This window comes from Ochotona princeps, chromosome 31, assembly GCF_030435755.1.
Source record: "Ochotona princeps isolate mOchPri1 chromosome 31, mOchPri1.hap1, whole genome shotgun sequence".
NCBI lineage: Eukaryota > Metazoa > Chordata > Mammalia > Lagomorpha > Ochotonidae > Ochotona > Ochotona princeps.
Window position 1 is genome coordinate 7,039,284 of NC_080862.1, and position 72,089 is coordinate 7,111,372.

The following is a 72,089-nucleotide window of genomic DNA, read 5'->3' on the forward strand; positions in this document are numbered from 1 at the left end:
GAATTGCCCCAAGATAAACTGACTTTTGATTTAATTCTTTCTTGAACTTTTTTTTAATTATTAATTATTTTTGCTTTTGATGAGTTTTACATAGTTGATTGGGGTGAGGAAGGTGGATGAGGTCACCATTTCCACATTCTCTTTCTTTTCCTTCTTACATCTGCAGGAAGCGGAGAGACAAGGAGAGAAGCCACACCCAGCCTCCCAAATGCCTTTGCACTTGGGATGGAGGACAGACACCCGACACCACCTCAGAATCCTCAATGTGGGGCATGCTCAAACCCTCATACTTTCAATGATGAGGATCAGGTAACAACGTTTCCAAGGCTCTCTTATATCTCACTCATTGGAAAAGACTTGTGGGGAGTTCATAAATGTTTTGAGACACCAAGGATCACTGGGTTACAATATAATTTCTGAAGCTGTCAAATTCATATCCACCGGGGATCATGGTGGATAAGGATATGTCAAGCCCTTCAGTGGCTTGCTTGTGACCTCCATTCTCTTTTCATATCTGCTTTATTTGGTTATTCTTTCAGTTCTCCCCCGCATACTCTGCAGCAAACACCACAGCAGTTCTCTGTAGTTTTCAGGGAATGTGATATTTGTTTCTAAGACCGAGGCAAGCAGAGGTGAAACATATAGCCCTGTGTTTTCCCTGCTGACACAGTCTCCTTTGAAAGCCAGAGGATGAATGTTAATTCTCAGCCACAAAATCAAAGGGCATCAGTCTGTGAAAATAGTGTCTGTGGCTAAGAGAAGAGGCTCTGGAGTTTGAATCAAAGCTGATGAGAACAGAGTGTGATGTCAGTTCCTGGGAAGGAAAAAATTAATCAGCTGCTAGTCCAGGCTGGACAAATTATGCAAAGCAGTAAATGAAGTCTGAATCATAGCTCCATTACTAAAGCGTGGTCATACACTGTCTCAATGCCCTCAAATGCAAAATGGAGGTAATGTATATATTTCATAATATCTTCTGGTTCCCTAAATCTGATATGTAAATAATGCATGATATGCAAATCATTTAGAATAATCCCAAACTCATCATAAATGCTTAGATAACAGTGCAGTATTTCTGAAGCACTTTTCCAAAGTTGACTAAGAGAAAAATTTATTTCATAAGTCATTAGTACAAATTATATGAAAACAGTTTTGTGATGAGTTTAATAATATAGCAATTAGTCAATTTTATCTATTATTTTAAGGCTTTTTAAAATCTATTATTTAAAGCCTTGAGACCCTGCACCTGCCAGGGAGATCCAAAAGAAGCTCCTGGCTCCTGGCATTGGATCAGCTCAGCTCTGGCCATTGCAGTCACCTGGGGAATTAGTTGGCAGATGGAAGATCTTCCTCTCTTTCTCTCCTCCTCTCTGTATATTTGCCTTTCCAATAAAAATACACAAATCTTTAAAAAAAAAGATACAGGACCCAAGCTTCTCAACAGCAAGACCACTCACTTTAATTATTTTTAATTATTTTAATTAATGCTGGGCCTAGGAAAGCCTCTAGCATACTCATATTTAGCATTTCTCAACTTTATTTGCCAAAGGGATAATTTTGGCTGTATATATGAAACAGCCATTGATAGTGATTAATTATTTCATGGAAGACAAAAAATTTACATACAGTACCATAAAACCAGAAAATTAATTTTCGATCCATGTGCTAGGTGTTCACTTCTGCCAAAAACAGCTAGACTTACTTCTATCTTACATGTTTATTGCATTTCAAAGTCAAATATCACTTTTTATTACAAATTTTACCTATTAAGCAGGTAAAATGAACTGTAAGAACACCCTAATACTCCCAACTCTCAGGGTTCTAAGGGTTGTCTGTCAGTCCAATTCTTTGATGAAAATAGATTGGCCATGGCTTAAATCTACCTTCACAGAGTGAATAAGTAAGAGGACCTAAGAGATCGGTGTGCCCCTTCAGAAACTAAAGCTCTCGGGACAGTAATGAATTTTAATAATGATCAACTGTAAACTTACCAAGAAAATGCAGCAATTTACATGTGTATCCATCTTGGGATCACTCTGGTGTCCCAGGCAGGCAAGGTTATCACCCTGGTGAACCCAGAGGAAACAGCACTGAGACAAAGAGCACATTTGTCAAGCATTAAAATCTAGTGAACATTGTCCTATTAGATTGTAGACGGGCTCAGGACCATGGCTTTCGCCTCTCCAATTTCTTCCTCTTGAAACAGGAAGGTATATGTTATGTAAAGACCAGTACTGTATTTGGGAATCAAATATTTTGTTTCCTTGTGATTTCATAGGTTCACAACCATAAAGGAAAATTTGGTCTCATGCTTCAGATCTGTTTGGTGTCTGACTTAGGTGATATTTGAGTGAGAATTTGGATTTAGAATTGTTACTGGCATAGACGAAGACGCCTATGCTACTGAGATGGAGTGAATGTATTCTGTAGGTGACAAGTACATGAATTTGGGCGAAGCAAAAATTCATATGATGACTGTATATGGAGATAACGTTGTTCAAGAAATAACTCAGATTAAATTCGTTAACTGGGGTGAAACCTAATCCAACAGCACCGGTGTTTTTTAAATAAAGGAGTTTACATTAGAAAAAACACAGAGAGACCATGTTTAAGCAGAAGGAAAAGGCGGGCATCAATTAGGAAAGCAGAGAAGCCTCAGAAAAGCAACACTGCCCACACTTTAATATCAGACTTTTAGCCTCTAGATAATTGGAGAAAAAAAAAATTCTGTTATGTAAGCTTAGGGGGACAGAATTAAGGTGCAGTTTGTGACACTTGGCATCCCACATTGGAATATGAATGTCGCATCCAAGCTATTCTTCCTATCCAGTTCCTTACCAGTGTGCCTGGGAAAGCAGCAGAGGATACCTGGTTGTTTGGGCAAGTTTCATTCTGACTCTCAAATTAAACAAAAATGCTTCAAAACTGAAAATAACAGAAAAGATCTCTGTAAACCACTATCTTTGATGAGCATGGATGCAAAACAAAACCCTTAAGAATAATAAGCATGCGTGATAAAACTGGCTACCTTGCCACCAACGCGGAAAGCTCAAAGTTCTGGACTCCAGGCTTCAGCATAACCTAGTCCTGGCCATTGAGCTATTGGAGAAGTGACCAGTAGTAGGAACTTCATTCTATTTGTCTGTCTCTCTGTCTTTGCCTGACACATCATGAAAATAAATCTTCTTAAAACGATACACTTTTTCAAAAGTTTTTGAAATCTATTCATAGTTACGTAGTTGGTGATATTCATTTCCTGAGGAGCAAACAAAAGCTCTGGTAGTATAACAACTGCCCAAATCACATAGAGAGTAAGTGCCAAAGAACATTAAAAACTCAACTATTAAAACCGTATTTCACAAAAATTGGAAGCTATGTGAAACAGAGAACTTTCGTGGAGTGCATGAAGCAGGTCTATGTCGTGATTCTGTTGGCTCCAGATGCTTTTACCTCTGTGGGGCCCTTCTTCTATGATGTTAATATTAAACTCCACTTCCCGTATAACCTTAACTAAATCAGTGTTTCTTCTTTACCATAAGCAAACTATAACAGATTTTCAAAGACCCTGAATTTTTGTTATATTTACATTTTTATGCGAAAAAAATTAAAGAACTTGGAAGTGGCTTTTATCATTATTTTTAAAGAAACTTCTATGTAGAGTAAAACAGTGGACACGCAACACTAGCAGTGGTCCCTCACATAAATACTGGATTTAGGGTGATAATGATGTGTCGGGCAGGTTCATCAGTTGTAAGTACCACTGTAGTGGTAAATATTTGTTATACAAGAGACTGTGCATATGTAAGTGCAAGGACTATATGGAAAGCCTTCGTGGTTTTGCTGTGAACCTGAAAATTCTCTAAAGCTGTAAAATCTGTTAAAAAAAATTTTTTGTGGGCTCCTGGCAATGTACCTATTTTTCCTAACAGTAAAGCAGCCAATAGTCTAAATCTTGAAAACGTTTTTAAATTTTTCTAGAAGGTATAATAACTTTAGAAAAATGTTGATACTTCAAAGTTGTCTAAAGCAGACTTCAAGAGCAAATACATCATTACTGTTAGCAAAAGCATTTGAATCTGTGAGTCATTAATCTTTTTTGCAACAAAATGGCATGTTTATTCTCTTTTATCCACAAAGACTAGGTACTGCGATGCAGACTGTGAGGAAAAAGCAAATAAGGAAGGGATCAAATCTGAACTCTATAAAATGACCAATAACCCACACAGCCGTTACTGGATCAACCAAGCTCCCTGAGCTCCTGATACAATCGGCTGCATGGATGATTCATTGCACCCCATACACGGCAGATGAAAACTGACATTTTCTACTTGCAAACATTCTCTCTCTCTCTCTCTCTCTCTCTCTTTCAATAATTAGTAAGTGTTACCAGGAACCCGTTTGATCATAGTTCTCAAATATCAAGTGAAGATTTTACATTGGCATCTCTGCTTAGTCATTTCCGCTAGGGCACAGTAGAATGCATGTGTTCACATGTTTATTCTGTTTCTGGTACTGTGTTTGCTTCCTTCCACCCACCAGGTATCCCATCACTTGAGGACCTCAGCTCTTTTGCTACAGATTTCATACGGATTTCTCTTTTCCTTACATGGAATTCTACCCATCTCTGCCTCTGCTATAAATATAATAATAAAATTTATAATGACATGTCCTTCCCCACCTCTAAGAGAGTATTTGTTTCTTTCTATCTTCCATTCTGCTAGAAGCCATTCAAAAACAATTGCTCAATTTTGGAATGGAACTGAAAGTTCATCTCTGGGTTCATTGTTCCTATAATCATTTTCTGAGGACTCTCCCAGATGTGTTAAATTAAAACGTGAAACATGCAAGCATCTGACACTTGAAGAGCTAACGCATGTTGCCAACCACTTCAGACAATCCTCAGTGTCTCTGATATGTTGTACTTCAAAGAACTTGTTAAGGATTCAGGAAGCGGCCAGTGCTTTAAGTCCCTATGTGTTAGATCAAATAGTTCGTTAGAAACTGCCAGTAAGGAAACTGCAAGTTCCCAAATTACCTTTCATCATGAAGTCCTTAGTAGCTGCCGGCGTGCCCATGAAGAAATACCTTGTACTTCCCCAAGTTCAAGTTCTCGTTGGGACTGTCTCCAGGTTCACTTCACTCACAGCTGAGGATTGTTACTACAGTAGCATACCCAACTGTGATAGTTAACATCTCCTACATCTTCACCAACTTTTAGGCACTCCTGCATATATTATGCCATTTATTTCTTCAAAAATGTCACAAGGTTGGTACTGCTATTACCATTAAATAATGACCAAGTCAATTTTAACCATGCTAAAATGATTAGATATATTCTGTTCAATTCTATTGTTCATAAAATCATGTCCCTGGCCTCTAGCCAGTCTGCAGTGTGGTTAGTAACCGAGATGGGAAAGTAAAAGGTAATTCTCCTGAAATTAAATGAAGTGGACAGCTTTGTGACCCACGGATACTTTGTCCAGCTGCCCTTGAAATACTTGGGTTTTGGGCCCAGCGGCGTGGCCTAGCGGCTAAAGTCCTCGCCTTGAATGCCCTGGGATCCTATATGGGCGCCGGTTCTAATCCCGGCAGCTCCACTTCCCATCTAGCTCCCTGTTTGTGGCCTGGGAAAGCAGTTGAGGACTGCCCAATGCTTTGGGACCCTGCACCCGCGTGGGAGACCTGGAAGAGGTTCCAGGTTCCCGGCTTCGGATCGGCGCGCACCGGCCCGTTGCGGCTCACTTGGGGAGTGAATCATCGGACGGAAGGTCTTCCTCTCTGTCTCTCCTCCTCTCTGTATATCTGGCTGTAATAAAATGAATAAATCTTAAAAAAAAAAAAAGAAATACTTGGGTTTTGCTTATTGCTTGGTATTTACATTAACTACTGACAATCTTGAAAATAAATGTTCAAGGAGAAATAGTGCTTTTAATTCTGACAGCATCTCAAAGTCTTTAAATAATAATATATTTAAAAAATATATTTGCTTCGGGCCCGGCGGCATGGCCTAGCGGCTAAAGTCCTCGCCTTGAAAGCCCCGGGATCCCATATGGGCGCCGGTTCTAATCCCGGCAGCTCCACTTCCCATCCAGCTCCCTGCTTGTGGCCTGGGAAAGCAGTTGAGGACGGCCCAATGCATTGGGACCCTGCACCCGCGTGGGAGACCCGGAAGAGGTTCCAGGTTCCCGGCATCGGATCGGCGCGCACCGGCCCGTTGCAGCTCACTTGGGGAGTGAAACATCGAATGGAAGATCTTCCTCTCTGTCTCTCCTCCTCTGTGTATATCTGGCTGTAATAAAATGAATAAAATCTTTAAAAATATATATATATTTGCTTCAATTTTTATTGAAAAGTCAGATGTACAGAAAGAAGGAGAGACAGAAGATCTCCCATCTGTCAGTTCCCTCCCCAAGTGGCCACAACAGACAGAGCTGAGCCAACCTGAAACCAGAAGCCAGGAGCTTCTTCCCATCTCCCACGTGAGTGCCAGATCCCAAGGCTTTGGACCGTCTTCCACTGCTTTCCCAGGTCAGAGGCAGGGAGCTGGATGGGAAGTGAAGCAGCTGGGACATGAACTGGCTCCCACATGGGATAAATGAGGACTCAGCTAGGCTGTCGTACCAGGCTGCTTCTTGAAGTTTCGAGGAAAAAATTGAGAAGTCAAAGACAGCACATTCGGAAGTTCATACCTAACACTTGACAACCGTGTATTTATATAAACTCAGAGTAGGTCGTAGATACACTAGAGCTTCAGCCGTGCATAGGTCCCAATCCTTCTTTTCAATAAAACGGGACAAGAGAAAGAAGCAGCAATACTAACTTCACAAATAATTGAAATTGTTGAAATATAGGAAGAAGACATTATAAAGCACAGGTTATCGTTTTATTTTACTTATATTATTTTTATCAACACTCTGCTGATGCGTTTAGGAGTTATTGCCTTCTGGAATGTCTATATTGGAGAGTGAATGGTGGAGGGGGGTATGAGAAGAACTCAATCATATAGTTTCAAGAGAATGTGGGTAAAATAGAGAATATTCTTTCATTTTTCAGGAATTGAGAGCTATGGATTTCAATGAGAAACCTCCCATGATACATACATGATAGAATTGCCAGGTGGTAGAAGGTTTCTGTGCCCTTGGTCATGGCCTTTGGAAAATATACGGAAATGCCCCAGCCTGGAATAAGCCTATTCCATAACCTGGGAAAGTGCTCCTAAAATTAAAGAAAACTTTATATCATAAAGGGACCCAATACTCTTTTAGCAAATATTTGCGTGAAGATAGCATTACTTAAGCAGGTGTCTGAATTTGGTGGAGTCACATGAGGTCATTTTGTTAATCTCTACTTACTTCTCTGTGTAGATGGCATTATCGGTGATACAGATAACCGATTCGACAACAACATTTTGAAGATACAGTGAAAGGATATGTGAGGCTTGCCGGCAGCATATAGAAGAGGTGTACAATAACTGGACAATATTTCTTTTCCTTCCTTCTTTTTGAAATTGAAATTTCAACATAAACTAAACCATAAAGTAATAACACACTCACAAGGGACAACCTTAGTATTCATCTGGGAATAAAGCAAAACAATCTTTTTTTTTAAAAAATGCCCCTTTGTCCTAGGTGGATATTGATTTATCTTCCATTATTCATGATGTCTCAGAGGCTTGTTTAATCAGACAATCAGGAAGTATGTAGTTCTAAGTGAGTTGAGATAGGAGCACACAGACTCCTTGTGTAACTTGCTTGGTTACAACAAAAATTCTAGCACAGGGCTGGGAGTACAGACCAGCTGGACTTCTATCTTTTTCTTCCCCATGTCCCCTGTCGAGGCATTTTTCCCCTCTGAGAGTTCTAGGAATACCATTTCCCTCTAGCATTCTGTTACATTTTTCTGGATCTCAGAAAAACCTGCGTGGTTCCTACTTCATTGAACTTCCAAAGTGACAACTAAGAGAAGCTGCAGGCAGTTTTGGAAACAACAGGAAAAAAAAAAATCATAAGACTGTCAAGTTTGGAAACAAGAGTTCATTCTTCATAATCAAGCATGATCTACTGAAGACAGCCAACTTATATGAACAAGGCAGATGTCTTCAATGCTATTTAAGAATTTCCTTACTAGCTATCTGGGATGAGAGCATTTAAATTGGAAGAAAGGACTTTGGAATAGCCGATGAGGACAAGACAGTCAAATTTTTATGAAGTTATGATTACAAGAAGAAAAACTTTCAGAAAAATACACAAACTTAACAGCACATCCAATTCAATTTTTCCCTTGGCTCAGGGCCTTCCACGTTGTGTAAACCAAGGCTAGGCTTGTAAACTCAATGCTTTCTGGTAAAATGTGAATCTGGTAACCCAGCACAACTCTTTGTTATTTGGAGGGCTTAATTGGGATATAAGTAAGAATGCAAAATTGATTTCTACTGGAAATAAGACTTTTGACAGGTGAAAATATCCTGACCAAATTCTGAGCTTGTGTTTCTGCTCCGATGCTGAGACATGCTTGGGGGAGTTTGACCATCACAGTCTCAAGTTCTTTAAAGAATGATACGAATAAAAATGGTGCCTACCGATCGTAATCCTAATATCTGTTTTCAACGTGCCAATACTGTGACGAGCATTTCAGAATGACTTTTTCCCTGTCTTCCAACACAGCCCACAGAGAGCATTTTTCATTTTCACATTTGTTTAAATAATACATCGAATTATATCTCCTAAGACACTAAATGGGAACACGATGCATGATTCCTGGGGTGGATGTGGCAAGAGTGTAATGAAGCTGATGCAAAGGCAAATGTTTTAATGATGTGCACCCGGTTTCATCAGGTCTCAAGTTCAGGCCCAGTATTCCAATACTTATGATGAGTTCTTTTTATGAGTTTTTTTTTTTTTTTAAGATTTATTTTTACTGGAAATGTAGATTTACAGAGATAGAAAAGGAGATGTAGAGAGAAAGATATTTGTTGGTTTACTTCCCCAAACGGCCACAATGTCCAGAGCTGAGACAATCTAAAGCCAGGAATCACGAGCCTCCTCCAAGTCTCCCTTGCAGGTACAGGGGTCCAAGGCTTTGGGCCATGCTCCACTGCAAGCCAAGACTATAAGCAGGGAGCTGGATAGAAAGTGGAGTATTTGGGACATGAATCAGCACCAATATGGAATCCCAGGCATGCAAAGCGAGGATTTAGCCACTGAACCATTGCACTGGGCCCTTATAATAAGTTTTGATTAAATACAACCAGAGCCTAAATGAAAGCAGAAACATGAAAGCATCTATTTTCTCTTTTACGTTTGAAATGCAGCATCGTGAAAAAATAAAGTAAAATTAAAATAAATTTATTTGCCAAAAACCCAAACTTTTTTACATGCTTCCTTTTCTTTTTATGTTTCATTTATGTAAGGTGAATAAATTTCATGTATTTTGCAAAACAAATTTAGCTTCTTTTTTTTTTGAGTCGTGTTGCTAGGGAAAAGGAAGTTTCTTTCTCTTACTACTTGAAAGTCTTGTTTCTCAGAGCTGGGCAAAGAAGATTGGAAATGACTCCTAATTATTCTGTGGAGTGTATGGAATTGTAGACCTTATTATCCCTGCATTTTCCTTCTTCTTTGAAGATGCTTTTACTTATTTGACAGGTAGAGCGATGACATGGTAGAAGGAAGAGAGACAGAGACAGATAGATGGGTGTTCTTTCAACTGATTCATTCTCTGAATGGTAACAGTGGCTGACACTGAGCAGGGATGAATCCAGGACTTGAACTTCATTCAGGGACAGCAGAGAGACAAGCACTTGGGCCATTCTCTGTGGCTTTCCCAGGCACATTAAGAAAGAGCCAGGGCAGAAAAGGAACAGCAGGGACTCTGAAATGTACTAAGCCGTGACATACAGGCATCGTGGCAAATGATAAGTTATTGCACCACAGTGCCAGCCCCCTTGCTGCACTTTTCTTGAATGAACTAGAAAATAGTCTATTTCAAGAATTACTAACTGGTTGTGAAGTTCAGCTGTATTTCTCCTACAGATTAGGCATAGTGAATTTGAGATACACATTTCTTCAAGGTTACAGGGTCGTTTTTGCCTCGTCATATCATACCTAAAAATTTTCAAGTTACAGACAGAAGAGCCTCTGTAGACACATGCCAACATTGGAGAGCATATTAACTATGCCCAGCGGACCAAATCACTGTGTTGATTCTTCAAAATTTTTCATGTCTCAATTCAGAGAAATACTTTCATTCCTTTGGCACAGTGTATCACCAACATTCTTGTTCTACAAACAATTTATCAGCAGCTTTTCATTAAGAGGCATATTCCATAATTATTTTATTGCTTTAGTCCCTTCATGCACAAGTAAATGGTATTGATTCTGTTATGTTTTATAGTTTGGATATTTTATATTCTTATTTACTTTTTACTTTTTCATTGTTAATTTTCAAATAATCTGAGAGGCAAGGAGGGAGAATGTGTGTATGTTACTTTTCATCTGATGGTTCACACTCCAGTGCCCATGATAGCGTGGCCTGAGCAAGGCCAAAAGTTTGGATCCTGGAATTCAAACTGAATCTTCCTTGTGTGTAGCAGAGACCCAAGTACCCGGACCATCTTCTGTTGCTTCCTAGGATTCATATTAGTAGGACTATAGAAGCTGGAATCAATCAGAGCCTGGATTTGAACCCCAGCTCTCCTGTATGAGACGTGTGTACCCCAAGCCACCTATTAATTGCTATGTCAAATGCCTATTCCCAGTAATAGGATTTTAAATAAACCACACAGGGACACTTTAAAAGATGTATTATTATGCTTTATTATTGTTGTTATTATTATTTGGGGGAATGGCAGGTTTTAACTCTCCAAATGGTTACAATGGCCAGGGCTGAGCTGATGCAAAGTGGGTGGCAGGAGCTTCTTCCAGGTCTCTCATGTGGGTGCATGGTTCTAAAAACTTGAAACATCCTCTACTGCTTTCCATAAGCAAGGAGCTGGATTGGAAGTGGGACAACCAGGACATGAACCAGTGCTCACAGGGAATGCTGTCAGTGCAGTCTGCAGATTAACCTAATGACTCATGGCACTGGCCCCAACAGGGAACTTTTAAAAAATGATTTATTTAATCTCTTACTTAAAAGAGCGACAGTGAGGGAGAAATAGATGGAACGAGATTTTTTTATATGCTAATTCACTTCCTGGATGCCTACTGTAACAACCAGGGTTGTGCCAGATCAGGCAAGGAGGCTGGACTTTATTGAGATCTCCCCTGTGGGTGACAGTGACCCTAATACTTGAACTAGTATCCCTTGCCTTCCCAGGTACAATAGCAACACGTTGGATGGGAAGTGATGCAACTGGGACTTGAATATTTATCTAATATGGAACATGGGTCCTGTGCAGTGACTTAACCCTTGCTACTATAATGGCAGTCCCAAGAAGACATTTTAAAGCCGTCTTTTGACAAGGAATAATGAACTAGGCATCAATATATGTGAGCAAAATTAACATATCTTGAGTCCATATTTGGAGTCCATCATAGTTGACCATGCTGTCAACATTAGATTTTGTCCCATAATGACGTTGATATTGAAATTTCCATCACAGATAGACACCTAGGAAACAAACAGATCCATCCTTCTTCCTCATTTCTTAAATAATCTGAATCCCACCTGCCAGAAGCCCTGTTTTTGAGTGACTCATTTCTTTCCTTATCTGCTGTTTTACCTTGCTCCAGCTGCAAGGTGCAGTCACTAGGATAATCTAATGCCCTCCTGCTAATTGCCAGGGCTAATAGAGAAACTGCTTCACCTCTTCAAATGTTTTTCATTTACATGTTGATTTCTCCATTCCCACTTGGGAAAGGTATGGTTGGCTCTCACAGTGTTTTTGATGTAATGGTTCTGTAGACTGACCTACTTTCATTTTTCTTACTGCTGACATTTATTTTATTTTCTTTATTTAAGGACAGAAAATAACAGGGATAAAACAAGGCAATCAGCATGCATTTGGGTCATTGTAAGTGTCCCAGTTACATTTGCATTTTTCTGTTAAGTCTAATGCTGCCTTTGAATGATATTTGGATGAGGGGAAAAAATAATGTTTCCCTTCCATAAATTCAGAATGAAAATAAAGAGAATATAGAATCTACCTGCCTTGATTTGGGACAGTGTGAATTGCATCAGTTGCAGTCATTGTTTCGGTCAGGTCCCCAGAAATCACCCCGTATGAACCAGATTCAGGCAGGAGAGAACACCTCTTTTCCCCCTCTTGTGCTAGAGGCTTTGAAGGACCCAGTGGACAAAAACCTGCATTTTTGATCATTGAGTGTTACTGCGGAGTGTGATCTGTGTCCTATGCATGCGAGGTGACAGCCAACAGAACAGTCCCAGTGTTCTCTCTCTCTCTCATGTTCTCTCAAAAAAGCACACATTAGGGACCATTTACATATTTCAAGCACCAGAATGAGGTTAGTTCAGACCTGTTAAATGACAAACAACAATGAAAACACTGTGTCTAGGAGAGTATACTTGTGCCATCTTCCTCTTGGACTTTGGGACATATACATGAGCAGACAGGAACTGCAGTGATGAATTGAGTGATGTTTAATCGCTGAACTCCAATGAGTAGGAGGAACTTTATCCAAGCCACCAGTTAAAGGGTGCATTTCTACTCACTTCACCTGAATTTTTGATGTACAGCATATTGCTGAATAAATAATTGTACCTATTATTATTTTAAATAGCTCTGTCTTTAACCTTCATACCAAAGATAAAAGTAATTTACATGTCATTAATATAGTATTGGAATACTCTAACTTTGACTTAATAGTTTTTCACTAGTGAGTTTTATACTTTAATATTACTCATATGGTTCCTTCTTTTATCTTGAAAATCTCCCTTTAACATTTCTTGTTAGGTCCAGGGATAATGAAAACCTCTATTTTATTTTCCCATGAAAGTGTTGTTGTTGTGGTGGTTATTATTATTATTATTATTATTATTATTATTATTATTATTTGTATTTCTGAGGGACAGCTTTGCTGGTTCCAGTATTCTTGCCTGGATTTTTTTTTGCCCCCTTCAGCATTTTGCAAAAATAATTGCCTTCTCTTCTACTCAGAAGTCTACCACCAACTTGGTAGGAAGGGATTAGAATGGCTCAGACAAGACAGTTTTAAAGCTCTTATATGTGATACAGTAGTGAGGAATACACAGCCAAGTCCAGCCCGGTTTGCCGCCCACATTTCAGCTGTTGTGCTCACTAATGGGAACTGCAACCCAGCAGGAGCATCCCCTTGGGTCCCCAACCAGGTCGGCTGCCAGCCACAGATCTTGCACTGAGTGTGGTTGCTCCAACCCAGCCCGGCACACCCCATCACCCAGCTTGGACTTTACCGTCAATGCAACAACCTGACGTGGCCTGGTCCGCCCCAGTCCCAACTGCCGCTGGTGGGTGCTGTGCCCTAGCCCTGCCCAGCATGTGCCCACCCCCGGATTTCATGCAAACCAGTAGGTTTGATAGCCTGCCCTAGCCCAGCATGGCCGACACCCTGTCTTAGTTCCTGTACATGCCAGTGTGCTACAGTTTGGCCTAGTCCTGCCCAATCTATCTCCCCCTACCCTGATCCAACCCAGACACCTGATGACAAGTGAAGCAGCCCTGCCCAGCTTAACCAACTCACATGCTCAGTAGTGGGAGCTACAGCCCACCAGGGAAATTCCCCAAGTTTCCCTTCCACACCTACTCCCAGACCTAGAGCTCCCACAAGTCAGCAGGTGCTAGGCCCTTACCCAGCACAGTCTGCCCCCCAGTCTAGGCCTTTGTGTACTGGTGGATGCTAATGCCTGGCCAACCCCACACCCAGTTCTTGAGTGCACCTACGGGTGCTGCAGCCTGGACCCATCTGGCCTGTTCCCAATCCAATACCCATGAGTGTTGAATTCCATGGTCATGCCCCACCACTACTCCAAGCTGTTGAGAAAACCAGCTGCTATGAGTCCCACAGGGATGAGCCCACAACTCCCCCATAGAACAACTCCCAGACTTGATTCTTTCACATGTTGGCTAGTGTCATGGCCCAACCTGATATGGTCCACCCCTGCCCTGACACTGTGCTCAAACCCTGCCAGGCAAGCACCCCATGCCCTAGCTTCTGTGTGTGCCAGTAGATGGTGGTTGATACCAATACGCCTAACTCAGGACTCTCATGTGGGTGTATACATTTTTCTGGCCCTGAAAGGTACTCTGTTTCCCTCCTCCAAACCACCCAGTCTCAGCCCAATCACTTACCTGCAAGTGTGGTAACCTTGTCAGTGGAAGTCCCCCAGAAGTTACTCCTTACCTGTCACACTCTCCCTCAGTAGTCTTCCCTCCAACACATCCCCAGAACTGCTTCCCTGAGCAATCCATAGCTCCCATGCCCATGAGTGCATAGATCCCCAAGCCTGATCCTCTTATATTATGTTGTATTATGTTGTGCCACCCTGGAGCCCTGGCTGCCTATCCAAGGCCCATGCACACTCCAGCACAGGTCCCTAGACCCCTCCTGCCAGTATGATGATATCTTGCCCCCACATATCGTTTAGAAAAAATAGAATAGGCAACTATGTTGGCACTCTGGTATAGTTAACACAAATTTGACATTAACCAGGCTCAGATGCCTGCCAGCCATTAGCTGCTTTTCTCCCAGCAGTGTTAACAGTTGTCTAGGTACAATGCAACCTAGGCAATTGCTTTTAGTGGGATATAGGAATGGATTTCTGGGTGAAAAGCTAACATAGGTGTAGTTTAGTTACTAATTGCCAATTCTCTTTTAATTATCGTGAACAAAGCAGGAGAGTATTTTCTGTAGATGTGTGACAAAAAGACGTTACCCTCCTCTAAAACATGGGGAGTGGCATCTTAACGTGGTTTTAGTTGACTTTATCTTGTAAGTGAAGAGGCTTTAAGACGAATGCTTTTACTCTGAAGATGCACTCCTAAATTTTGCTCATATCTTTTAGGCTGAAGTTAAAGAGGCATGGCCTGGTTGTTCCAAGATGTGGATAAAGATACGGAAGTACAGTTTCCATCCTGATTGAGCTTGAATAAGGCCAACTTTTTGTCAGGTGAGAGATCTATTGCTAAAATGAAGGAAAATGTCTGGAGAATAAGATGAGATTCATGATAACCTGCTACACAGGTTCACTCCTTGGGATTTTGTTTCTGAGGAACTGGTTGTTGATAAGGCAATCACTTGAGCTATCCCTATTTAACACGCCAATGTCCAGTAACGATTTTCAGAATTGCAAAGATAAGACAAAATGACTGTTTCACCCGGAGATGAGAGTTTGATGGTGAAAATGAAAATAACACAGCACTGTATTGAAAGAAAGTTCACAATGCTAACATAAAAATTACACCTAAATAAGTTTTAAGAGGCCAAAGCAGGCCATCCTAAAGAAGAATTAGAGCAGAAATGTGAAGTCAAGAGTGTGGTGGATAGGCAAAGAGTAATAGAACATTTCTGAAAGGAAGATTTGTGCGTTCAAAGCCCTGCAGGTGAGAAGGATGAGAAGGAGAGAGAATAGCTCGGGAACTGCCCATCCTTGGGGAGTAAGAGGACAGGTGACAGTTCCTTGGTAGAAAGAAACGGAGGCAGACCATCGTGGATTTTGCCACTTTTGATTCTATCATTATATCTCAGGGCGATGGAGAGACACTGAATGAATGGGCTGTAAGGATTAGAGAGGCAAGTCAGAATGCTAATTTAGAAAGACAAAGAGGGGTTGGGAAAAAGAATTCAATGGGGGAAAATTTAGACTCTAATATTAAGTTCATTACAAAAATCTTCCAAGAGAGGACCATTTTATTGCAATATGTTTTTTAATCAGTTGACCTGTCTAGGGTATGAATTTTTAATTAGAACTAAATTCAAATGTTCAGGTAAGTGGAAGACTTCAGCATGTTGTTATTTAAAGGCAAATATTGCCATTTCTTGCAAATATGTATGAATTGTGGTTTTACTGCTTCTGTTACTATTGTCTTACTTTCCCATTGCATTTAGTATCTTCAGACATAGCCTCAAAGTCCTTCATAAAACTTAACAGTTAACAACATCAAAGATTTTTCTTGGAATCGCACTGCTGCTATTTTTCTAGGCATAACCAATTTACTGGTTCTCTGTGAGGGTATGATGAGCGTATTGCTCTGAGAAGCTAACTGATGCTTAGAGTGTCCCTAGGGGCAAGTTTACAAAGAAAAAACAAAAGCCCAACAGTTCCTCATCCTGAGCATTACAGGTAATTAATATTTTATTTTCTAAACAGTCAACCACCCTCAGCCCCTTTACACTTTAATTTGACTCTGTGGGACAGAAATGTGTGGTTATGCCTAGCACATATAATTAAACCACACTGCTTCTCCGACACGTTTAGGAAGGAAGAGTCATAACTATCATGAGGAAATTCTGAATTTCTCCTTATAAATCTCAGGTTTAATCTTTCTAAAAACCAGCACCCACATGGGATCCCGGCGCTTGCAAGGAAAGGACTCAGCTACTAATCCATCCATTGTCTCACTTTCCAATGGCTGCAATGGCTGAAGCTGAACTAATCCAAAATCAGGAGCCAGGAGCTTCATCCTAGTCTTCCATGCGGGTGCAGGGTCCCAAGACTTTGGGCCGTCCTCCACTGCTTTCCTGTGTCACAGGTAGGGAACTGTATGGGAAGCGGGGCTGCTGGGATTAGAATCGGTGCCCATATGGGATCCTGACGAGTGAAAGGCAAGGACTTTAGCCACTAGGCTACCGCTCTGGGCCCTCTGGAAACCACCTTAACGGTTAAACAAGTTTTAGAAATCTCCAGATTATTAGAAATAATCTTACAATCTATTTTTCCAGGTCTGGACTTTCAAATTGTATCTGGTTTTCAAGAATCAATATTGAAGGAAATGTGGTCATGACATATTTATTATTATGGGTTCTTTTAGAGATTGATGTTATTGGTCCCCTCTCATCCTATGCTTCCTCTGATCCTGCTTCTCAACTCTTGAGAAATACCCTTTTAAAAGAAGCATATTTTACGCTATCTTCCTTCATTTTCACTGTTCTTTGTAATATTGAGTTTTACAAAGTGATCTTTTGCTACAAAGTACTGAACTCAATCATTTCTGCTGCATTTCAAGGTTGTGTGAAATTTCCAACCACTCACAGAGAGGCCTATGGTTGTTGTTCTTATATAAAGCATCCCTAATATTGCATGGGAAAACTTAATTTCCTTTGGAAACTGGAGTTACAGATAGGAATTCTATTAAAAATATATTGTGGAAACAATTTGCCTTTCATGCATAGCATCAAACTTTAAAACAGTATTTCAAGAGCCAAGATGATATTGCAGTCTGTGGAACTCTATGCACCTGCTGAAGGAGAGAGAACATGCAAGCCAAAGCAATACTCCCCTGTGTAATCCGAACCAAAAGTAGGTGTTTTTTTTAAGATGTGTTTATCTGTTATTGGAAAATCAGATATCCAGAGAGGAGGAGATACAGAGAAGATGATCTTCCGTCTTCTCATTCACTCCCCAAGTGGTCGCAACAGCCGGAGTTGAGCCGATCCAAACCAGTATGGTGTCAAGTCTGTTTGGATGCTCTCTTCTCAAGGAATTCCCTGTGCACTCACCAACTTAAGGTCTCATTCACCCCCAAAATGACTCTGTGAGCAGGAAGGAGGACTTCAGTTGCTATCCCCATTTCACTTGAAGAAAAACAGACTTCTAAGGAAGTGAGTGGCTTGCTGAAGTCTCCCCAAGCAATTCCCTGATGGGATCTTACTTTCCTGAGTCCCTGTCGTTCTCTGTGAATAAGTAACTAAGAGTCCTAAACTCAATGATAGCTCAGAAGTACTTTTAAAGGCAATAAGCCTTCTGTGACGCTGGCCTTTCCCAGAAGGTGGAACATGAGCCTTGGCTGAAGTAGGACAAACCTACACTGAACTCGGATACCTTAGAGTTTAAGGCATCTTACATCCCTAGCCTTCTCACGGCACAGCCCATAGGCAGCCAAATAAATTGATGTTGAGCATTGTCCAAATTAATTATGTTTTTTTCCCCTGCTTATAAGTCACAGGAGGAGTTGGAAGAATATTTTTGGTGCAATAGGAGATAGGAGATTGGAGATGAGATAATAAGAATCCCTCTGCAAATCACAGCTTCTGGATCCTCCCCAGGTGGTTTAATTTTATAACAAGATTTATGTCTACAACACCATTCTGAGATAACTAGGTTGAGACAAGACCACAAGCCACCATGAAGTCCAAGGCATGAAATAGTGATCAGCTACAAGGAGCCCAAGGAGACTGGAAAATGTTGTGAAAGTCCAAGATTTGCAAAACCAGTCATGGTTTTCACTTTGTTTTCCACAATGTCATTGGAGTTCCTTACACAAAGCCTAAAGGAAGTACAAGGAAATGCCAACCCTACAGGCAGATGGGAAACCCACTCTGGACCGTTTCCTTTCGGGGAAACTCTTGGGAATGTTGGGGGGCCGAGAAGGGATAAAGAAAGGGTGCTCAGACCATGAAATTGAAGTGGCACCCCCTGTGTTTAAAACGGAGAACCCCACCCAGAAAAGAGGCCTTGGGTAGACTTTATTCACTTAATAGTCTGTAAGTGCCTGAGGACACAGTACAAACTTGTATCACATTATCAGACAGGCCCCTTCACAGCATCGGTGGCGGCTTAGGCTCATGAATATGTAAATACTCTATGTATCTTGGAAACATGCTTGACAAGAGAATAGCTAAAATGAACTGATTCTAGTTATAAGCCCATCAGCCTGCCATTCTTTATGTTTGAACAGGCAAGCTATTGCTAGGTGACAGATCATTAAGGCTATCTACTCAGTCAGCGGAAATGAAGAAATAATTTGTTCCTAATAACCTTCAGATGACCTCCCAGGCAAAAGGGAGTCTTTAAAGGGCTGTCTCTGCCGATACATGTCAGGCAGGCGGGAGGGATTCCTCTGGTCCCACAGTCAGAGCAGGGTGGCTGGTGAAACAGATTAATAAACACCTCCTGACAGGGGCACATCGGGGTAGGATCTCATCACATGGCGTTATCGGGCTGATGAATAATTCACAAGTCTCTATCAGAGCTGGGGCTTTTCAGGCTGTACCAGGCTCTATGCTGGCAGGAAGCAATGAGCCAGGCCTGGCAGGGCTGGGTCAGGGAAGGGGCAGATGGTCAGTGGGGGCACTCGACATACATGCCTATGCCACACTGTGGGATCTGCAAGTGGGGAGGCAGTGGCTACAGGCTTGCCTCTTGAGAAGGTGACGGGCAGGGCTGGGGTTCAGAAGCCAGCAGGCATCGCCTCAAAGAATCCTGGCTGTTGTGAAGCTTGGTGCCCAGGAGGGGCCCCTGAGCCTTGGTTTATTTGCCATCACTACTGATGAAAGAGACCCCAGTTCTTGTTGCCTTGTCCTGCTGGGGGGCTCCTGAGGAAGACGGCACGAGTATCTCCAATGTGCCCCCTCACTTGCAGGGATCTTAATGCTGGCCACATTCCCACCCTCTCCCCATCTGTGAAACGATACCTACACTGCGTGAGAGGTTGTCCTGTGACAGGCCACAGTTAGACTGGCTTCTGTGTGGCTCTCAAGACTAAGTCTGTCAGCTGTGTGCTCTTGTACATGCTGTGACCTCTCTGGAACTCCAAGCCCCTGCTCTGCAAAATGGGTTCAGTCACAGGCAACCAAGACAGTGACTTGGAGAGTTTTAAAAAAGCATGAAGAGATCTTAGCACAAGGCCTGAAATCAGGCTAATGTCCACTCTGTGCTGCAGGAAGAGCTGTCTCCAGCTACACATCTGATTTTTGACCAGGGCCAATGCAAAACTCGGAGTAACTGCTGAACTTCTATAGTTCATGGGGAGTGAAATAAAAGGATTCCGTGTGTCCATGGATGCTAGCATGATTCAGCAAGCCAGTGAGGGATAATACCACATTCTGGGAATAACGGTGATGACTCCTTTGCCCCTCTTGGTCTCAAGGGACAAAGAAAAGGTAAATATACAAATATATAAAGAGCTGTGGCATGAAAGAAACATCTGCTGCCTGACAGACCTTCCAGATTGTCAGCGCAAACTTGTGGCAGGTAGAGAAGGGTCCTGGCGTGAGTATGTCCACAGCACACTCCTGCCTTCCTGTACCTGACACAGCCTCCATGGGCTCCTGGTATGATCAAGGCAAGGTCTTCAGCCGCTAGGCTATTGCTCCAGGCCCTTGCCTTTTTTTTTCTGAAGGATAAATACTTTTGCTTTACTTTTGAAGGATAAATAATATTGTCCTCTTTACCCCAGCCATTCCTTCATCTACTAAAAAGCATTCTGTCTTTAGGTAAATCCTTTAGACAAACTTTCTGGGTCTCAGTGCCTTGTGAGTTTAGAAGACATTGCAATGATTCCCTTAACACCAAGAGTAGACACGTAGCTTTGGTTGACGGGATGGGAAGGGGGGAAGATTATGTAATATATATGCTTGGAATGAAAGACCGTCGATTAGTTCAGAGGAGCCTGTTTGCATTCTTGTTTAGCACAATTGTCTCAGGTCTGCTTCACATTAGTTAATGATGATTGGAATAATTATGCAGTCATTGTACTAAAGCTCTTACTTACAGGTCACGTTGAATTCTTGCAAAGGTGTTCTTGGTTTCTATGGACTTATAGTTGTTTCAAATAATTTTTGTAGATTTATTTTATGTGTTTAAAATACAGAATTACTAGTTTGTTTCCCAGGTAGCCACAATGGCCAGAGCTGGGCCTGGCTGAAACCAGGAACCAAGATCTTCATCCATGTCTCCCGCCTAGGTTCAGGGGCCAAAGGACTTGAATCATATGTGTTACTTTTCCCAAAAACATTAGCAGGTAACTAGATTGCAGGTGGAGCAGCCAGGACTCTATCCAACATCCACATGTGCTGCCAAAGTGGCAGACAGTGGCTTACACCACTGTGCCACAACCCCTGCCCCGTCAAATGAACTTTCATGCAAATTCCCTCTGACTGTAAAATGTATCTGTACTAACCACCACACCATATCTAGGGTTCTCTGAGCAAGGGCATCATAGAAGGTATTTTGTGTATCAGTCAGGGCAGATGAAGATACGTAGCAAGTACAAATAGGTTAAAAATCAAACTGGCCTAACATGTTTCTTTTCTTACCATAAGCATTTTAGTAGAGATTTTGTGCTCTTCACTTCTCTGTCTGGTTCTTGCCCCTTGACCCAGACTGAAAAAGCAGTCCTTGTCTCGACTGGTATCACAATCCATTGGCAGAAAGAGAGAGACAGTGAGAGATTGCGCTCGGGCCTTTAGGGATCCTTGTAGACCTTCACTGCGCAAGTAGTCAAGCGATTACGAAGTCCACAACAAAGCACGAAGCAGAACAAGAATCTTTGTTGGAAAATACCATTGCTTCCAGGGCAAGAGAACTGAAGTTTTTCTGAAAGTTTTTCAGTTGTTGGTGATGGGGGGGGGGGGGGTTACTGGGTTATCTTAGGTGAAAACAGTTGCTTCCTATGGTGATAAACAGAACAATTTAGACATAAAGTATCCCCAATTCAGCTATGTGCATTCTCGCCCTCAGAAGGCCTTTGCTGAATCTACCAGTTAGCTGGGAGATGGTAGTTCAGTGAAGGGAAGGGTGTGTTTACCTCGGGAGAGAGTGTCGTTATGACATTGATCTGCTCTGATGAATCCACTAATGTGAAATTTCTGACCCAATAGGCAGTGATTGCACAGCTCTGAGCCTTCTCTCATTATTCATGAAATATGTGCCACACAGCATCAGTGCCATCCCTGCAGACCCGCTGCCAAGCAATTACTCATTTCCATCGCTAAGCTTTTTTATTATTATTATTTTTCAGTGGGTGTCTATAGATTCAGCGCACTTCAAAAAGCAAAGCACAGTCCTAGAATGAAAATGATGCTTGTCTTGTTTGATTTTAAATAGAAAAGCACTTTCAAGTGCTTAAAAATTGATGTTGTTTTAAAATTTACAACAAGCAATAGGGGGAACTGGTAGCTGCAGAAATAAATGGAAAGCAATCGGGAGTATTTTCACTATTATACATATCTGCTGCCCACGAACAGCTAGAGGGACTATGTATGTATACTGATTTATTTCGCTGGCTCTCCTAGAAGCCCTGAAGAGGAACAATGAACCAGAAATGGTGACAGAGCGCTGGTGGCACTCCTGTGTGCAGTGGACCGTGTTCAGAAAAGAGACAGGCTCCAGGGGCCACGTCTCCTTCTTATCACAATATTTGTGTGTCACACCCTCACAGATATCAAGTCCAGTATGAAAGAATGGCTGTCCCTTGTGCTGTGTGTCATAATCTGGGCAGAACACTAGTATTTCTGTGGACTTCACAACGTGGGGATTCAGAGTTGTGCCTGAACAGTTTCTAAAAGTGATGAGACTTTATCAAGCAAAGAATTCTTAGTTCTAGGGTCAAATATTCTTTGCGGTGAGATTTTTTTTTTATGTATTTTGTGATCTTTTGCAGTGATGGTCAAAATTCTTCTTCGCCCTTTTTAATTTTTATTTATCTATTTATTTTAGATTTTTTTTAATTTTTGATCGAAAGATTTACAGAGAGAACGAGAGAAAAAGAGTAAGGTTTTCTGTCTGCTGGCTCATGTTCCAAGTGGCCATAACAGATGGCAAAAAAAAAAAAAAAAAAAGCCAGTCTGAAGCCAAAAGCCAGGAGCTTCTTCTGGTACATGGATGCAGGGTCCCAAGGCTCTGGGCCATCCTAGACTGCTTTCCCAGGCCACAGGCAGGGAGCTGGATGGGAGGTGGATTACCTGGGACAGGAACTGGTGGCCATAAGGGATCCTGGCACATGCTAGGCAAGGCTTTAGCCACTAGGCCATCCCGTGATGCCAGGCCCTTCTGTGTCCTTTTATTTGTGTGAATATGAAGTTCATCTTTAGGAAAAGCAAAGTGTCTTTTTCCATCTCTTAAATGCAAACTGGTCTTGCAAGTGGCCAGGAATAGAGAGAGAAGAAGCTTGGCCGTTCTTGAGCCTTGCCTACAAAACCCTTGCAGGTTATCCCTGTGACTATTTTGCATCCATGCTGTTGATGTGGGAATGTAGACAAGCTAGCTTGCTATAAGATAGGAAATGTAGAATAACTCCAGGATTCCCTAGTTGTCCCAAACAAAACCAACAGAACACCTGATCTGCTAGATGTGTGAGTGAGTTCAGCCAAGAGAGGCAGAGCCATCTACCCAGTCCTCAGCCAAGCCCAGAGAGGAGTAACAGATTATTTACTGTCATAACTTTTTTGTGATAATTTATTTGTATAAAATGTCATGTAAACAATCAATTTATGTCCTAACACTAAACTGGTTTTTGCTTCATTATCTACCCCATATCCTGTGCTCAACACACACACACACACACATACGTGTATATATATGTGTACACATATATGTGTATATATGTGTGTGTGTTTATATAAACACATAAACCTTGGCCCTCCACTTCTCTTCAGTTTCTTTAATTTATTTTACTCATGAATAAGTTCTTATCTCTGTGCTAGCCAACAGTGTTAGTACAGAGACTAGAGAGAACTTTCTCTCAAGGAGCTCTCATTCTAAGACAGAAGCTCTCAATACTATGTTTTTTATCTTGGCATGTAATGGATAGCATTAATATGTACAATACACTCTGAAGGGCAATCTTGGAGTTATGAACAATTTCTAGTGCATTTGCTCTTTCTGCACCCGATCTCTTGTGCCTAAGAAATTGCACTTGAATTCTAGAAAGTGAAAGTGGAATTCAACTCTTTGGAACATATCATAGGTGTCACCCTGAATAGTTTATGTGTTTTCATTTTGCCTACTACTGGTTATAAATCATTACAGCACAGTTCACTGCTCATTGCCACATGCTGGGTTTTAACATCCCCGTTGATAACAACTGACTTGGTAAAAGAATGCTGAAACACATAGCATTAATTCCAACCCAAGGAAGACGGGAGGAAAGGATTAGCCAAATGCAATAATTGACTCAGAAAGAGGAATAAGGCAGCTTCCTGGTACAGTTGGCACCTGACATATGCTTAGAGTTTTGACAGACATTGAATCATTTCGCCAGTGAGAGAACACTTATCCCTTCAAAGCAGAATATCTACCGATCGCTCTAACTGAGTTCAATGGATGCAGAAATTTCAAAGCGAAGTGATTGCCTCTGGTTGCCACATCTACCTGAGATAAACATGTAATTGATGCCTCAGAATCCAGGTCATTGCACCCAGTTCCCCTGACTCTGTGTGTCTCCCCACTAAGAAGTGTTCGAAGAGACTGCCGCCTTCACTTGCTTTTCTGGATAAAATAATCAAATCAGGCTGAAACTACCAGTTCTCTGTGATCCAGCAAACAGCAGGCCTGCTAATAATATAGAAGTCTTCTCCCTGAACTAATGTTTTTAGAATTTTATTGAGTGTTTGGTGACCTCTTCAGGTTCCCCCTGACTTTGGCTTCTTGTCTGCCAATCTGAAAGAAGGATTCATAGACACCATTGTGTCCACTCTCGCCTTGAGGAGCAGTTAGAGTTGTTGGAATGGCTCTTTATAGTTAGAGGTCTTAGGAACTCCAGAGAATGCTTTGTTTTAATGAAATTTGAGAGGCATAAAGATAAACACAGGAAGAAAGAGAGAGACAGAGAATAGACTGAGAGAGGTCCTGTCCATGGGTTCATTGTCCAAACGCCCATAACCGTTGTGCTGGGAATTCACTGCAGGTTTCCCACATATGAGGCAGGACTCGAGTTTCTTGAGCCATCTCTGCTGCCTGCACAGATGCATCTAAGCAGGAAGCTTCCGTCAAGACCCAGACCTGAGACTTTAACCCAGATGTGATGGGATCCTAAATGCATACTGATCATAAGAGCTCAACTTTAAGAAAACACTCCTTCTCTTCTCCTCCCAGCAAAGTGTGATCACTGGGTTTTACCAACTTCTGCATTTCCTCAAGTGTGTTTTCCAGTATGAGAACCAGCTCTGGACCAGAAAGGCATTGCCACCGCAGAGCAATGCCATTCTACAGAGCAGCACCGCATCAGGAAAGCTTGGAGCTGAAGAAAAGGATTGTCCTTGACAGATAGGGGAGTTGTGCAATGCCTTTGCTCCCTTCTGGGGAAATTGTTGCACAACCCTTTAAGGTTTAGGGGAAGAACTGGACTATTACCTGCATTTAGCTACTCGTTTGAGAATCAACCACTGGCTTACGCCTCGGTCCTGACAGGGACTGGTTATGTTAGTCCAGGCTACAATCCATAGACTTACAGAATGTCTGTCACCATCCCAGCATCCCACCCAGGAGTATATCTAACATAGCAACGTCTCATCAGGGCATGCCGTGGGTGAAGCTGTCATGAACAAGTGGCTCACACTGCATGGTTCCTATATTCTTTTTTTTTTATCAGTCCAAACCTAAAGCCTCATTATGACTTGCTTAGGACCAACTGAGCCAGAAAGAAGAGACTGAGGCCTGGTTTGTAGATGATCCTACCTGGTAAGCTCACAATATCTAAGAAGAAATGGTTCTGATGTTACAGTTTCACTTTGAGATGTGAGAACACATCGTACCGGTAGGCAGCACTTTAAAACAGAGCATCTGGCTCTTTTACCTAGAATGAGAAACAGCAAGGTACAGAACTGTTATTGAAGGGGAGTGACAGAATGTTTGGATGGCCAGGCACCGGAGAAATACCATTTAGAAGTTAATGACAAGGCTTTAATGAATTATGTGACTAGATCTCTGTGAACAGACTAAATATGAAAAAATGTTTCTGTCTTATGAAACAGAGATCTTAGTAGGAAAAAAAAACTTAGGAAGCAAATAGACAAGGAGAGCCATCTCTACAGGGCTCAGATGTTCTAAATCTTGACTGATGTGGTGAGGGTCTTTGAGTCACGCTTGTCATTTTCCACTGGGCCAATTAACATATGGCTTCGTTGGCAGATGAGCTAAGCACATGAATGCTCAGTGTGAACTTACATTGACCAAATCCCTACTCTAGGTCCACCTCTTGCAACTGATTCTCACCCACAGGAACAGTAGTTTTGAAGAGCAAGCCAGTTAGATCATTGTTACAATGGTAACAAGGATTCATGATCGTGGAGTTCATACATTTGGGTGAGGACAAAGCTTTCTCTGGCCTGAATGCATTCATCAGAAGAGACTGGGTTGTGCTACAATAGCAGGTAGCATCAAAATCTGAATGGCTTAAAGTCAGGACTCACCTCTCGCTTGGATTTCGTGTCCTTTAGGAGTCACATGGAGGTTCTGTGCCGCAGTGGCCTCTCTCAGAGTTAAAAGAGCAACTACCCTGTGCTTCTCTTTCCAAACTGTGTCAGTTGAATAATGGTCTTTCAAGCATTTGTCCCATCTGTTCCCTTCCCATTGGCCACACCCAACTTTAAGGGCAAAGAGACATGAAGTTCCACAGCATATCAAGTTAGAACGAGAAATGTGAGAAAAGATGCTAATGTCTACCCTACTGCTTAGATCTTTTCATTTACAAAATTGTCTTAGTTCCTTGAGTCTCATAAACTCAGAGACAGGAAAAAAATTCAAAGTCAGACCCCCCTCAGAGGAGGGAGTGGTGGTGTTTATTATTCCACAAACTCAGAGAGGAAGCCGCAAGCCTTGGTTCTGCATAGGCATAGACACTCAAAGCATTTTCTGACAGATCATGAATGTGCAGTGCGCCCATGACCTTAGCAGGCCTTCTGTTCTGGGCTGTGTCTTCCCTGTGGTCCTCCTAGGGCTTCCCAAGCCTTAGCCAGAGCTGTTCTTCACCTCCTACCCTGCTGTGCTCGAGGACTGTGAAGCAGCTGTCCTCTCCCACCTCGGGGAGGGCAGTAGATCCACAAGGCATTGTTATGCTGCAGCATATGTTGGCGGAACGCTGGGGAAGCGTGCTGGACAGCAAACAGAGGCTCTTAATTGAATTAGACGCACGCAGTGGACTTGTGCGTTTGCCGTCTCTGCAGCATTCTGTGTTTGTCAGGGAAAATCCATCCACAGCCACATGATCTGCCAATACCAGGGCTTTCATCTCTTCACCTTTAATAGGGGCAGCAGACATCCTCCATTCCCTTAAAGCCTCACATTCTATAAAATGAAGAAAAGGAGGTTTCTAACAATAATTTTGCAGATATGGAAAGAAATAGAAAAAATAATTAGTGCTGAGCAAAAATCAAGGCCTGAATATATCCCATTCTAGGTTTTACCTTGCTCTGCACCTGACAGCCCTCTATGAATGTGTTCTACACTTGGACTGTGCAGTCCTTGCCTTGCATACACCGGGATCCCATATGGGCACCAGTTTGTGTCCTGGCAGCCCTGCTTCCATCCAGCTCCCCGCTTGTAGCCTGAGAAAGCAGTCAAGGACAGCCCAAAGCCTTGGGATCCTGCACCTGCCAGGGACACCCCGAAGAAGCTCTTAGCTCTTGGCTTCGGAATCAGCTCAGCTCCGGCCATTATAGCCACTTAGGGAGTGAACCATTGGACAGAAGATCTTCCTCTCTCTCTCTTCTCCTCGCTGTATACTGCCTTTTCAATAAAATAAATAATTCTTTAAAAAAAGAAAAGTGTTCTATACTTGATTAGAATGCAAATTATGCAGCCTATTCTGGGAAATAGATGAATATGAAATTCTGGAATAGAGCACAGGAAACTTTTCATTTTTAAAATTTATTTATTTTATTATTCCATGATAAAATTCCATAGGCTCCAGGATTTCCCTACCCCCTCCCCAAATCTCCACCGTCCCCACTCATTTTTCTTGACATCATTACAGTAGCTCTCACAGTCAGTGCTAAGTCCATCATTCTGCACCATAAGTGTATCCTGACACTGTAGACATGGACAATGTCAGAGAATCTAATATCCTACTGTCAAAATAAATTCAACAGTTTTATTGGGAATCTGTCTTTGATTTTTATGTAGAGAGGGACTTTGCATTGTATCTTCACATCTGTATGTGATAGTTTCCCTACTACATAGTTGCTATACATCCCCTTAAATAAAAAGCCATGAAGCTTTTGGTTTTTTGGGGTGCTATTCCTCTTCTCTGTCAAGAGAACATCTTGAAGTATCATTTGTAAGACAGGTTTGGAAGGGGCAAATTCTTTTAACTTTACTGTGAGAGAATTTGATTTCATTTTCAAAGACAAAAGAAAGCTTTGCTGGATGTGTTATCCTGGGCTAACAATTTTTTTTCTTCTAGAATCTGGAATATGTTGCTCCATTCCACTCCAGTCTGTGAGCTCCTTGAAAGCCTAACCCTGAATTTCCACATGTATATCCCACACTGTAGATACCTAGTACTTAGTATGAAGGTCTCCATGGTTATGGTGGTGCATGTAATAGAATACGGCATTCAACTTGAAGCTCTTGGTCTGCAAAGCCAAGGCACTTGGCACCTCTGAAAAGTAGAGCTACTAACGGGGAAAAAACTGCTTCTTGCTTTCTTGACCTTGATAGGACCCGGAAGAGTCAAATATGAACTGCAGTTGTTGGCTCTGCTCCTTCTCGGCTCAGATGGCAGCCTCTGGCCACTATGTGAGGAGACACTCCGCTGAGAGGCAGACGGAAGTTCACACGCTCCTGCCAGCTGGGCCATTTCTCCACAGGCCTCTTAGACACTGGGAGAGATGGGCCATGACACAGAACCATGCTCGCTGCTCTGCTCAGTAGAGAATGCCCGAAGTGGCTTTGATGCCCTACCTCACACTGAGGAAGGCAGAAGTTGAGTTTCAGTCCCCATAAGAAAAAGGGTAAGAAGGTAGGAAAGCAAGTGAGCAGAGGGAGTGTGTGTCTCGTTTTGTGTTGAACAGCTGCCCCCCGGAGGACACCAACAGCAGCCGTCCCTCTGTGAGTCCATGGAAACCAAGGGGGAGAGATGGCAGGCTGAGGCTGGAGAGCCTTGGTGTTTTCTGCTTTTGTGATTTCTACCTCGTTTGCTTGGCTTGATGCTATGTGAACTCCAGGCCTGACAGCCTACATGACACCCATCAGGACACCTGGCAGGTCACATAGGCAGAGCACGCCTCAGATAAGACCCACTGCCCTATAGGCCATCACTTTGTACTTTTTGAAAGTTGCTTGCTTCAAACCCACCCATAGAAACCTGCCAACTTGCTCTTTTTGAAAGTGGACAGATAAACTGACCATCACGACAGTATAATTATATGGAATTGGCCTGAAATGTATAAAAACCCTGTGCTGTTGAACCTCAGCTTTTTCTTCCTTTTTCCCCTCTGGACTTTCTTGTGCCCCTTCTGCTGCAGCTTTTCCTGCCCTGGCCACCTTGGCGGAGGCCACGGCCACTGCTGCAGCAGCTGCTGCCTCCCCGGCCTGCTGGGTTGGGAGCCTAGGTTGATTTTGAGTGAACCGCCTTTATGCGTTTGCATTGACGTCAGACTCTTGATGATTTTCTGAGAATCGCAAAATCTGAGCACAGCAAGGCAACCGTGCCTGGCTTATTTTTCCTTCCCTTTTCTCCGCTCTCCTCCCCTCCTCCCCTTTTATCTCCTTTACTCTCATTCCTTGTTTTTAACCTCTGCTACTTTTTCTTTAAATTAATGTTGGCGTCATGTCCAGGTATATATAATCTATTATCGAAATAGCGATCATAATGCAAATATTGCACCTAAAAATGAACACGGAAGAATACAACTCAGGCCATCACTTGCGAGTCTAGGTAAATCTTCTGTCGTGTAAACATCATTCTCACAGTCCCGGGGTCAACTTCCAAACTCTGCTACGTTCCTTTATTCTTTTGACTGCCTGTCTAAAGGAAGGAGTCTCACCAAATATATATATATATACGGCAAATGACAATGGAAGAAGGTTCCTAGGATGTGTATCAAGCCACAGTGCACACCCCTGCAGAACTCTTACACAAATAGAAGAAGTGTCAGCTTGTCTGGTTTGGTTCTTGAAGATCAGACATGAATAGCATTACTGGTAGGTGTACCCAAATGTTAAACACATAGTGTCTGATTCTCTTCTCCCCAAAATGCTATTGTGAAAATAACGAGTCTCCAGGGTGTGCTCACATGTACTTCATGAATGTTAACACTTTTGGAAATACTGATATGATGTGCATATGATGAATTCTAGTAACACAAAAGCAAGAATCGCAACAGTGCCCTGCCTTTGTTTGATATCTCGGCACTTTCATTGTATGGCAGTGAGGCAAAAGATCCTATCAATTACTTGCTATTTGAGAGTCTTCCTTTTATTCAGGAGTAGAGATACATGCTGCAAGGTATGTTCCCTTCCCAATATTTTAGTCATTACTTGATATTTGAGATAATTATTCTCAGTGGTCATGATGCAAACCGAGTTGGCCCTCCTGGAAATCCCTTAATAGTGAAAGCTTGTTATTACCTACAACACTCCAGTGGTGGAACTGACCAAGTCAAAGAGACAGGTGGTTACAAAAGCCCTCTGATGAGGGAGATACATATATTAGCCAGGTGTCAGCTGCTGGGCCAAATGCTTCTTCATTTAAAATGTTACTTGAAGGGGGAAGGGATGGAGAGAATTGAAGAGGAAGGAAGGAAGGAAGGAAGGAAGGAAGGAAGGAAGGAAGGAAGGAAGGAAGGAAGGAAGGAAGGAAGGACTGTCTGGAAATCACTGGGGATAGAGGACTCAACCCTGTTTGTTAGGGAAAGGGAGAGAGAGAGAGAGAGAGAGAGAGAAATGGCAGATGCTGTACTTGGAAGTGAATAGGCTACAGAGGAAGAAGAAGAAGAAGATCATTGACCAGGGATCCAGATACATCCTGGCATCTTAGTGAGCCCAGAACGTTCAGATTGTCATCTCAAACAAGGGGTGGGAAGTGGAGGAAGTGAAGAGCTATTGCGTGAGGGGCAGGCAACTCCTTGAACTCTAAGTTTCTCAAGTCAGGAAGTTGCAGGTCTTTGGGTGGATAATCAGGCTACCTATAATCAAAACTACTCATTTAATTATATCAGTCATTTTTGTCCCTGGAACTCAGGACGCACTGAGTAACCTCAGAAATATTGCCCTGTTTCCATGAAATGTGATTATGCTAGAAGACTCATACTGCTTTCTCCTCCAAAAAATGTTCATGTATAATATAGGGATTTTTATTCTACTGCATTTACCAAGGATCTGAGGCATCATTTGTAGGACATGCCTTTTATGGTAGGTATATTACCTTGTACTTTAAAATATTTCATTGAATGGAAACAAGACTTGGTTAGGAAATGCTTGAAGCATTGAACTGTGCTGTATCCCAACAGCCATCATGCCGGGTTTTGGTTTTCAAGTCTTCATCTCCCACGTATCATTCAAGTCCACATGTGTTAATATCCTTTTCTGATTAGCTCCTTTAATTTTGAAATGTAGTCATCTCAGAGAACAGAAAAACCATGTGTGAAATAGTGAATAATAGTTCTTAAATAATCATTACTCATAAAATCCCACGTGGTTTTGGTGGCCATCGGGTCAAGATTAAGAGTCTTGAATTGATTAGACAAATCATTTTGCTTAACTAGACAGATAACTGGCAGTATCTTTTCTTACTGAGAAGGCATCATGATTATTAGCAAAAGCCTTAAGAAATCTTCTATTGGATCATGTTGTCACCGTTTCACTGGCCACCACTAAATTCTGACTTGAAACCCCTAAAAGTTAATTCCAGTTACAGAACCCTACATACAGCTCATATAACCAGCCAGGCAACTTAAACTGAGGACAACTCCACACACACTAATAGGATGGGCCAATATCTCAGGTACAATTTTATACAGGAGAATTTCCACACCTTGGCAGGTGCTTGCATTAAACACATCCAATTGCGCACATCTGTACATCTAAGCCTTAGAATAAATGTGGTCTGCTAATGTAAGAATTTCTAATTAGCCAGCTCCCAAATCATCCTTAAGTAGAGAAGGGAGATTCAACAATTACCACCGATTTTTTAATTACACAACTATTTATTGTTCTTTCATGCAGAAACTAATAGTCACTGGTATGTTCATTTTTAATCATTAGCTTAAAAGAAAAAAGAAAATATATAACATCTCAAAGTTACAAAGGCATCTTTGAAAGGGATGAATTAGTAAAGTGAATGATTATTTTAGGTGGTAAATGCTACGGTGGGCAAAAGTTTGGAGTCTAATAGTCTCCATTAATCCTGGAGGTCCTAATTCCTACTTATACAGTTCAAGTTTTTGTTGTTGTTGTTTTGTTTTGTTTTTTTTCTTCTTCTGGCAATATTGTTTTGCTTTATCCCTGAGTGGGAAGTTAAATTTCAGTCTTTAAATTCAAATATTCTCCCAGAATCTTGTGGATGCTGCCCATAGCTCATAGGTTTAACAACTCTATTACGGCAAGAAACAGCCATAATTGGTTCCCATGAGCCCCTATTTACAATAGTTAGGGAATGGAAGATGTACTGATTGAGCTGTGTGGCCAGGCAACCAGTCTTGGGAGGACTGTTTGACAGAAAACAACCAGATAAGCACAGGTGATTCAGCTCCAGGGAATTTGAAAGGCACAAAAATAACTATGAGTGTGTGTGTGTGTGTGTGCGCGCGCGCGCACTCACATTATCCAGGATGGAGAAATCCTAGCAGTTTGTTTTAAGCACACTAATGCTTTCATGAAACAAAGGAAGATGCTTTCAGTTTTGCCTTAGACAGTTTCTTTATATCCCTGCTGAGTCACGGATGCTCAACCTGTCCTCTCAATCAGCTATGTGATACAGCTTTCTTGCCTTCTGTATAGCTAAGTAAACACACACACACACGAGTATATATCCCTCATCATTTTTCTTTCACGTGAGTTGACTAGAAACTTGATGGCATCACTTATTTCTGATTTCTGCTTCTTCCATCTTATTGGAAAGACAAAGACAAAAAGAGATTGTTCTGTTGGCTCGCTCACTCGACGGAGCTAGGTCAAGGCCAAACCAGGAGTCTGGAACTCATTCTGGACCTCTCCCGTGGGTGGTAGGGATCCAAGAACTTTACCCATCATGTCTGTCTCTCAGAGTTTGCATCCTCAGGAAGCAGACTAGAAGTAAAACTGAGAATTGTACAAAACACTCCAATATGGGGTGTGGATGCCTCAAACATTATCTTAACTTCACTGAAGTGCCTGACCTAGCAGGCATCAAGTTGTAAAGCCTTTCTAATTAATCTACGTGCAAAAACAAAACAATCTTGGCCAAATTGGATTTTTCTTGGGTTTTATTAAGTTATAATAGCCTGCTTTATTTTTAAATGACAAGTACATAACATAGCAGGTAGTCTTTGGTACATTTGGTCTTTGGTGACCGCAGCAGCCGGTACTGTGCCGATCTGAAGCCGGGAGCCAGAGCTCTTCCAGGTCTCCCACATGGGTGCAGAGTCCCAGAGCTTTGGACCGTCCTCAACTGCTTTCCCAGGCCACAAACAGGGAGCTGGATGGAAAGCAGGGCCTCTGGGATTAGAACCAGCACCCATATGGGATCCCAGCGTGTGCAAGGCGAGGAGTTTAACCACTATGCTATCGCGCCAGGCCCAACCTGCATAGTCTTATGAAGAGAGATGTGCAAAACACTTTCATTTACCTTAGAATTCCATATTTTTCTATGTGATTTTAATTGATTACAGTTCCATGCACATGAATGCACTGTTGCTAGCGTATCATTTATGAATCATGCTATGGTAGCTGCCAAGACTTAGGGTGTAAAGGAAATACAGAGAGATTGGCCCGTGGATGAGAATTTCATTTAAGATGAGTAATAAGTTAAGATAAGCTTAGAAAGGGTTTATGGTACAGCGAGTTTCACTTCCACCTGGGACATCTGTATCCCACACGGAGTCCCAGTTTTGAAATCTGACTACTCCTCTTCAGAATCAAGCGTGTGCTAATGCAGCTGAGAAACCAGTGAGAGATACCCCAAGTGCCTGAGGCCCTTCCATCCACACGGGAGATCTGGAGGCACAAAGAATTAAAAAGTCATGCTGTCACAAAAGATGATTTCATGTAGTTAACACATGCTTTATAGTCTAGACAAGCATGGTGTACATGGATGACCTACATACAGTGTTTAAACAATTTTGATTTTCTTTACTGAGTAAAATTCTGAAAACATGAGTAATATTTAATAATATCAACTCTGAAATGTGACTCTTCCTTTTAGTATGATGATAAACATTTCTTAAGGTTGCTACATTGCATTTTTCACACACACACACACACACACAAATATTGTGAGGAAACCATAAAGAAATGGTATTACTCTCAAGGCATGAACATTATATCATTGGACAGTGTCTGCCCTGCTTTGCATATGACCCTGTTTGAAATAAACAAAACTGAAAACATATTCCTTATGTTTTAAATAGTAGAAATGGCCCAAGGGTGAGAAGAGAATCTGGCTTGGATGACATCTTGCTGGCCTCTGAGTTTAAAAATAGTTTGTTTATCTGTAGTGTCTGTATTAGTCCACTTTTTATGGCTTTAACTAAATGCCTGAGAGGAGCTATTTGGAAAAGAAGACATTTATTTCAATGTAGAGTTTGAAGGTACAAGATCTTGAGGCCCCAACGTTCAGTGTCTGGGGAAGGCTCGTCATGTTAGCGTGTGGAGGCACACACAAGGGTTCAGGAAGCAGCTAACTAGACAGAACTGGAACTCAGTAATCAAACCTCTTGAGAGATCACACTTGCATGACGTAAACACCTCCCATTATAACATTAAGATATTAGAGTTTGAAAAGCTGCATGAGTTTTGTGGACACAAATCCCATTTGGGCCACAAAAATGTCCATTCTACCTTTTATTATTTCCAACTGGATTCTTCAACAATTATTGTGTTTATGGTCCAGATATTTGTGTTTCTTTTGGCCTGCCATCTTTTCTGTTGTTGCAGAAATGTCATTGCAACTTCCATTTCTCTAAAAGGATAGCACAGTTGACTTGCCAGTTGGGTAGCTATGGGGTTTGGTGGTTGGTTTCATTTTTCATATGTTCCACAAAATATTTTTCAGTTTCCTTTTTTTAATCTTCTGATGTTGTTTATTTTTTCCATGAAACTTTCTAGCTGAGATTAATTTTTTACTTCGCCCCCTCAATCAAGTTTTAACATCCCATCGTCTTCTTCTCAGATCTCTTTGTGGGCTAATCTAACAGATTTTGTAAGAAAGAAGGCCTTTATGTTGCTACTGATTGCACCGTAACGTCAGAGTTATCTCTGCATCACCGAAGGAGCCCAAAGACTTGGAGCTCAGAAGGCTGGCAGTGCAAAGGCTGAGGTTCGGCCTGGTCCTAGTGCTGAAATGTCATTTTGTTAATGTGTATCTCATGCCCCCTATTTCTTATTAATAAGGCACTAACTAAGGGGCAATCCAGTGTTTCCATTGCCAATAGAAAATGCTCTCCTTTTAATTAATCAATGTAAATGGACTTTTACTGGAAAATTGAAGGGAAGTATTTCTAGAACCTAGGATATAATGTTACATCAGGGAAAATCAGGTCCTCTTCTTATTTAAAGTAGAAAACTAAAAAAGAAAGTGCAGAGACACTAGGTCTGGACTGGCTGAGAGAGAGAGAGGAGAGAGAGAGAGAGAGAGAGAGAGAGAGACATAGAGAGAGTAGGAAGAGTTCATAAACTGTTAGAGAAGAGGTGCCTTTTTTCTAAACACAGTTTTGTTTCCCAGCATATTTTTAATGCGACTCGTTTGTATTCAATCTAGTAAGATGTTTGACCAAAGAAATTATCTGGATGGACCAATGTAAGAAAAAAAGTTATAACTTGCAATCAAAAACCATTTCTTCCAGGGTTTTTTTTTTCTTATGAAGCAATGCAACTGTCATTCAGCTAAGCAGGAATGGATGGAAACAGGAGTACTGAAAGAGAACTGCCTGGTTTGGCTTCACTTTCCCTTACTCCTCCTTGGTGCACTTCCTGATGCAAAGGTTAGCTTCCTCCTTTTCCCAGTGGCTCTTGGCTTGAGTTCTTTGCTCTCAAGATCATCTAATTTTAAATGGGTTCATTTGGATTGATCTAAAACCACCCCGTTTTCCTCTCAATGTCACATAATGTATTGTTTAATGTGGACATTCAGATACTATTTTATACAAAGTATCTAACTTAATTAAAGAAAATGGGAGACACTAGTATATCAAAATGTCAGCTGAGTACATCAATGTTTCACTTTTTTTTTTCTTTCTAAACTCGTAGGAATGAAAGAAGGAACAGAAATGACTACAGAGAGCAGAACATCAGAGTATTCACCAGAATCGATTTACGCTAAAAGGTAGGGACCTGGGCTTCAAACTCTGGGCGTGAAAATTATTTAGATCCCATGGTTCCAACTTTGGCCAATATCTAAACTGATTGTGAAAGCAAAATGAAGTGACTTCTCAGGAAGGCAACATCTAAAAATTTTACTTTTCTGGAAACCTTTATGAATGGGATAAGTAGAGGTGTTGAACTCTAGGCAAAAGGAAACAATGGCTCATTGAGAGAACCGGGGTTTGAATAATTTGTCCAAATGAAAGGATAAACAGACAAAAATCACAAAGTGTCAGTCGGTTAACCACTGCCTAGTGTGCGAAGCTTTCTTTGTGTTTCTTGTCTAGCCACTGACTTTGCACTTGATTAGATGTGGTTTTTTGCCTAAACGGAGAACACTGGGATATTTTACAAGAGAAAAAAATGGATCATGTACTTGTTCTGATGCCCACAAACACAGAGATTGGTTCTCTATGTTGGCTGCCTAAAAAGCGAGACATGCTTAAGCACTTCTGTTGCATTCTATAACTATCCATACAACCAAGTAATTACCATTGCTCTGCGTCCTCACCTCGTCACCTCTTGCATCTATCACCATCTGTTGTTAGTATCTTTGTCTATCATCCGTATCTCTTGGATTCTATCATCCATCTCACCATTTCCATGATCTCTGCCCTTATCATTTCCATCTCAGCCTGGATTCCATCTTCATTCCTATATTACACATCTCTATTTCTCTGTCAACCTATTTTTCTGGAAGATCTAGAAATCAGATTTCTGTAATGTTCCTCAATTTATTCTCATGCATAGCAAAGCTAAAGTATGGTTCTAACATAAACCGTTTTTCACCTGGAAGAGTTAAGAAAACGGTAGGTGTATTTTGAGATAGTAGTAATACAAACCTGTAATTAGGGTTTTAACTCTTTTAAAATTGTGGTGCACAATTTTATACCAAATATTTGGGCAGAATTGTTGAGCAACATGGAATACAGAATTATGGTGTCATTCATTTGCCTCTCTCTTCAATACTGCCTCACAGTTTGATCCCAACAGTTTACTATTCTATAATTTCAGACATATAAAAGACAAAAATATTCACACATTTCATTAGGCACGTCACATCAGGCATATCATCTAAGCAAGTTGTATCCTGCGCTGTAGCATTTCTCATAACTGACTAAGTTTAACATCCAGCTATCAGGGGTTTCCGTTCACGTCTTTCATTGAACACAATATGAACTCACTTCAGCCGATCCCTCATCGTTGTCAAGAACCTCAGCTGAGCGTTGGTGACACGCATATTCATGCATTAAATGTAAGTGTATCGCTTTCCTTAACTTGGCTGTACTAACAATCATCTAGTTGCAAAGACACAAAGTAAATTATGTAATCTCTGTGAGTTACATAATCTATGTAAAATTAAGGAAACAATATATCATTACTGGTTTCTGCAAGACCTTTTTCAAAAAGTTTCACTTCAATACAAACTCTGGGTCCCAGGCAGCACTCCATAGGCTGTAAAAGTGGCAGACTCTCCAGCATTAGACATCAATCAACCATGCGCTGTATCTTGAAGGGAACTATGAATTGGAATGTGGCATATCACAACCCATTATGCAGATTTCCTGCATGCTAACACACCTACCATTGAGGTAGATTTTAACAAAGATAGTCCAAATGTGCCGTGAGATCATTGTAGGGGCAGTCCTTAAATGGAGCACTTTAATTCCTAACTTCCAGTAAGTCAGGTTCATCTTAATTTTTTTTTACATTCAGGAGTAATGATATTAAATTTTAGAAATCAACAAAATTCCGGAAATGCAGTTCAGACATTTTTAATGAAGTCCTGTGATTTTTGGTACACTTTTATGTTTACTTGTTTTTATCTATTTGAAAGGCAAAGGGGGAGAGAGAGAGAGAGAGAGAGAGAGAGAAAGAGAGAAAATGAGAGATCTTTTTTTCTATTGGTTCACTCCACAATTGCTCACAACACCTAGAGCTGGGCAGAGCCAAAGGCAGGATGCTGGGCCTCCATCAGTTTCTCCCACCTGGGTGGCAGGGACAGATGCAGGAACTGGCGTCATAGTTAGAGTCCTCCCAGGAGGCCCTCCCAGAACGCATTAGTGCAACTGTGGATCACTAGTAAAGGAACTGGCGTTCCAACTGGGCCTTCAGTGTGGAATGTGGGCGTATCAAGCTGCAGCTCAACTTGTGACCTAGTGCCCTCACAAAATATCATCTAGGAGTGATTCTTGGTATGCCAGTTTGGTGTGATGTACTCGTTAAAGAATCAATGTGATAAAAATTGTGACTGGAGTCAATACATTCCCCAGTTTTTTCAGTAAGTATTCTCTAATCCTTTTATTCTTATGCAAAGCCTCAACTGGTCAAAATTCTTCACTGATCTAAAATTTAATTCCTAAAGAACCCAAGTGCTCAATTCTTTAAAAAAAATGTGCAGATATATACATATATGTGTGTGTATATATATATATTGTACTTTAGCATTCACTATTGGAAATGGAATACTAAGACATGTCATGAAATTTGCTGAATTTCTACTGTCAAGCTAATCTCTCCTTATTAATAAAGATCAAATCAAGATCCATCTCTCCAGCTCTGGAGTAATGCCTTCCAAACAAAATGTCATCAATAGTTGAGGATAACCGGGTTACAGTGCTATTGTTCTATTCAGTGCACCATTAAAAAAAAAATCTTTTAGTGCAATCATTTCTCAGTGAGAACCACAATCTCCATACCAGCAGAGAACAGGCAAAACTCAGGGGGTAGGCCATTAGGTATAAGAGGGAAATTTGCAAATGAGGAAAAAAGAACAGGATGGGGGAATCCCTATACCATATCATGAAAAATAATAACAATTTTAAAACTTTAAAAAAAAGAGGGAAATTTACTTTTCTTCTTCCATACCTTAATTCCCAGACTGATGTATTCCAGCTGTGAGAAAACATCAAATAGTGGTCTTTGGTTCAAACCGTGTATTTCATCCTTAAGTTCTAGTCTTTCCAACTTGTCTCTCCAAACTGGCTTCGTAGCTGAACCATCAGCACATTTTATAATTTACACATCTTTCTCATTTTAATTAGCAACCATTTCTACATGATGGAGTATGCAGCAAATTCTTTTTCGTGAGAATAAGCCCATTGTTTCTCTTTCTTTGCAAATTCTTTCATCAGTTGCAGCGCTATTTAGGAGTCCAAGATGGTAAATGATATTTTGAGTCAGTGGTCATTATTCCTAGAAAAATCATTATGAAAAGGCAAGGTGCCATACAAAGAACACTTTCTGTTCCCCCTGTAATGCATGAGAACTACCCCATTCAAAATTGTGTTACTAGGTGGCTGACTGGTATCATAGGCGGGAGTAGAGGGAGGGAGCTGACTGGATCAATGTTGGTCACTACTTTTGGCCAATTGACCTAGTTTTCCACTAACCAGGGTGGCCTGGGTGAAAGTATGTCCACATTTTTGAGCCCACACATACTTCTCTCTTTGCCAACGTGGTCATTTTGTAAATGGATTCGTCGAATCCATGGATGGAGGGGTCATGAGCCTGCCTGGTATACACTAACCATTCATTTGGTTATTATGGCCTTATTCTCCTCAGCTGTAACCTTTGCCTTTTAGTGGATATTCTTAAGAAGTGTAAATGTATGTGTCTCTGTAAATTCAAGGAGTTGGATGTAGGACAACTGAAGTCAGGCATTTGGCTACTGAAGCTAGAGTAGTTCCTGCTACATTGGATTTGTCAACACCCTAGCAGACTGCCCATTTCAGTTTGTTATCAATTATCCACTGGCAAATATCTCTGCAAACTAAGAAACTCTTACATTGATATATATCTGCTGTCCCTGTAGACGTGTCTCCTTGATTTGGTGACTAAGTATTGTAAACAAGAAACCCAGTCCAAGTTACACTAACTCTGTGTAAGAAAGCAACCATAGCACTGGGAAAGGATACATTTGTCTCCATAACATACATGTAAATGCTTAGGTGAGGAATGCATTTTGTTGTCACAGAACATAAGTGGGAGTTGGGTGTGCAGGTCACATAGGATAAACCATCAGGATTCTCCCAGCATTCTTTAAACTCTATTCTGCAGCACAGGAGAAACTCTAAAACATCATTATGAAATAGAGTAATGATATAGAGGAACTAGGTTGGGGGGGGGAGGGAATTGGGGAGGGGATAAGGGAAATGCCGGGAGCCTATGGAACTGTATCATAAAAAAATAATAATAGTAAAATGTAAAAAAAGTAACAAAAAAACCATCATTCTCATTAGCTCTAGCTCACCAGAGAATCCCAGTTTCTGTCAAACCGTTGAAGTTACCCAGAGCTGAATCCAAAATTTCCAGTGATTGTACCATTTGAACACGTTCAGCTCAGTCTCATATTATATTGTCATTTTTTCCAAGTCTCTCAGAATTCGTTCTCACACATTTCCTACAGGATTTTGTAAGATATATTTAAAAAGTCTTGCAATCCTTTTGATACAACAGTACATACTCATGTTCCTATCCCTGTGGTTTGATGATATTTGACTCTAGCTATGGACTAGATCTATCTATACATTGTACAGGAAGGTAGTTGTGTTGTCTTAAGAAGAATGTGCTATCTTTGCCAAGTGAGGTCACCCAAGCTTTTAATTCAGAGGAAGACTAGTTATCCACTGTTTCCTTCTTAAATGCCATCAGTAGCTAAGCTGCACTCAGAAGCTGCAAACTCAATCTGGGTTCCCCACGTGTATAGAAAAGATTCAACTGTCAGAGCAATTACCGACAGCATCCCAGAGTGTGCACTGGCAGGAAGCTGGAACTGGAAGCACAGCCAGGGCCACAAATAACTCAAGCACAATGTTTTTTGGATAAAGTCAAGTCACAATCATTGAGCCAAAGGACTTCCCTGCCACAAACTTTTATTTAAAAAATGCATATATTTCAAAAATTTTGCACTTATCTTTTAACTCTGCTTTTCACGTTTTTAAGCACACTCCTAAGGTGTTTAAAGAAGAAAAATAATCATAAATGTTTATTTCTAGATTAACATCCAAAACCAACTCTAGAAAAATGAAAGCCAACAGCTCCTCAAATTTTCAAGAGAAGCTACTTACCAAAATCTGCTTGTAAAAAGTGAGCCAATGAAATAGAGAGCCAGCCAGGTTTTTTTTTATCCTTTATTTGTTAACGAAAAAGTATCCATATTTCAAAATATTTCTAACAATCCTATGATTCTTGTGTCATGACATTGTGAAATCTGAAGGTTTTATTGTGTGATTGTATAAATATTTGAATTTCCCACATAGAGAAATGAGAGTTTGATCACAGGGAAGGGAGCCTTTCAGTACAGGCTAATCACAGTATGGATGGCTCACTTGACCATCCCAGGATTTGCATTGCAATTTATCCACACTGCCCCTCAGATTCTTCTTTTTTTAAGATTTATTTATTTTTATTGGAAAGGCAGATATACAGAGAGAAGGAGAGACAGAGAAAAAGATCTTCTTTCCACTAGTCCAATCCCCAAGTGGCCACAATGGCCAGAACTGAACCAGTCTGAAGCCAGGAGACAGGAGTTGGGAGCCAGGAACCAGGGGCTGCTTCTGGGTTTCCCATGCAGGTGCTGAGTCCCAAGGCTTTGGGCTGTCCTCTACTGCCTTCCCAGGCCACAAGCAGGGAGCTGGATGGGAAATGCAGCATCCAGGGTTAGAATCAGCATCCCTATGGGATCCCAGCCACTAGGCTACCATACTGGGATCCAAATTCTCATTTTTAAATAATATATATTGCATTTCATCAAATGGTGGCATTAGGACTGACTGGTAAGGAGGTATTTTAGGTAAAGGCTGTTGCTTTCTCCCATGTGGATTCGCACTGTCCCTGTTGCAGTCCTGGAGAGTAACAAGGCTGAGACTGAGCAGACATTGTTATTCAGTTGTGCATTCAAGGCACCTTTCTTAATAAACATCTTAGAGTTTACACTTGGCATTTGCAGAACAGTCTTCATACATTTTAAATGGTGAGAAATCTATGTAGCAATACAAAAAAATGGTTTTCTACAGATGCAGAGATTAATATCATGTATTATTATAAGGCTAAATTAATATCAATATATGAATTAAGGGCTATCACATGTACTATGACATATATTTATAGCTACACTCAGAAAGAAAAGTATTTTCCTTTTAGAGAAAGGAAAACTGAAGTTCTGGAAGATTAAAAGATCTAGCTAGGTTAGTAAGCACAGAATTCAGTTGAACAGATGAATCGGCATGCCTTGATATCTTTTCTATTTTATTGTTTTATGAGAATTAAATCCTGCTAAAGCATTCAGGTACTACCTAAATAAAATCTATTAATAGGGAAATTTCAAAAAGTATTCAGACTACTAGAAAATAAAGAACTGTAACACCTGAGAAGTTTTACAATTAGATTCCTCACTGGTTGCCCGCTTTATCCAACACATTGTAGTAATACTCCGCTCCTTTCTCTTTTCCCTTTTATCTCTCTCATGATGCAGAAAAACTCAATTTCTATCACAATATTTAAGGCCTCTTTCCTTCTGTGTCACTTTCTAATTGTAACCGGGTCAGCTTCCATTTACCATACGGAAACTTAATTGAAAATGAGTGGATAATCCAGTCCACCGAAAGGTCAGTTCTTTAAGGAGAGAAGAAAAATAGGTCAAGTTAGTAATTTAGCATCATATGAAATATACCGCCTACTTATTTTGCACACAGCTATGCTAGCACTTCATGAGCAGTATTTCTGAGTCTGAAACACTGCAGTATCAAACGTGAGCCCAATATTCTGCCCCCCAAAAAACTAATGATAAAAGACTTTTGGGAGTTCCTTCATTTTTTGAGCACTATAATACTGATTTAGAAAAAAATTTACATACTATCGAATTCTGTGATTTGTAATTTCTAAAGAAACCTTTTCCCAGCAATAGCCCCTTTGAATGTTCTGCCCGTATCCTGAATGCCCACCTGCCACATCTTTCCTACCCCTTAACCTCTGACAGTCCCTAATACATTTTTACACAAACACAGTCCCAAACAATTCTCAGGCATCTGAAAACAGTTTTTAAATCTGGAACTGGTCCAGTCCCATTTCCTTCAGAGATGAAAACATGGACAGGGATGCCAACGCCTGACAGCTACAGTTTTTAAAAGACAGACTCAGGCCTACACCTCAGGTCTGATGGCTAAATTTCCAAGATTCAGCCCACAATGCAGTACTTCTGTCACTGAGTTCCTCTTTAAACAAGAAATGGATAAAGTTTGGAATATAATTGGCTTCAGCATTTTCCAAAGTAACTCACTTTGAGAAAAAGAAAAAAAAAAAGTTGCAGAGTTGTCTTCCATGAAGAATGAAACATACCCAGCCAATGTGTATTTTTTCAGGGCCGGTAAATCACTTCAGGTCGATGTTTTTACATGGTTGTGTTTAGTTAAAGCTCCATAGTGTAACTGCCCAATCCTACTATTATGATTGGGTGATGGATCAGCCAGAATTACAATTCATTTGAAAAATTCAACTTTATGAAAGGAAAATTCTCGGATAATAAAACCCACACACGTATAAAGTTTGGATGAGTTTTGATATAACCTACGCCAGTGAACCAGCATCTTTGCAATGCTGCAGGAAATTTCCATCGACTCCAAGGTATCTTGGGGTTCCTCTGCAAATCATAGTTTATTTGGTTCATAATGCTCATCTGTTCTTTGCCAGTAGAGACTCACTTGTGTTTTCTAGTACTATGAACTTTTTGTGTCAAGTCTCTTTCTGTTTAATCCATATTAATACTTCTGCTTCGCCTAATGAGTATAAGTTCATTGCGCGAATTTACCGTGTAGGTTTATCCATTCAGTTGTGGATGGGCATTTGTCTAGCCCATGTTGCTTTGTGTCTTCATTAATACGGTACATACATGTGTATGTACTATAATACACACATAAATTAATACATCCATACATGTGTATGGAGAAGTATTTCATTACACTTCTGTAAATGCCCAGGAGGAGAAAAACTGGGTTGAATAACAGATGTCATGTTTTCCGAAAGCTATCAAGTATATTCCAATGAATTTTAGTATTTTATAGCCCCATGAGTTATGTATGAACACTCAACATATTTGCCAACACTTGGTGTTGCCTTTTTAATTTTAGAAAATCTAATGAATATGGATTGTTACCTAGTTAAGGTTTTAATTATCATGTCACCAATGATGAATATGTCTGAGCATGTTTTCATGGGTTTGTGGGCCTTTGGCACATCTCCTTTTTGCAAGATTTGCCTATTTACTTCGAAGGCTGAGTGATGGAGAGATTTCATCCACTGGTTCACACCCCACTTAGCAACAAAAGGCAGGGCTGGACTAAGCCGAGGCCAGGAGCCTGGGACCCCTCTGGATCTCCTATATGATTGACAGGAGCCCAAGCACTTAGGCCTTTCATTTCCTTTGGGGGAGTGCCTGATCAAATCTGTAACACTGTGGATTGCCGTATTTTTAAGTAACTGTTCTTCATTAATTTAGGGTAAAATTTCTTGTTTAGGTATACAGATTTTGTGACTATTTTGTCACTTGCAAAGTTCCTATTGTCCACACCATATATACCAATGCTTATAACGTGTTTCGGATAAACACTGTGTAGTTGATAAAGTAAAAAGAAAAATATATACAATATTTATTTATGATAGATATTACCTAAGCTGAGGCAAACTATATATTTCCTGATCTAAAAAAAATACAACATTATAGTAAATTCAAGGAGGTTTTCTTGGCAACCATTTCTTGTTATTTTAAGGTCTATTTAACATACACACATATATATGCACAAACACAAACAATACAATTAAAACGACCCCTAAAATATATTTCCTGTTTGTTTTCTTATATAGATGCTTTGCCAATGTAAAAAGATCTGCATACCAATCATTTTTCCATTAGTCATAAAATAGTCACTAAAGTTTATTCATTAGAGAAACAAAGTCAGTTCAACTCATTCCCCTGCCTGAGATGCTTAACATCCAATCTGAACCCCAAAGAGCTTTTGCAACCAATTCCTACAGTCCTGAAAATGGTAACGTTGAGAGACCCTTGAGTCCAGAACCAGTGATAGACATCCGACATGTTCATTTGCGGGTGTTCATGTTTCATTTTAGATAACATCCCTGCTATTTACTTCTTCAGCAGCAAGAAGTAAACCCTTCCCTCAGCACTTATCAATGAACTATGAAATAGTATTAAATAGAATTAATTAGAAGTTTTAATGAATCATGCCTGTCCTCATTTATTATACGATGTAATTTTCAGGAAGTGATTAATTACGGGTTACAGATGAGTGAATGGCTAATGTAGTTTGTTAACTTTACTAAGGAGTGACTACATGGCAAGCTGCTTCTCCTCTGTTGACCAGCACGTGGTTACACACCCCATCCCTTTAAGTGAATGGATTTTGGTAACTTTATAATTAAAGTGCACGGTAAGCTAATCATTTACTCCCTTTTTTCATTTCCTGTGCCTTCCGTGAATACTGTTGGGATTCAGAGGCAGAATGCAGCCATCCTCATCTTGATGTGTTTCTGCTGTTCCTCACAGATAACATGTTCACCTGAGCGGCATGGTGATTTTGAGGAGAGCCCATTTAACACAAGGTGCCTTGTTGGAAATGGATCTCTCTGCATAGTTCCTTGAACAATGTGCCAATTTACCACATCGTTACTGTCATTATCTGGAAAGTGCTATCTGACTGCCCTTCATTTTCAATTTTCTTACATACACCTTTCAGAAGCTGAATAATGCTCTGGCTGACAAAATCTGGTGACTAAATACACAGTCATTTTGCAGACAGGATGCTATTGAAACTGGCATAGGGGAATGCCAGAGGCAACCCCTTCCCCCAACAGTGCACTGACAACCAAGTATGGTGATGCATTGCCGTCTTACAGTATGCTACTGTTTCCTCACTAGAAGATCCAGTTATGATGCTATACAGGAAGGGATGCCTGTACAGCATGCCTACCACTGCATTTCCACCTGTTGACCAAAATGTCGAGAGTTAGCAGCTCATCTTGTTGTGCCAAGTAGGCACTAGATTTTCGTTGTTGTTTCTATTCTGAAGCTAGGGGAAAAGTGACAACACTGAATACTTACATCACATGGACATTACTTAACAAGTTTCATTATATTTCAACCTGATTTCTCATTAATTCTGGCTAAAATTTCCACTAGGGGAGAAACTATGATTAAAATATGTTAGCTGGAGCCAATGCTGTGACATGGTAGGTTCAACCTTTGCCTATGGTGTTGGCATCCCTCATGGGTGCTGGCTCAAGTCCTGCAGCTCCTCTTCCATTCCAGGTCCCCACTGCTAAGTTTTGGAAGACAGTGAAATCTGATTCAAGTTCTTGGACCCATGTGGGATGCCCAAAAGAAACTCCTGGCTATGGACAGGTCCAGCTCCAGATGTTGCAGTGATTTGAAAGAACCAGTGAACAGAGAACATCTCTCTCTGTTTGTCTCTCTCTCTCCTGTCTCTGTGAATCTGCCTCTCAAATAAAAATAAATATTTTAAGAATATGCTTTTATAATGTATCCAGAGACCCACAGGCAGTGACTAGATGAATAAGCATAATGTCAATGATGGTGCAAATATTTATTGCTCATCTCGGTGATCTGAATGTTTGCATTCTCCATAAATTCATGTGTGAAAGCAATCACCAAGATGATGGCGTTAGAACTAGAGTACGCATGGTACATGCTTGCAGTGAAGGAAGCATGACTGAATTTGAACTGTAATAGTGCAATAAGGTGGAGTAATGCAACATGGGGGGACGGTACGGGGAAGGGTTGGGGGAACCTCAGAGCCTATGAAACAATGTCATAAAATGAAATGCAATTTTTAAAAAAAGAGCTGGAGTTTTGAGGAGGTGAGGGAGGGATGAGTCTAGAGAATCAGCTAGTCCTTCCAACCTTGTAAGGACAAAATGAGAAGATGCCATCTGTGAAAATGAGAACAGTTTCTCTACAGACAGTGAGTTGTTGGTGCTTTGATTCTCGACTTCTCAGCCCGCAGAAGTGAACCAAAATTTCCCTAGCTTAATAGCTACCCAATCCAAGGTGCTTTGTTAAAGTGCCCAGAATGAGCTAGGACAAGCATATGAGATGCAGTAACTACTAACATGGGTGAGATGAGGGATATAATCTGGAAAAAGGATAAATTCCTTTCCATTGTGAACCTTAGCCCCAAGAGGAGAGAGATTAAGTAAATGTGTTAAGGAGGAATGTAAATAAAATTATGTGCTACAAAGAAACTTGGGCTGAAGAAGTCTGTTAGACAAGGTGAACAGAGAATGCATCATTAAAGAGATTATGTATTTGGAACAAAGCTAATGAAAAGCAATTGGTTGCCTGAAAAGAACATTCTAGGTGGAGAGAAGGCAAAATGTGATGATCATGAATATCCAGAGTTTAGTCCAGGAGACTGATGGAGCTGGAAAGAAATGTAGCAACAGAGGAATCAAGTTGGACGCTGACAGACAAGATCATGTAATTCCCTTGGAGGCCTTAGAACATACTTTTAATTTAAATTCAAAAGATAATGGGTGCCGGCAGGGTTTTTCCAATCCAATTCTGCCCGAGATTTTTAGCACAAGAGATAATGTGCTAGAACATCAGGTAGCATTTTATTTCTCATTTCTCATTAGAAGGAAGAAAAGAAAAGGGGAAAAAAAAAAAACCTTCCCCGAGATTTGAAGCTATTCATATAAAAGTGTGCCGCTCGTGTCCTCTCTTCATTTGGACACTTAACCCTCAGGCAGGCAATGCTCGTGGAAGTCAAGGGTGTGTCTTTCGAACTTCGTGTTCTGTGCTGCACACGCACACTGCCTCGCCTTTCTCATCACCGTTCTCTCAAATGAACTGGATGGCCTGGTAGCTGTTGCTCAGCCCAGTTCAAGACTGAAGAACCTGCTACGAAGTGTCACAGGATCTGAGGTTCTTGTAGCAGGACAGGAGGACACAGAAAGAAGACTCCGTGCAGCACTTGACAGAATGCGCGCCGTTGTTCCAGGCATCGGTTTGGAATACAGCGAGAGGTTGTTCGTTCCTGAAATAAGTATATGATAATGCAAGCCTCTGAAGCACTGTTCTTAAAGCTCCACTTTCTCACCTGCTTCCTCAAGAAAAAGTACAATCTCTGACTTTAATAGTCTAAGGAAAGCTCAAGAAAACCCGTTGCTGTCCACATTATACCAGACACTAAAAGGTAGCCAATTCAAGTGGGGCTAGCAATACCTCTTTTTGTTTCAGGAATAAGATTTACCCAGAAATGTCAACACCAGAAGCTGGTAGAAACCAAACTTTGCCATCAAGAATTGTTTTTAAATGATTCATTTGTAATCACAGAAGCAAGGCTACTCTGGAATGCTCTTCTAACAAACAGTGTAATTTGAAATGCTGACGAATCTCTGCTGATTTCAGCATGGCCTAATTGGACAAGGAAATAAGAACCCCAGTAAATGAATGACTGCAAATATGGGAACATGAAAGGTGTAGTAATTTATTGCTCACACTACTGGGAAGTTTTAGAAGACTGTAAATATATTTTATGCATGTCATAGGCTAGGAGGCAAACAAGCTAATATCCTTACAAGATATTGTTGAATCTGGAAATTATTTGTTTACAGATATTAAATTCTTTCAGTCTGTGCCCATTAGCACGGTACCTACCAATGATCTGAGGTCATCACAGATTTCATTGTAGTTAGTACTGTGGAGAAATTGGATTTTAATTTTATTTTTTAAAAGATTTATTTACTTTTTTTTTGAAAGTCAGATTTACAGAGAAAAGAAGAGACAGAGAGAAAGATCTTCCATCCACTGGTCCACTCCCCAAGTGTCTGCAATGGCTCTAGCTGAGTCGATTTGAAGCCAGGAGCCCGGAACCTCTTCTGGGTCTCCTATGTGAATGCAGAGTCCCAAAGCCCTTGTACTGTCCTCCACTGCCTTCCCAGACCACAGTTAGGGAGCTGGAAAGGAAGTGAAGCAGCCAGGACATGAACCGGCAACCACAGAGGATCCCGGCGCATGCAAGGCAAGGACTTTAGCCACTAAGCTGCCACGCTGGGCCCCAGATCTTTTTTCCCCAAATTTTAACTGAATTTAATTTCAGTAAACTTACTGCACATCTTCAGACATGTTTTTAACTATGTGTTAATGTGAACCTACCTTTTTGCCCCTTTATTCAACAACTTTTGTTGGGATTTACTTCATATCTGACTCCTAAAATGAGAAACGAATTCAAATAAAAAGCATTTTCCTTGGAATCACTCTGAGTCTGAGAAGAAGAAACTGATAGAATAACAAGACATTACGCACGACTCAAGCACAATTTATGAAGATTTTGACCTTAGGGAGTTCGCATACTACTTGATAAACTTGAATTGGAAATTTTTTTTCAAAATTATAATATGCAAGTTTTAGCTGCATATTACATTGTATAAATGACATCTCAGATGCAAAATTCAAAATGGAAGTTTACGGGGAACGATTATGAGTCAGCTCCTCATTTCACTTGTTAATTGATGCTATTTTAGGTCAGCTTTAGGTTCACAGAAAAATTGAACAGCAAATGCAGTGTGTATTCTCTGACTTCACATATATGCAGCCTCTTCTACGATGAAGATCTCCCTCCAGCTATCACATCCAGATGTAAAGATACAGTACAGTGTGCGTGTGCACTTGAGATCAAAGATGGACTCCCAGGGGAACTGTTGGATCTCTCTTGACCACAGGATGTTGGACTCCCTGCCAGTGTCCATGCCTACAATATCAGCATCTTAAATAGCAGAATGATAGACTTACAACTGATGGTGAATGACTCTACTATTGCAATGACATGGGGGAAATTAGTGTGGGGGGAGAAGGGGTGGGGACTTGGGGACGAGAGAAGGAAATCCCAGAGCTTATAGAACTGTATTTTGTAATAATAACATTCATTCATTATTAATTAAATTTTCGAAAAGATCCCCCTCAAGAGAGGTTGTTTGTTATAACTGACAAACATGGGGCCAGTGTTGTGCAGACTAATCTCTGCCTATAACAACAGCATCCCGCATGGGCAGCAGCTCCACTTCCAATGCAGCTCCCACTTCATGGCCTGGGAAAGCAACAGAGGATGGCTCAAGTCCTTGAGCTGCTGCGCCTACAGACCTATACTAAACTCATCACTCCATGTCCAAAGCTTATATCAGCGCCTAGCCTTTCCTTGTACATTTTGTGATTTGTTTTCTAACTTTGAAAACCTTTTGGAAAGGCAGAACGAGCCCTCCCTTCCTTGGTTGATTTATCTTATGCTAACAATAGCTGCAGCTAATCCAAGTCAAAGTCAGGAGCTGGGGACTCAAGCCAGGACTGGAACCCTGGTATTTTTTTCTTTAAAAAAAAAATAAATAAAATATTTGTTTGAAAAGCAGAGAGATGGGATGTGAAGGGAAGTGTGCAGAGAGAATCTTCTATCTGCTGGTTCATTCTCCAAATGGTGACCTCATCCAAGCCTGTGCCAGGCTGAAGCCAGGGGCCAAGAACTTCACCCTGGTCTACCAAAGTGACACATCCATGGACTATGATCCACAGCCTTTCCAGGCCTGTCAGCAGGAAGGCTGCATTGGAAGTGGAGTAGGTGGTCCTCCGTGGCTCTCTGCTAAGGGATACTGACGTCCCATGTGGTACCTTAGCTGCTGTACCACGCAGATATCCCCCATGGGCTCTGACACATGAGCAATGACTCATTCTCACTGTTACAGTGCTAAGATAGAACCTGGCACCAACTAAATTAATACAATTTATTTAAGCAAGAAAAGGCTTCCAAAATGGAGCGGCATTCTAGAAGGAAAGCTGGTTCTGAATGCTCCACCCCATCAAATAGGCAGGTTGTACTTGCAGCCAGAGAAAAAGGAAATGACCTAAAGAAACAAGCTAATCGCTGCACTTGGCATTTGACTTACACTTTTTTGTATTTTGGCGGCTTTCAGTCTCTGATTGGCTGGAGGTTCGGCCACTTTAACTAGCTTAAATTAACTTGCCTGATTACAGGGTGTACTCTTAGATTAGGCTACAAATTATTTTCCCGTCAAGTGATGATACAATCAACTATGTATGCAGGCCACTTGAGGCTAAACTCTATCATACTAGTCAGGAAAAGCCCTCTCTGTTATGCTTACTTATTCTTCTCTCCCCACCAATCTCCTACTTTCTCCACATGAATGTATTTTTTAACCTTAAAGTTTATGTGCATGTGAAAACATCACATATTCTTGATGATCATTAAGCCTGCATTTGGTATGTGTTAAGTTTCACATGTCAGGTTTCGGAATCAGTATGACAAGTGTGAAATATCCCAATAACTTTTCATGCTGATTACCTGTTAAAGAGGTAACAGTTAAACTGTATTGAGTGAAATACAGCATATCCTTAAGATTCATTCCATTTATTTAGTTTTGCTTTTTTCAGTGTGGTTACCAAAACTTTAAATTATGTATGTAGCTCACATTATACTATTTGACAGCGTTCCTTAGAGTTGTGATAAAGTGAACTCCAGAATAACATTAACTGGGAGATGAAGCACTTCTCAGACGTTATAAATAAACTACCTTCTACTCTATTACATCAAGTTATTATAAGATAAAAAAAGACATTTTCTGAATAAATATAATTAACTATTGATTAAGATGAAATATTTATAGGTTGATGTGTGGAGCCAGTAGTCAGTGAGGCAACACATGAAAATTCAGCATTTTAGCTGCACAAGTGCACCCCGCTTTGCCTGCTGTCGGTGGGTCTTATGACCCCTCTTTGCCCATGACTTCACCCCGCATATAGCCCTCAGGCCTTTGCTGTTCATCTTCCTCCACATGGGCCCTTAATCTAATAGCAAATGCCAGAATGCCCCTGAGAAATGAAATTAGATGGACATGAACTTGTTTATTTTTATCCTGGACTAAAAATGTTTTCTTTCTGTCTTGTCATACATTAAATGTGACATCAGAAGGAAGAAGAAAGCAGGGATACCACAAAAGGGTTTTGGAGCAAAGACAAGGGAAAATTTGTGTGCCTGCACTCCAGCCCTGCTTGGGTCTTACATGTACTGATGCTGAAACGCTGAAGCACTGCTTGAACATGCAGTATTGGCTGATGCTCCCAGTCAGTCCGTGAATCTCTCTTATCTGTGCTTTACAATCTGGGGTGTGGAGAGGGGCAGGAATGGAATCCTTAAATGGGTTCTTCACATGCCCACTAAATTCTCTCCTAGTTCTGGTTCCATAATGACAGAATTATGAATGGCTCGTTTTGCTGTGTTCCAGCGCATGTTCTCACATTAGAATTTCTTTGGGGGGTGGGAGTATCTCTAGCTCACATGATTTTCATTAGATATCTGGATTCATCAACAGTAAAATCACAAACTTATTTGTAAGGATCATGGAAGTTCATCTTAATCAGATTCTTACAAATGCTGAGAAGATGTTCAACAAATGTCATTATTATCTGTCACCCCTTACTGTCTGAGTAGAAAGGTAGTGTGGATTTTGTTAACTTTCACAGTCAAACTTTTAAGAGATTAAATGACAGGATTGTGAAGTACATTTGAAGAATGAAGCGAATTTTATTTGAAAGATCCACTGAAGACTCACCCCCTGTTCATCCAACGTGTGAAGCCAGTTCTCACTTCATGACATTGCCCTCTGCAGTAGTTTTCCCACGCTGCACTGACAGCTCCTCACCTAACCCCACTTCATCCTGCATACTTTGAATCCTTAGTTTAAGTGCCATTTTCTCAGAGAGGCTGTGTATAGTATAGTATAATATGAAGAGGCTTTTTAAAATTATTATTATTATTATTATTATATTGGGAAGTCAGATTTACAGAGAGGAGAGGCAGAGAAAAGATCTTCCATCAGCTGGTTTGGTATCCAAGTGGCTGCAATGGCTGGAGCTGAGCTGATTTAAAACCAGAATCCAGGAGCTTCTTCTGGGTCTCCCACATAGGTGCAGGGTCCCAAGGCTTTGCACATCCTCTATTACCTTCCTAGACCACAGGCAGGGAGCTAGATGGGAAATGCAGCAGCCGGAATATGAATTGGTCCCTATATGGGATCCTGGTGCATGTAAGGTGAGGACTTTAGCCACTAGGTTACTATGCTGGATTCAATATGAGGAGGTTTACAAAAGGTTCATTTAAGGTACGTATTGTGAAAAAGCTACACATCAATTTCAAAAATGTTTGCACCAAAATAAATATCCTTAAATTCCCCCTTTTCCATAAACTTTTTTTGAAATATTCTCTTCTAAAATTAATATTAATAATTGGAATTCTCACTTCCTTTTTAAAAAAAAGATTTAACTGAAAGGCAGCATGTGTGTGTGTGTGTGTGTGTGTGTGTGTGAGAGAGAGAGAGAGAGAGAGAGAGAGATTCCCCCATCCACTGGTTCATTCCCAAATGGCCGTAACAGCAGAGGTTAGTACAGCAGCGAGCATTGCGACCCTGGTTTCGTATGTGGGCTATAAGGATTCACATACTTGAGTCATCACCTACTACTGCGCAGGAACATTAGGGTGCTGGATCAGAAGCAATGTTGCCAGAACTCAAATCTGGACTGAAGTATGGGCTGCAGGCATTCCAAGTGACAACTTAACACACTGTGCCACAATACTCTCCCTTAAAATTTTCATTTTTAAAACTAGTAAAGGTGGAGCAGTAAGGAGAAAGCACTAGTTTTTAAGTCATCTGTAAATACACCAGCCTTCATTGTATCTGAGGTTGTTCCTAAACAGCATTAATATACTGCCCTACACCTCTCCATAGTACATGATATACTTATAATTATGTGCTCAGTACTGGTCTTCATGACTAGAGTACTGAGAAAACCAAAAAGGCCATCAGTTCAGAGCAAAATTAAGCTACATGAGGGAATGTGTCAGTCTGACCTTAATTCCTAATGCTCAACATAGTTCCTGGAATTTATTAGGCACTGAATAGATACTTATTGAGTGAATAACTAAATACAAGAATGAAGAGGTTGTGTGTCGTGACCATCAGTAATACCTTGCCTGAAAGAACATTTTGGGAAATGGACCACAGGCCATTTATATGGAATGGTAAAAATCAATAAATATGACAGCTCATTCACTTTTCATGTGAAGGGCCTCAATATCAAAAGTCTGAACCATTTTTTAACCATCTTTTAAGACATGACTTTATAAGCGAACCTGATTGTCATCTACGTAGCAGGAAGTCAGCTGAAGAATCTAAAGTTACTCGTGTATTTGGGATAAATTATTAACATCAGAAAAGCAAAATGAAGAAAAGCAATTAACTCTGCAGAGTGATTCTTCAATTTTTTTGCTTTATTTATAAGCCATACTATTTTTTTTAAACGTGTGTTTCTCTGATTAAAAATCAGATCCTTCCTTCATCCATTTTTAACAACTTTGCCTCATTCATGATTCATTTCCCTCTGAGAATTCTCTACTTTGTGATACTAAATACTACATCTTCCATAGTACAGTGCAAAGTTCTTGATGCGACGTGTATGTCAAAGACATCTGTGTAGTCTTTATGATACTGTGTACAATATGCATACTGTTCCACAATATGCATATTAATACCTGTTGGCTAATTAATGCAGATTAAGGTTGCCACTATTGGTCTAAATGAGTCACATTTCTAATTTAATTTTTGTTTGCCTTTTATTCTAGTATATGCATCATTGACAATAACTACACCTATTTAAGAATTGTCAGGTCTGTTGTTTAGTATAGAGCATATATGAAAATACACGAGTTACTCATCATCCTTCCAGTAGCAACAACTCAACAAGGTTGGCCCTGTGAGCTAAGAGCACACTGACAAATCCAAGCTAATGTCCAAAGAACCTTCAGGTACTCTAAATGCTAATAGCAATAATGTGTAGAACTTTTGAGAACAGGTCTTTTGTTAGCCATGAAATAATAATAATAATATAGAAACTCAAAATTTAAATAATTGAGAATTCTTTTCAATTCTATTTTTTAAGATTTGTCTTATGATTATTATTATTATTTTAAATGGAAAGTCAGATATACAGAGAGAGAGAAAGAGAGGAGGAGAGACAGAGAGAAAGATCTTCCATCCATTGATTCACTCCTCAAGGGCCCACAACAGCTGGAATACGCTGATTTGAAGCAAGGAGCCAAGAGCTTCTTCTGGGTCTCCCATGTAGGTGCAGGGTCCCAAGGCTTTGAACTGTTCCCGACCGCTTTCCCAGGCCACAAGCAAGGATCTGGATGGGAAGTTGGGCTGCCGGGATTAGAACCGGCTCCCATATGGGATCCCAGCGTGCCAGGCCCTCTTTTCAATTCTTAAACTTGTAAAAGCAACAAGAGAAAGTGATCAGTGTTTAATTGTTTACAAATTCAATGAGACATCTGCGTGATCAGGCTACTGATTGTCTGTTAGAACTGCGTTAAGTAAGTATCTGATGTTGCATTACACAGAAAGAAATTGTGCTTTTCTGATTTTCAATCTAGTATGTCTTAACTATTTACTACAATATGCTAAAAGAAAATAGTCATCCTATAGGAGACTCATACTGACTATAAAATGTTCTACCTTAAAAAAATTCCATTATACTTAGGCAAATTATGTATACTTATCGTGATAGCATTGAAATAATAGTATTGTGATAATATAATAATACTATCATGATAGTATTGAAGTAAAACTCTTTTACTACAGCGTAAAAGAGTCCATGTTGAACTGGATTCCATTTCAAATAAGATCTCCACTTCCATCAATGAGAAGGTGGCCTTCTCCAAGAAAACTGCATCCTGGGCCCGGCGGGCGTGGTCTAGCGGCTAAAGTCCTCGCCTTGAAAGCCCCGGGATCCCATATGGGCGCCGGTTCTAATCCCGGCAGCTCCACTTCCCATCCAGCTCCCTGCTTGTGGCCTGGGAAAGCAGTCGAGGACGGCCCAATGCATTGGGACCCTGCACCCGTGTGGGAGACCCGGAAGAGGTTCCAGGTTCCCAGCATCGGATTGGCGTGCACCGGCCCGTTGCAGCTCACTTGGGGAGTGAATCATCGGACGGAAGATCTTCCTCTCTGTCTCTCCTCTTCTGTGTATATCTGGCTGTAATAAAATGAATAAATCTTTAAAAAAAAAAAAAAAAGAAAACTGCATCCTGCTTGGCGAGATCACGTGAACCTGTGACTGGGCTGTACAAGCACAGTCAAGAGAAAAACGCATTCCCCTGCTTCAACAACAAAAGCCTGCAGAGTTAGTCATTTCGATTCCTAAGGTGATTCTGCATTAGCTCATCCAACAGAATCCTTCCTGGTTTCTGGTTTTTTTTTTTTTTAAAGATTTATTCATTTTATTACAGCCGGATATACAGAGAAGAGGAGAGACAGAGAGGAAGATCTTCCATCCGATGATTTACTCCCCAAGTGAGCTGCAACGGGCCGGTGCACGCCAATCCGATGCCGGGAACCTGGAACCTCTTCCGGGTCTCCCACGCAGGTGCAGGGTCCCAATGCATTGGGCCGTCCTCGACTGCTTTCCCAGGCCACAAGCAGGGAGCTGGATGGGAAGTGGAGCTGCCGGGATTAGAACCGGCACCCATATGGGATCCCCGGGCTTTCAAGGCGAGGACTTTAGCCGCTAGGCCACGCCGCCGGGCCCGGTTTCTGGTTTTTGCCTTTACAAACTTTGGTGCTCTGAACTCTGGGAATGTTGGATTTTCAGATCTTATCGGGGATGGTGCTCCTCTGTATTGGCTTGCTTGGGTACAACAGTTAGGGGCAGTAAGGCTACACAGAATGAAAGAATTCTCATTTCCGGGTGAGACTTTCAGACAGATGAAGCTTGTCCTTCAAAGTCTTGTTCTTTCTCTTTTGTCTTTACTCAATGGGATTGTACAACTCCTCTCAACTGGAACCTGCTAATAGAGGACTCATCCACTTCCCATATTCCTTTAATTACTGTGGCATTTTTGTCTTCAGGAACCTCTGCTACTTTGAGTTAAGATGTAGGAAAATACAGAGTTGAAAAATCAGATATAGGAGTCTGAAATAGAAGGAAGCTTAGGGAAAAAAAGAAATCTAAAATACTTGTTCTAAGAAATCCCCATTTGAGGTAACTTCGTTAAAAATACATATTTCGTAACAAGCAGAACAAAACAAAACACAACAACAACAACAAAACTTTTACTTTTCAATCATGAAGTCTAGGGAGGGAGTTTACTTTGAAGTTCTACCTCCTAGTGACTCTAACTCACCCAGCAGCAGAAAGACAGAACACAAAGACTGTGTGTGCACTTACAAAAAATACCTTCACTCTCCCTTCATGGCTGGGTGTAGAGATATGACCGAGTCTTGCTCATTTTCATTCTGCTTGGACACACAATGTTGACCTCAGTGTCTGTTCTAGGCTTTGAGTGGTTATGACCCTGTCAGCAGTATCACCTTTGTTATAGGTCTGACTGACACTTCTGCAAACACACTGGGTCAGGGGTGATATTAATAAGTTCTCCTATTATTTCATTCATAGTTTGCCCTTCTTAAACTACTACCATCATCTCAAGGTAAAGATTTTTCTCATGGAAATATTTTTGAGTGCCTATAAAACTTAACTGAATAATTCCATACGCGTTACTTTTTTTTCCTACTATTCAGCTTGTATCATCATTTTTTAAAGATTTATTCTGTCTTTATTGAAAAGTCAGCTATATAAAAAAGGAGCAGAGACAGAGAGGAAGATCTTCTGTCTGTTGACTCAATCCCCAAGCAGCCACAACAGCTGGAGCTGAGCTGATCCGAAGCCAGAAGCCTGGAGCCTCTTCTTGGTCTCCCACACGGATGCAGGGTCCCAAGGCTTTGGGCCATCCTTGACTGCTTTCCCAAGCCAAAAGCAGGGAGCTGGATGGGATTAGAACTGGCACCCATACGGGATCCCGGTGCGTGCAAGGCAAGGACTTTAGCCGCTAGGCTATCGCATCGGGCCCTATCATTCTTACACTGGATGTAATAATTAGTGTGAAATCTTTCAAAATCTCCATTTGTCCAACTTCCAGCTTTCAGAAACTATGATCTAGGACATTTTCAAACAATCGATTCAAACTTACCGCTTCATGTCTTTACAGACTGCGGAAGACTGTGTAGAAATACAATTTTTCCTCAGACTTTTTTTTTTTAGTTTGCTAAAAAAGAAATCAGCAAATGGAAGATACCTCTCTCTCTCTCTTTCTTTCTGTCTCTCCTCTCTGTCAATCTGCCTTTCCAATAAAAATAAGAAGGAGAGAGAGAGGAAAAGAGAGAAAGGAAGGAAGAAAGAAGGAAGAGAAAGAAAAAAGAAAGAAGAAAGCAAGGGGAAAAAAAGAAACAGAGAGAGAAAAGAAGAAATGGCCAATGCTGTGTTCGAAGTGCACCTTAAGATTCGAATTTAAATAGTTACTTTCATGTACCACAATAAAATATTCTTCTTTGATTTTTTTTCAACTTGTGGAATCTATGCTTCCCTGAAGCCACACAAAACGTAGAAGTGACCGTAACCTGCTGGCTTTGCTGTGCTTAGCCTCATGTACCTTTTCATCTAAGTAAACCTGCATTAGTTGGGAATTCTAATCTGCGAGTGTTCTGAATCCCATTGGCTGTTAAAAGGCACTGTAGTCAATAGCATCTTTCCTTCCCCTCTGGAATCTACCCTCACCCTTCACGTCCTCTCCCTCTGTCTTCAGCTCATTCCTAAAAGACAAGATAGTTTTAATGGAAAATGTGTCCCAGTCACTTCCAACATTGACTGCTCATGCTATTAATATCAAGGTAACATAGCTGATGACAGTTCTCTTCACTGATTCATAATTCATGTCCCTGTTAAATGTATCTGATCTGATGGGTTACACATATTTCACTGTGCATATGCTAATGTTGTCAGTTTAAATCAAAATAAAACCACAACTTATTTCTTTCCTGATTAGAAAATTAAGAGGGAAAATGTCTCCGTTAGGAGTTGGATGAGGAGGGAATTCCAAGGCCCGGATAATACTTCTAACTATAGATGATCCAATCCTCTAAAAAATAGCAAGTATCTTAAACAAGACAGTCAATTGCCTCTTAAGATTCCACCAAGTCAGTCTTACAGTCACATGCAGTATTTCACATGGCTAGTTGTATAGAGTTTGTAGATATAGTTTTTCTTAGCAAATGTAGTTCAAGAAGTGGCTGTAATTCTAAAGCATTTGTTCAAAACTGTCTAAAGTGAGTGGGTTCATCAATCAATCAGAAAGCGCAAAGGCTGGTGGGGGAAAACGGAGGACAGTGGAGAAATGATCTCTGAGTCCTGAAGCTCCAATTGCAAAGAGACCAACCCACAGGACTTTTGTGAAAGTTAGGCTTCTGCTGAGGCGTGAGACACTTTGAAGCATCATCTTTATTGCAGAACAATTGCTTGACCTGCTTTCCTGGTCAGCAACACCCTTTTGTTGAAACTGCAGGAGCTGATGAAAAAACTCAGCAAAGTTAGCATGTGGACTTTTCATCTGCGACTCTTGGGAGGGGACTGTGAAAAGGGTTCTAGGTTCCCTGCATTTAGTCCTTCTGGGTCTCCCCGTACAGCAGCCAAGAATGAAACAAAAGATATATGTGAGCATGCTTTATAAAAGGCAGTGTCTCACTTCTTGCCAAATGTTCTTGCTATAGGATGCGTAAAAACACAGAAGTCCTTCTACATTCATAGTCTCTTGCCTACCAAAATATTTTTATAATTGTAATAAAAACCTGCTTGTAAAATAATTTTTGCCTGTTGAATAGGGATTTGCTGCCGTAGGTCTCCTTAACAAACCACACTTCTTGATGGATAAGCAGCTAAACAATATTTAATTCGGAATTCCGACATGCTTCATAAAACCAACATAAAGAGCAACAATGTTGGTTTTAATGATTTTGAAGGGGAAATCACATTTCCAAAAATGGCTCTAAGTTCCATTCATTGCAGGCTGGAAAATATTACATCTTTAAGCAAAGAGCACTTTAGCTTTACCTTGGACACATCTGTGTACTCATATTTATCAGAAGAACAATCTTTCAAAAGAGCTATTTGGTTTTAGAATTTCTTTTCCTAGTTTGATCTGCTTTGCCTTTAGCTTCATCTTGAAGAACACCGTCTTCATGCATTTGTAGATCTGCTTGTTTCCTGGGATGCTGTGAGAGGTCACAGCCATCGAGACCAGGCATTGGCACCCTCGGTTATTTCTGGCAGCCCAACAGCATTGAAAGTGTCGTGTGTGGCATTTCACCACCAAGATACATTTCTATTCCTATTAGACCCCTGCTTCCCCCTAAAACTCTCCTTCCATTCCCTCTCTCAGGGTTTGAGGCCTGCCAGCAGGCCCACAAAGTCACCAAGGGTGAGGCAGCCGTGTTCTTTGGCCCTAAGGAGCACCAGGGACAAGCTGGTGACAAATGTCTGCTTAATTATGCACAGGTTACAGCTTTTAAAGGATAAGAAAGGGGAGGGCAGGAGGGCGTCTTCTGGCAGATCCCTACCCCCCACCGAAGATACTGTAATTGTCCATATGACACATCTATTTACCTTGACCTTCCAGTCATGTTCTGTGTTTATTCCCCTTGACCTTCTAGCCATGCCAGAGGTCACACTCCAAGTGTAGGCCTGAACGCTGTGCCTCAGGCCCTAGGGAGGTAAGCTATAGGCCATACCAACCTGGTAGCAGGTTACTGCCCATACCTCTCTTTAACACTATTTACATAGCCATAATTTTAATCCCTTCATGGTCACAAGCTTAACTTTCCACTCATCGTATTCATAAACACATAAAAAGCAGACAACCATGTTTCAACTAGAGTACAAACGCCTAAACACAACCATCAGATCCTGAAGTGACTATTGGATTCCTACCCTTTTCTCTGTGTTCAATGCTAAGCTGCCAAATGCTAGAGAAAACATAGGATGTCTGTCTCATTGAGACAGGCTAAGTGTTCTAAGCGTAATGGTCTCCAGTTGCATCCAATTTGTTGCACGGAATAGGATCTCACTTGTTTTTATGTCTGATAGTATTACACACACACACACACACACACATACACATACACACTACATTTTCCTTATCCAGTCATAAGCTGGTGGACATCCAGGTTGGTTTCATTTCCTGGATATTGCCAATGGAGCATATAAGCATGGATACAAAAATAACTCTCCTGTATGCTGACTTTTCATTTGTTCAGGTAAACTCCAAGGAGTGGGATGGCTGTGTCATATGGTAGATCTGTTTTCCAACCTGAGGAATCTCCATGCTGTTTTCCATCATGACTGTACTAGTTTACATTCCTACCAACAGTGGATTAAGGTACTTTTTGCCCCCACATCCTTTCCAGCATTTATTTTCTGAGTTTAGGATGACAACCATTCTAACCTGGGTGTGGTAAGACCACACTGTGATTTTTAGTTAGCTTTCCATTAAGCCTAGTGATACTGAAGTTTTCTTTCTTTTTTTTTATGTGCCTTATGATAAACTTTTAAGGACAGGCATTGGAGGGAGCATCAAGAGGCAGAAATGAGAGAAGAAACAGGGAAGGTTCTGGAGGTTGTATTCAAAGGAGTTCGACTTGGGCATCTGAGGCCCCCTTGGTAAGCCTCACGGAAGTCACAACTATTGGGGTGGATGTTGACGACCACGGAAGGAGGTTGAATACACTCCCCCATCACTAACAGCATCAGGATGGCCCAGCCTTCTGAGTATACTCAGTCCTGGTCATACAAACTTTGGCAGCATCTCATGTTTCTTGGTATCTTATCACTCTCCATGTACCTGCATCAGACAAGAAATGATCGCCCTAGTCAAATGCACTTTATGTGCTATGGGCTGAATTGTGCAAATTCTGTCAAATCCATAGGTACCATGGATCAGGGAAAGTAGGCAGTAGTTGCTTTTAGCACAGCTGGCAGTGAAAGTACTCAAAATTTAGTATCTAGTACTCATATTGTGAGAGAGGGGAGAATTTTTTTGAAGATGAAGTCATTTCATTTCCATAACATGAATAGAAGGAAAAGAAAACACTCGATTAAAAGCTTTTTCTTTAGGGGAAATGCATGCGTTTTTGCAGGCAAAAGAGGGAAGAAAGGAAGGTAGAAAGGAAAAGAGCTTAAGAGGGAGGAATAAATGGTAGAAAACAAACAAACAGAAAGATGGAGTGGGCGAGAAATGAGGGAAGGAGGCAGAAAGGAAAGAGAACTATAAAGGGCACGAGCTCCACCCCATCCCTGTCAGAACCCTCGGCAGTGAAGTCAGAGACAGCTGTCACTAAGGAGTGTCTTCAGATAATGAAATTAAATATAACCAATCTTCTGCACTCCTGTAGATCATGAGTTCTGGGGAATCACGGTCTACAATGCAATTTTGATAATTCTCCAAGGGCCTAGTACAATACCGTGCATACAGTGGGTATTGCATAAATAAAAGGTTGACACTGATTGATAGTCTCTTCCCAAAAGGAAATTGATCTCCAATTCAAATCTCTAACATAACACTGAGCAAGGTTAATCTTCATATCCTCACAGATGGAGACTAATGGGATGGGTCTAAGTAGACAGAAGTGCATCGGGAAATCAAATTGGGAAATGATAGCTATTGTCACTCAGAGAATTGCCAAAAGTGCGTGCCGCTCTTGGCTTCCAACTTCAACGTCTGAGCACGTCTCCCCAGAGATATAAATGGATTTGAGAAAGAACACAAATAGAATGAAACACGCATGTAAATAAGACATAATAAATTATTGAAAACACTTACTAGCAAGTGTCTTGATGAATACACTAGTTACTTGCTTCGGAAAAACAACAGTTGCTGAAATTTTTAAAATAGGCTAAGGATGGTTACTACCCCTATACTTTTAGGCAAGGCCCCAGAAATGTACTGGTATATATACCAATATGTATTAAGCAAACTGGTCTTAGCAAGCTGGTTCAGGTGCGTACAAAGTAATCCTCTAATTAGAAACCTGACCGAAGAAGCTCATTCATTTAACCTGTTCTATACAATGGAAGCCCTAGCACTCCGGCTTTCCAAGGGTCTCTGAATATTTTAGCCAGCCCAATCGTCCTAAATATCATTTACCATTGAGAGTCTGTTTCTTATGCTCATTATGCTCACTCCAAGTTACAAGTTTCTCCAATAAAGTATTTTTCTCTAACATTCATGAGGCTGATTTATAAGAGTACCAGTGTGAATAAGGACCATAAGTAAAAATCATACCTGTAGTGCTCACCTCTGAAATGTGGCCTTTCTTACTCAATACTAGATGACCACTCCTCAGATACAATCCCTTTTTATAAAACCTGACTGCCTTGTAGCAGCAAAAACCAGCTCAGAAATTTCTATTACACTACGCATGTGCTGAGTGTTCAAAGTTATCCAAAACCGTGACAACGTATTCAACATGAAGCATACACCATACTTTTAAAATATGTATCTTTGAAAGGAAGTGTCAGAGCAAGAAGAGACACAGAAACAAACAAAGCTTTTAGCTACTGAGTGCCTCCCCAGATGGCCTCCATGGCTGGAACTAAGCTGGCCAGAAACCAAGAGCCTACAGTTCTAGCCAAATCTCCCATATGAATGACGGGCCATCCTCTGCTGCTCTCCCAAGAACACAGCACTGGATCAGACAGAACAGTTGGAACTTGAACTGGAGCTCTGACATGCGCTGCCAGTGTCAAAGCCAGTCGTTTAACCTGCTGCATCATGACACTAATCCTGACGGACCACACTTAAACACTCCCTTTTCATCTTAACAATGGACAAATGAAAGGTATTCCAATGTATATAATAAATATCTCTGTACAAGCACTAGGAACTCCAGAAGAGCCATCAAGCTCTAATCCTGTGTTCAGTTTATTGGTCTCCACCTACAGCTCACTTGATACATCTTAACCTTATTTTTCTACTCTTGACTTTGGAGTTGAGTTACTTTCATCGAGTTTCTTTGTTTTTGTTTTTTGAGAATGTGTGCACTCACATTCACTTTCTCATTCATCCATTGAGTCACCCGTTCATGGTCTTTCCCAAGGGTGTAGCAAAAATGGAGAGGGTATGGGTTGAAAAAGACAAGAAAACAAAATCCTAAAGTTGAAACTACCTATTTTTGATCATTCTGCAACACAGACTGTTGTCCCTCTACCTGATGACTTGATTGTTCTTTGCCACGATGTAGATTAATTTCATGCCATGTTAGTTACACTACCTTGTAGATCAGGGTCAGTTATTCTTCTTCAATGTCACTCCTCTCTCCAGTCCTACTGCTTCTAGACTTTGCACATTGGGTGATTTCATCTTTGCAGCTGGAAAAGATATTTCTAAATAGAGAGAAACGAGAAATGGTGAAGATATTTAATATAATAGTCATTTTAAACATATATCATGTCTAGAAAAAAAGAGCGGGAATATTCAAATCACAAGTCCACTGTGTAAACATCTCTACTACTCCTTTCCTAATTCTCAATTTCTAAGCCACTAACTAAGAATGATTTTCCAGAAGGGTCATTTCTCCATTCCTCTCTTCTAATAAAACAGCATGATATTATTTTTTTCCACATCTAACTTTATGATATAAGACCTTTCTTCAGTTTTCTAGAGAACAAAGCATGGTTTTATTTCTTATATAATGCAGATCTTATTCTCCCAGAGACAACTTTTCTCATTCAATTCCACTCTCTGAGATGAAAAAGTGACCCTTTGAGATTATAAAAATAATCCATGGATATGTTTCTATTTCCTCTGAGGTCTAGACTGTAAGGTGCCATAGAAAGAGACTGACTTATTTATCACCAATAAGCTCCCTATGTTTCCTCATTTTACTGTTGTAACAAAGATAAATCTGGATCTCCTTTTGCCCACGAAAATGAAAATTGAGGAAACGAGGATTAGGGAATACAACAGCACTGGATGCCTGACACCTGCAGAAACCAGAGAGAACCAGGATCAAGTATATTTGCTTCTTGAGGAGTCTTCTCCAGATATACGTTCATCTTCAGGGGCGTGGGCTACCAAGAGTTGCATTATGACAGATGTGTATAAATATATGAAATATAAGCAGCATTTTTACAGTTGGGAGAGGGAACTCAAACAGGGCCAAGTGTGGTGAGACCCCAAGTCCCTGATGAACATTCACAGAGCTTCTCAAATTGCTTGGCACCAGGCAGTAACTTGAACTTTCAGTGTCCCTGTTAAGTTCTGCATGCTTGTTGATGTACAGTGTTTGTGCATTTGAAGGATAAGTTATCTTAAGTTTCACGTGCAGTGGCCCTAGAAATTCTAAACAGTCTGTTTATTTTCTCCCAGTCCTTGGATTCTTCTGTACCTTAAGAAGTGTGGCTTGCCTTGGGTCTGCTTTTGATGTCTTTTTCCTGATCTAGTCCCACAACATTCCCCAAATCTCTTGCAGATCTAGAGTCGATGTGTTGCTCACTCTGCAGTGTGGGAAGCACCTTGAAGAGGACAGTGCATCCTTACAAGCCTCTTCCTAAGCCTGGGATGGGCTCAGACTCCTTATTCTGTGGCCACAACTGTCATATTACCAGACCACATCTGGGTCCCTCAACCCACTTAGACCAGTACAACCTAGGAATAGGGCCAAACCTGGTTCTATTATGGCCTGCCTGCTGCTGAGATGGCCCCACAAGCAGTGTCTGTCAGCCACTGGTGTTACTGATGGCTCACCCAGGACCATTGAATTCTGTTGAGTACCGTGTAGGTCTAGAAGTTCTGCCAGCAGTGATGGTCACTTTTCCATTCAGTTGTTATTTGTTTCCTATTTCTATGTTCCCCGTAAACTAAGTTTTTCTTTTTTTACTACTTCAGTGAAATAGTAAGTCTTTTTACTATGATGTAATTTAGCATTGTTATCTCAAAAACTAAAAACAAAGAGGGGGACAATGAGGAGGGCAGAGAGAGGAAGGGAGGAAAGAAAAGGAATATCCTTATGTTCTTAGAAATGTAACAACAAATTACACTGAATCTCTTAAATACTAATTATAATTTAAATGGAAAAATAATAAAAATAACTTGAGGACCTGGTACGGTGGCCTAGCAGCTAAAGTCCTCACGTTGAATGCCCAGGATCCTATATGGGTGCCAGTTCTAATCCCAGCAGCCCCACTTCCATCCAGCTAGCTCCCCGTCTGTGGCCTGGGAAAGCAATCAAGGACAGCGCAAAGTCTTGGGATCCTGCACCCGCATGGAAGACCTAGATAGAGGAAGCTCTGGACTCCTGGCTTCGGATAGGTGCAGCACCAGCCTTTGCGGCCACTTGTCTCTCCTCCTCTCTGTGTATCTGACTTTTGAATAAAAATGAATAAATCTTTAAAAAAATAACTTGCATGGACATGACTTTTACCTAGGCAGTAAAGTAAGATTGCAGAAACCAAGTTCCAAGAAATGAAATTATTCAAATAAAAACTTCAAAATATTCAGATGAAAACTTCAAAATCTCTGATTTAAGGACACTCAACAACAAAAAAAGGATACTCAACCAGATCTAAGAGGTTTAAATCAATGAAACAATGAGAAAGAATTCAATATTTTTAACAGTTCAATAGAGAGATATAAATAATTAAACAAAAGCAAAAATTTCCATTGAAAAGTAAACTTGGTGAAATTTAAAACATGGTAAAATATATTAGGCAAAATATAAACAGCAAAAGAAATCAAGGGGCTCAAAGATACGCTGCTTGACAATATACAACTGGAATCATAAGTTAAAAAAAAATTTAATTTTAAAGTCAGATAAACAGAGAGGAGGAGAGAGAAGAAGATGTTTCATCCGCTGATTCACTCTCCAAGTGGCTGCAACTGCTGAAGCTGTGCCAACCCAAAGCCAGACGCCAGGAGCTTCTTCTGGGTCTCCCACATGAGTGCAGGGTCCCATCTTGGACTGCTTTCCCAGGCAAGCAGAGGACTTTAGCCACTAGGCTACTGTGCCGGGCACTTGAATCATGACATTTTAAGAAAGCTTATTGGAAATACAAAGCGGCACAAGAGAGAGTTTTGGAGATTCAAGGGGACATGAGAATACCAATAAAGTCCAAATCGTATTCAAAGAGACAATGACAGAAAACCTCTTAAATTTAGAAAAAAAAAATGCTGACCTTCACATTTATGAAGGTTAAAGGACACCAGTCACGTTCAATGTCATCAAACCTACCCAAAGGCATACTACGGTCAAACTCTGTAAGATTAAAGACAAAGAGAATCGTCAAGGCCTCAAGAGAAACAGAGAGAATAATGCACACAGGGAGCCCAGTTTGCCTGAATGCATCCTTCTCAACAGATAGGTGATGGTCCAGGAAGGAGTGGGATGAAACTGACACAGTGCAGAAGGGGGAAAAAAGCCACCCGTCATAATTACGTTTCCAGCAAAGCCATCTTTCAAATACAGAGAAAGATCAAGGGGTTCCCAGACAAACCAGAGCTGAGAAAATATATCCCCACTAGACTTTTTTTTTACCAGAAAATGATGAGCAGAATTCTTCAAACTAAAAAAAAAAAAAAAAAAGAATAACAAGTTGGAGCAGTTCTACAAGTAAATTCAGAATCCTCACATATTACGAACACAGTGTGCAAAATGTATGTATCTTTACAATGAACTACAAAGTTATAATCGCTACATTAAAATGTTATGAGACAGACAATATTAAAAGAGGTCAAAGATAGCATCAAAAAATAAGTCAGGGGAGATAGAGCACAGAGGTAGAGTTTTTAGCTGGACTTCTCTGCTTCATTTGTTGCTTTGCCCTTTTCCCATTTTTATAACAAATAGTAAGTTGTTATTCTTTCGGGATAGCTTTGTATAGCCATGAAAAGGTGTTTTGTGTAAGTCTGTCAATAAAAACCTGTAATGGAGTTAGCAAAAATAATCATTAAGGATCCCAAGCACACCATTAGAGAAAGTTATTTAGCCGTAGTTCCACAGGTTGCAGGGAAATGAGAAGGAAAGAAAGGACCTACAAAATCAAGTCTCAAAGTCATAATAGTGAGACTCCACCTAGCAACAATTACCTTAAAAGTCAATGGAATAAATCCTGGAATTAGAGGGCATATAGTGACTGAATGGATTTAAAAAAAACCAGAATCCAACTATATGGTACTTACAAGAAACCCACAAACACATGACATTTAAACAAATTATTCTTGAACAGTCAGTGGACCAACGAAGAAACTGATTGGCTCTGAGGGAGGTATGAAGCCTTAGGGTTTTTTAGGATTTCTATATGACCCATAATTATCCACTGATAAGATCAAACTTACGTAAATTAGTATCAAATTATCCAACCACGGAAAACATACATGTGTGTGTGCTCCTATTTGACTCTCTGTTCCCTAGGTTTAGTTCTGTTTTTACAGTAATAATGACTGCAGCTTTATTGGGAGCGATTAGAAAGCATGTCTGAATTTTGCTATTTAAGATGGTGAGCCCGGCAGTTTCCTTGAGACTGATTTGGATGGAGTGTGCCTCCAGATAGGAAGAGTACAACAGTGGGTAATAAACCTAGTGAAACTACCCCTGTGCATGAAAAATAACTCAGCACTTACAAAAATGATTTAAATTGGCTGAGACTAGTTGCCACCCATTGCTAAAGAACTTTGACCTTTATCCTGAAGGCAAATAAACTCAGTAAAACAATTTAAACAAGCCAATGACATGTTTTCACTGCTTTTTTTTTAAAGAAAGAAGTTAGGTAACAGCAAAATATAAGAGTTTTGTATGTATTTTCTAAAGATAAACTCTTACATTATCATACATATTCACATGGTACCATGTTTTACAATGTTCAAATCAGAGCAAGCACATGCATTTCCTCAAGCATCATTCCTCTATCCTGAAAATATTCAAAATTCTTTCTTCTCGCTTTTAATTATAGAAAAATATGCCTTATCTGGCCAACCTACCATGCAACAGAAGCTAGAACTTCTTCCACTATCTAAGTATAACTGAGTACCCACAATAATAGACTTTATGAGGAAGATGGGTGAATGATTGGTGCTAAAGATGAGAGGGTCTTGTGACAGTGGTGTTGTACAGAAAGTAGTAGATGCAAGAAAGATTTAATGGATATTGCTCTGACATTAATTGTATCTGAAGTGCTGACTCCAGTGACGAAAGACTTGCTGCCTAGCAATGCCTGTAACAAAGAATTCAGGAGGAAGTAGAGTAAAAGTAAGGAGTTCAATATTGGGCATGCTGGGACCAAAGTGCCTACACCATCTAAATGTTTATTGGAAAACTAGTAATAGAGCTTGACACCCTGCAGAGAATCAGAACTAGGGCTGAGTCCCAAATTTTCTACATGTAGATGATAATGAAGGCTAATATTGAATATATCCAGAGACTGTGAGATATGCAAAGCAAGAAACAATAGGCCTTGGTAATAAAACCTTGGTGAATTTCAACAATGTAAACTGAAAACATGGATGGTGGTGATGATGGGTAATTGCTGTAAAAAACAGGAAGGTAACCAAAAACACACAATAATCTCTCTTAGACAACCGTCGTGTTACAATTTACTCTATAATAGTAGAATCCTCGCTATCCCAAAATAGCAGCTGTTCTCCTTAAAATATGAAATGTTGTACATACAACTATCAACCTTGACTTGGTCCTTTTCTGTAAGAATCTTCCATATACTCAAGGTCTATGATGTCATCAGAAGTTACATTATTGAGGAAAGCCTCCATAAATGATTATTTTTGTGACGCACCAAGGCAGCCTGTTTTATTGTGATTAAAAACAGATAATGAAAGAGAACTGCAAGGAAAAGAGTCTTGGCTGGAATCACATACTCACGAGTATGCAGAATAAAGGAAACTGCTTCATACACACAGATGGTTAAAGTGATGTGATTAGACTGAGAGGGAATCAGGGTATTCCTCTCTTTAATTCATATTTCCATTTATATGTACTGATACACATTGGATAGTACCAGCATCTGATGATAAGGTTGGAAATTTCTAGTGATATCGCTGCAATTTCCTAACAGTATCCATACAATGAGATGCCTGCCACGTAGATAAAAGTGAATAGCAAGGCATGCTGGGACAGAAAGACTTGGTTCTTTCTGTCAGCACAGCTGTCCTCAATCTGCGAAAAGTCTGTTGCCCTCTGGGCTCTTGAACACAACAACCAAAGGCCATCAGTTCATAGAGCCCAAGCTCATTTCATCCAGTAAGGGAGTTGCTTCATCCACAGGGCAGCAAAACAATATGAAATTAGAGGAGGGAATCAAATCAATAGTCAGTCCAGCAGGAGACGGTGTGTGTTCTCCTTTGAGCTGTTAGCAGGTGCACTGAGTGAATACAGATAAGTTGATAAATGGCTGATTCGATAGAGTGGTAGCAAACACATGCTTTGCCAGAGATGACTTTTTAAGTCACCATACATCAAACAGACAGTGTCAGCCTTTGAGGATAAACCTGTGAAGCCTCGTGGTGCTCTTTGAACTACCTCTGAGACCCAGAGACTGCAAAGGGGCCTGAGTGTTCCTCTGAATCCATTGGGAGGACTGAAGGCTTCAAAGAGGAGCGCCGTCATATCCAACGGGAAATACATTGATTGAAGGAACCGGTGTGAAATCGTCTTTAATAATTACCAGAAAGCTGGAATCGACTGGTGTTTTGCTGAGCCATATTTTATCTTTATTGGATTAACTGTGACACAGTAGGTTATGTCAAAGGGAATCTGCATGAATATTAAAAGTAAATGTGGTGTGAATAATAGATAACTTACATTAGATGCACCATCATGCAGTAATTTTTATTCACTTACATAATTAGATTAAAACAAATCTGCTGAATAAAATACATTGTCTTACTATAATCATGGTTTGAGAACACCAAAAAGATCGGGCCACAAGGATGTTTGCTGGTGCTTTGTGTATAAATGCATAGCTCACCCTAAGAAATATTTTGCCAAAGGTGTCTGCTAGCTAGAGGAGTGGATGATTATGAATATTAAGTGTCTGGAATCAGTAAGAAATATTCCTAAGGTCGAAGACGCCTGTCCTATACTGGGACCAGAGTAAAACCATCAACAGGCAGCTTTTACGTTGATCTCTGGTAAATTATGAGGAACGATAAGTTACAGAGAATTAACCTCTGGGAAGCCTTTATCTGTGACTCGAATACCCACTGTGATTATTTTCATATGTCTGTTTTCTTTATCCATTTCAAAGTCACAAGATAAACTCATTTTTTTAGGTGAGCTGTATTGTTGCTCTATAGGCTGAAGAAAGCCTGTATTAACGTTTTCCTGGTAAATCTCAAAGCTGGCTTGCCTTTAAACTGGTACCTTGCCACCTTCCACCTTGTCTCATCAGCTACTGCTGAAGAAATTCAGCTAACATTTGTTGTAACAAGAGATAGGTTCCAACATAGTCAAATTCCAGCCAAGGTTGGGATCCAGAGGCTCCCCTATCTATTTTTCTCTCTGCTGTTTGTCCTGGGACACTTCTAAATTTCCTAAGTCATTGACAAAGACAGTGTTAATGTAGGGAGCTTTTCATATGGCTCAGAAAAGCCTCTGGAAAAAAGTGGCCATCACTTCTGCTGGGGATGCACTGGCAGTGAGCTGGCAGCTATGTGGAGGGCTTCCCCCAGAGGACCACATGGCTCATCAGGCAGGTGACAAGTGGGGCTTCCTCCAGCACTGATGGATGTCCTGTC